The sequence below is a fragment of the Danio rerio genome, chromosome 22 (assembly GCF_049306965.1).
Source record: "Danio rerio strain Tuebingen ecotype United States chromosome 22, GRCz12tu, whole genome shotgun sequence".
Lineage (NCBI taxonomy): Eukaryota > Metazoa > Chordata > Actinopteri > Cypriniformes > Danionidae > Danio > Danio rerio.
The window spans coordinates 5,033,082-5,104,940 of record NC_133197.1 but is presented as its reverse complement, the minus strand read 5'-3'; the positions used below and the strand labels follow the sequence as shown (position 1 = coordinate 5,104,940).

General features: G+C 40.0%; 4 protein-coding genes across 6 annotated transcripts in view; all 4 read left to right on the top strand.

Moving 5' to 3' along the window:
• Positions 1 to 6,577, top strand: part of LOC137489036 (uncharacterized) — an 11,533-nt gene extending 4,956 nt beyond the window's left edge. For both annotated transcript variants that reach the window (XM_073937036.1, XM_073937037.1), the window contains 8 exons: positions 1,385 to 1,684; positions 1,867 to 2,181; positions 2,381 to 2,689; positions 4,244 to 4,543; positions 4,750 to 5,058; positions 5,249 to 5,548; positions 5,688 to 5,984; positions 6,074 to 6,577. In XM_073937036.1, the coding sequence (XP_073793137.1) occupies positions 1,385 to 1,684; positions 1,867 to 2,181; positions 2,381 to 2,689; positions 4,244 to 4,543; positions 4,750 to 5,058; positions 5,249 to 5,548; positions 5,688 to 5,984; positions 6,074 to 6,225 (2,282 nt within the window). In that variant the 3' untranslated portion in view covers positions 6,226 to 6,577. The remainder of the gene's footprint in view (positions 1 to 1,384; positions 1,685 to 1,866; positions 2,182 to 2,380; positions 2,690 to 4,243; positions 4,544 to 4,749; positions 5,059 to 5,248; positions 5,549 to 5,687; positions 5,985 to 6,073) is intronic.
• A 7,229-nt stretch (positions 6,578 to 13,806) lies between these two features.
• Positions 13,807 to 23,896, top strand: si:ch73-256j6.5. The gene is made up of 7 exons (XM_073937032.1): positions 13,807 to 13,954; positions 18,613 to 18,930; positions 19,567 to 19,866; positions 20,073 to 20,378; positions 20,569 to 20,868; positions 23,006 to 23,302; positions 23,392 to 23,896. Exons 1-7 carry the CDS (start codon positions 13,903 to 13,905, stop codon positions 23,541 to 23,543), a joined length of 1,725 nt encoding a protein of 574 aa, XP_073793133.1. The 5' UTR covers positions 13,807 to 13,902; the 3' UTR covers positions 23,544 to 23,896.
• A 2,039-nt stretch (positions 23,897 to 25,935) lies between these two features.
• On the top strand, positions 25,936 to 36,516 carry LOC141380138 (uncharacterized). Its single transcript, XM_073937035.1, has 6 exons — positions 25,936 to 26,173; positions 28,133 to 28,447; positions 28,635 to 28,934; positions 30,129 to 30,452; positions 31,749 to 32,048; positions 32,276 to 36,516. Exons 1-6 carry the CDS (start codon positions 26,128 to 26,130, stop codon positions 32,425 to 32,427), a joined length of 1,437 nt encoding a protein of 478 aa, XP_073793136.1. The 5' UTR covers positions 25,936 to 26,127; the 3' UTR covers positions 32,428 to 36,516.
• Positions 36,517 to 37,893: 1,377 nt separating this feature from the next.
• Positions 37,894 to 60,897, top strand: si:ch73-256j6.4. 2 transcript variants are annotated; one of them, XM_073937034.1, is made up of 8 exons: positions 37,919 to 38,042; positions 54,249 to 54,348; positions 54,439 to 54,563; positions 54,752 to 55,054; positions 55,235 to 55,543; positions 58,539 to 58,823; positions 59,664 to 59,954; positions 60,044 to 60,897. In XM_073937034.1, the coding sequence occupies exons 1-8, from the start codon at positions 37,997 to 37,999 to the stop codon at positions 60,193 to 60,195; spliced, it is 1,611 nt and encodes a 536-aa protein (XP_073793135.1). In that variant the 5' UTR covers positions 37,919 to 37,996; the 3' UTR covers positions 60,196 to 60,897. The 2 variants fall into 2 exon arrangements, with proteins under 2 accessions (XP_073793134.1, XP_073793135.1); XM_073937033.1 differs by having other exon boundaries at positions 37,894 to 38,042; positions 54,249 to 54,563.
• The last annotated feature ends 10,962 nt before the right edge of the window (positions 60,898 to 71,859 follow it).

The window sequence follows — 71,859 nt, the reverse complement described above, 5'->3', positions numbered from 1 at the left end:
TAGTTTCTTTTAGTAATGCAATTCTGTTTAACCCGGTCAATATAAGTATCTAGTAGTAGTGTTGTCAAAAGTATCGAGGTTGATACCAATCGATACCTGGAATTTTAAACTTCTAACCCTAAAATTTGAGCGTTTTGTACATTGTGAAGCTGTCGTTTTAGTTTTTTAAACATTTTAATCACATTAATACTTTATTTTTTGGTCTATTCAAGATTTAGTTAGCTAAAGGTCTGACCATTTCAAACTTATCCTAGTTAAAATTATCTATGACTCTTTTCGTCTAGTTTTAGTCGACAAAAACTGATAATAGTCTAGCTTTAGTCAACGCAGATTGTATTTTAGTCTCTTTTAGTAATGCAATTCTGTTTAATCCAGTCAATACAGTATAAGTATCTAGTAGTAGTGTTGTCAAAAGTATCGAGTTTGATACCAATCGATACCTGGAATTTTAAACTTCTAACCCTAACATTTGAGCGTTTTATACATTGTGAAGCTGTCGTTTTAGTTTTTTAAACATTTTAATCACATTATTATTTTATTTTTTGGTCTATTCAAGATTTAGTTAGCTAAAGGTCTGCGCATTTCAGTCTTATCCTAGTCAGAATTAACCATGACTCTTTTCGTCTAGTTTTTGTCGACAAAAATTGATAACATTTAGTCTAGCTTTAGTCAACGAAGATTGTATTTTAGTTTCTTTTAGTAATGCAATTCTGTTTAACCCAGTCAATATAAGTATCTAGTAGTAGTGTTGTCAAAAGTATCGAGTTTGATACCAATCGATACCTGGAATTTTAAACTTCTAACCCTAACATTTGAGCGTTTTATACACTTTTTTAAACATTTTAATCACATTAATACTTTATTTTTGGTCTATTCAAGATTTAGTTAGCTAAAGGTCTGACCATTTCAAACTTATCCTAGTTAAAATTATCGATGACTCTTTTCGTCTAGTTTTAGTCGACAAAAACTGATAATAGTCTAGCTTTAGTCAACGAAGATTGTATTTTAGTCTCTTTTAGTAATGCAATTCTGTTTAACCCAGTCAATACAGTATAAGTATGTAGTAGTGTTATCAAAAGTATTGAGTTCGGTATCAATCGATACCATTTGGTTCGAAACTGAAATTTTAAAAACTTCCATATCCTGCTAGCATTCATAAACATTGCTGATTGGAAATCAGTTTCACCTGTTTATTTATTTATTTACTGCGCACAATATTAATCAACACTAAATTTTGCTTTATTTGTGTCCTTTCTACTGTTTTACTTGTTAATTTGTCTTATATTTATGGTTTTACTCTATTAGTACAGAATTTAAATTCAGACTGTAAATTCTTAGTTTGCAAATATTAATATTTTTTTTCTTTGTGTGTTTTTTGCTAAAGATCAAATACGAGTATATAAGGGAAAATCAGTCACTCTGAGCTCTGGTGTTACCAAAATGAAGGATGATGATCAGATTCAGTGGAGGTTTGGAACAAAAGAGACTTTAATAGCAGAAATCAATAAACAGACCAACAGATTCTCTGTATTTGATGATGTTCTTGATGGGAGATTCAGAGACAGACTGAAAATGGACAATAAAACTGGATCTCTGACCATCACAGACACCAGAACTGAACATGCTGGAGTTTATAAAGCACAGACCAACAATAAAATCTACACTGTGAAACTTGCACTTTGGAGTGAGTTAAATATCAGTTCCAATTTAATTATTATTAATTAACACAGTTACTAATACAAACATGTTCTAAGTTTCGCTAATTTATTATTTAAAATTCAAATGTAAATTTTCTTTCGTAAACCATCAAATGACCGTCTTAATCTGTCTCTGTTGTTCATAATCTGTTTCTTTCCTGAGTGTTAGGTGAAACAGAAGAGAATAAAGTGTTTGTGGAAATGGGGGATTCAGTTACTCTGAACACTGATTATATTAACATCATGAATGATGATCGGGTTCAGTGGAGGTTTGGAGATGGAGGCACTTTAATAGCAGAAATCACTAAACAGACCAACAGATTCTCTGTATTTGATGATGTTCTTGATGGGAGATTCAGAGACAGACTGAAACTGGACAAGAAAACTGGATCTCTGACCATCACAAACATCACAGCTGAACATGGTGGAGTTTATAAACTACAGACCAACACTGAAGTCAACTCTGTTACACTCGAAGTTTATGGTGAGCTGAACGCTAGCTTCATCTGATTTATTTTTAATCAGCACAAAGATGCAATTAATTACCTGTCTTGCTTTTCTGTTTGTTGTTTTACGATATACATTTCATATGTAAATTGACTTTTGTAAACATAAAATGAGCACATTTATCTATGTTATTCATACTCTTTTTTTTTTTTTTCTCTGTGTGTTTGGCGATACAGTGAACAGGAAGGAAGTGTCTGTGAAAACAGGAGAGTCAGTCACTTTGCACACTGGTTTCACTGAAATTAAGGATGATGATCTGATTCAGTGGAGGTTTGCAAATATCCACTCACTGATAGCTGAAATCAATAAACAAACCAACAGATTCTCGGTATTTGCTGATGGTCCTGATGGGAGATTCAGAGACAGACTGAAACTGGACAAGAAAACTGGATCTCTGACCATCACAGACATCACAACTGAACATGCTGGACGTTATAAACTACAGAGCGACTATCTTCATATTTCTTTCTATCTCACTGTCTTTGGTGAGTTACAATTGTGTTTCATCTGATTCAACATGTATAACACTAATCCACACACTATTTTGCGTATTTTATTAAATCAAGCTTTCAGAAACAAAAATGGAGCATTGTAAACATATCAAGTCCTCTTTGCACAGCTGATTTAAAGCAGCTCTTAAGCATGTCTGTGTCTGCTTAGACTTTAGTGTAATGACGTGGTACCGAATTAATTGAACCTAACAAATACCAGCTCTGACCATTTGAATCTCTCGTATTCAAGGCAACTTTAGTATCCAATGCTGTTTTGGTTCAGTGTAAATAAAATGCAAAGCAGTGTCATTGTCATGGCAACCCGAAGAATGCCTGTCTGTTTTAGCCAAATAGGCCCTAAGTCATCATCAAGAGCAGCCGACAGCTACTGTAGCTCTCTGCAACTCCAGCGTGATCTCACGAGAAAACGTAAGTATTTTGCGTTTTGTCAGCTCAGTGGCTAATTTGTACGAATTCGTATGAGTTCAGTCTTACGAAAATGTACGATTTTAAAAAGGAGGCGTGGCACCTAACCCCACCCCTAACCCCAAGCGTCATTGTGTGATGGGCAAATCATATTAAATTGTACGAATTAGATCATACAAATTCATACAAATTAGCCACTAAATCAAAAAGTTACGAATTGCCGTGAGATTGTGTTGGTGACTCTCACATGATCGCCCACTTAAGCTTAGCAGGGCTGCGCCTGGTCAGTACCTGGATGGGAGACCACATGGGAAAGCTAGGTTGCTGCCGAAAGTGGTGTTAGTGAGGCCAGCAGGGGGCACCCAACCTGCGGTCTGTGTGGGTCCTAATGCCCCAGTATAGTGACGGGGACTCTATACTGCTCAGTGAGCGCCACCTTTTGGATGAGACGTTAAACCGAGGTCCCGACTCTCTGTGGTCGTTAGAAATCCCAGGATGTCCTGCGAAAAAGAGTAGGGGTTTAACCCCAGCATCTTGGCCAAATCTGCCCACTGGCCTCTGTCTATCATGGCCTCCTAACCCTCCCCATATCATAAATGGCTTCATCACTCTGTCTCCTCTCCACCGATCAGCTGGTGTGCGGTCTGGTGCAAAATGGCTGCCGTCGAGTCATCCAGGTGGATGCTGCACGCTGGTGGTGAATGTGGAGAAGCACTTTAAGTGCCCAGAAAAGCGCTATATAAATGTAAAGAATTATTATTATTATTATTATTATCAAGAGGTTTTCGTTTCGTTATGTTATTTTTAGTTTACGTTTATGCAATTTCTACCTTTTTTAAGGCTAGCCTATTTCTGAAACAAGTAGGCTATGCTGAATTTTGAACGACAGAGGACCGAGGCGTAGCTGGAGAGAATAAAGAGCTCAACGTACAAACGTGAGAGTGACGCGTGAAAAAAAGAAACAAATGATTCTTTCAGCAACCTGAAAGATGAACAAACTGCCATTTTTAATTAATATATATAACTGCATCACAATATGAACAATAAATGATCACAGCTTTCAGTTTAAGTCTTACTATGTGAATGTTGATAATTGTTCTCATTGTGTGTTTGATGATGAAGATGAAATACAAGTGGATAAGGGAAATTCAGTCACTCTGAGCTCTGGTGTCTCTGAACTGAGGAATGATGATCAGATTCAGTGGAGGTTTGGATATAAAGACACTTTAATAGCAGAAATCAATAAACAGACCAACAGTTTCTCTGTATTTGATGATGTTCTTGATGGGAGATTCAGAGACAGACTGAAACTGGACAATAAAACTGGATCTCTGATCATCACAGACATCATAACTGAAAATGCTGGAGATTATAAAGTACAGATCAACACTGAAATCAACACTGTTAAACTGAGAGTTTTGGGTGAGTTAAATATTAGTTTGATCTGATTTATATTTTAATCAGCACAAAGACACAGTTTTTAACCCAAACCTGCTTTTGTTTTTGTTGGTTTATTATATTAATTTCAAATGTAATATTACTTTTGTAAATCATCAAATGGCCGTCTTAATCTGTGTCTGTTAATCATGATCTGTTTCTGTTTCTTCTCTGTGTGTTTGGTGATACAGGAGACGATAAAGAAGTGTCTGTGAAAATGAGAAATTCAGTCACTCTGAGCTCTGGTGTCTCTGAACTGAAGAATGATGATCAGATTCAGTGGAGGTTTGGAGATGAAGACACTTTAATAGCAGAAATCAATGTAGCGGCAAACAGATTCTCTGTATTTGATGATGTTCTTGATGGGAGATTCAGAGACAGACTGAAACTGGACAATAAAACTGGATCTCTGATCATCGCAAACACCACAACTGAACATGCTGGAGTTTATAAACTACTTACCAACTATATTATTGTTTATTTTGATCTCATTGTCTATAGTGAGTTATAAATGGGCTTCATCTGGTTTCCTCTTTTAATCACCAGCTGTAGTTTTAATCCACAAAGTTCTTTGCTGTTTTTGTTTATTTTCTGTTGTTTTGTGATATTAAAATACATTTTCAGACACAACAATAGAGCTTTAATGATCCTAATCTGACAAAAACCCTGTTTCTGTGTTTATTGATGCAGAAGAAATATCAGTGATGGAGGGAGATTCAGTCACTCTAAACTCTGATCTCACAAAATTGAACAAATACAAGCAGATTGAGTGGAGGTTTGGAGATGAAGACACTTTAATAGCAAAAATTAATAAACGAACCAATAGTTTCTCTGTATTTGATGATGTTCTTGATGGGAGATTCAGAGACAGACTGAAACTGGACAATAAAACTGGATTTCTGATCATCACAGACACCAGAACTAAACATGCTGGAGTTTATGAATTATCTATCAACTTTAAGAAAATACAGAGTTTCATTCTCACTGTCGGTGAGTTTAATATTGGTTTCACAGGTTTTATTTATTCAGAAACAGATCTACACTAATGTCTGATCATTTAAATGTTGTTTTCTGTCTTCTTCAGTCTCTTGATTTCTCCTCATTTCTCTTTATTCTCTGGTGTTTTCAGCTCTGCCTGTTCCTGTCCTCATCCTCAACTCTTCTCAATGTTCTTCATCCTCATCTTCATCAGTGCAGTATTGTTCAGTGCTGTGTTCAGTGGTGAATGTGAGCGCTGTGAGTCTCTCCTGGTACAAAGGAAACAGTTTATTGTCCAGCATCAGTGTGTCTGATCTCAGCATCAGTCTCTCTCTACCTCTGGAGGTGGAATATCAGGAGAAAAACACCTACAGCTGTGTGATCAACAACACCATCAGCAACCAGACTCAACATCTGGACATCAGTCAACTCTGTCCCACATGTTCAGGTACAGCAGAGCTGATATTAGTGGATGGCAGTGCTGATATGAAGCTTTATTGACTGATCTGAGCTCAGTTTGATGTGTTTGTTCCTCAGGCTCTGTTCACTGCTGTGGTCCTACTGAAGCTGCGATCCGATTGGTCCTCTCTGCTCTGGTGGGCGTGGCCACTGTCATTATTGTGCTTTATGACATCAGATCCAGAAGAGCTGAACAAGATCAAGCACATATTCACGCATCACAAACCTGAATGATGATGTCAGAGAACTGCTTTCAGTCATTTCAGCTTCATTTATTTTGAAGATTTTAGATGAACCTGATGGTTCTGATGCAGCTCATGTGAGGGTTTGACAGAAATACAGCAGCAGACTTCAAATACAAAGCTTTGCTTTCATTTAGTTCAGTACAACAGGCTTTACTAATGAACATTTTATATATGATTGAATTTTTCATGTTTGTTTTGTAGTGTTACTATTTTACAGATTCAGTTTGATTTATTGTTTATATTTCTCTAAAATAAGACACAGATCTTACTTCACTGTGCATTTGTCAGATGTATTTGCTTGTCTTCATCAATAAAGTTTTCTCTGTCTAAATGTAAAGTCTCTTCATGTTGTATTTGATTGTGTCGAGCGCCCTCTGGAGGAGTAAAACAGTTGAGCAGAGCAGAAATCTTCATCTTCATGATCTGCACAAATTCACAAACATAAATCATGACGTCATTTCACTTATAATCTTCATTTATTTGTAATGGCTTTATGTTTTCATTTGCTGATCTTTCCACCCTGAAAGATTTCAGATCAAACTGCAACTCGAGCATTAGTGCTATTAAATGTGTGTTGAGATAAAAGATGGCTGATTCACTGATTTATCCTCTTTAACGCTTACAGGACTTTTAGATCACTTCTTATTACACTTTACCCTGTCTTGTTATTATTGTGCCGATCAGATGTCCATCCTATCAAGATCCTTTCATCGATAATGTTTATGTTGTCATTTAAGCTCTCTTTATACTGATAAAAGTATTATTATTATTGTTAAAACTCGAGCTGGACATTTCCCCGTTTTACAGAGCGATCACACACACCGTAAAAACCCAAGTTAGTACACTTTGTTGCAGGTTACAGCAGTCCTGTAATGAGTATTACCAGTACACCAGCAGAGGGCGCTGAGAGTTTCATCAAGATTCATCACTCACCACCTTGAAGAAACGGCTATCGGCTAATTGCTGATCATAGATATATACACTAGATACCGCATAGGGACCCTTAGCATGCGTCAATAGCGCCGCCACATTGGTACAGTGCTCCCAGGACAAATGTCATTCAACCGCACTAGTCAAGACAGTGTTATTACGTGAAGATGCGGGACTTTATCGCTGTCTACGGGTGTAGAGCAAACAAAGAAAACAAAGCACAAAGGCAGAACATTTCATAGGTAATATTAAATTTTTTCTGTTTTTGTATGTTCTGAACTTTTGTGCTAATCAGGTCACGTTATTGATGATAACAGTCTCTTACTGCATTCACCATAAGGCAAAGCAGCTCCAACTCGCACTAAACACTCGGCTTATGCTAGTTTTGTTAAATAAAATCAGCAAACAATGCAAAAGAAATATGACAACGTGATGCTGCACTGCCAGAAACTTGTATTATTGTCGGCTAATGTTAGTGAAAGAGTCGTTCGGGGGATTCATTCACAAACTAATCGCTCCCTCCGTCTGTATGAGAAGTAAAAGCAAGAGAGGAGCTGTGTGTTTCAGGACATGATGAGAACAAATTTAACAAGGAGGGTGAATAGTACATTTCTGTACACACAAACACAAGCTTTTTGTCAGGAATGCCCGTGCGGTCACTGATCCATCAATGTAGAAAAGTGATGTAAAATTATCATTTTCGTAATTAGAAAAAAAAAAATTACATACTAACATCCAGTAAAACTCCCAATCATAGATATATGTGTATATGTGTATATCTCTGGCTTTGGATGGCCACAGTCCTCCACTGTACCTTGGTCCCGCATTCATTTCAAAGGAGCGCTACTCTGTAGCAAGATGGCGGCGCTATTGATGCATTCTGTCCAATAGACAACAATAGGCCAGGCGACATCTAATGTATATATCTATGATTGCTGATTAGCAAAAGACAGACATTATTATTAAAGGTAGGCACATATTATCTTGAAACTCTTCATGACTGTTTTGAAGTGTGGTATAAACGCTCACAAAACTTTTAGCATTACAAGTCAATAATTCATTCACAGCAAGTGGGTTTAGATAATAATATATTAACTTAATGATTATATTCGCCAAATTTAACCTGTACATTTGCAGTAAGTGTTTACTCTAAACGAGGTTTCATTTATTTCCTATTTAAGGACATATTTTCCCACAAACACAAATATAAGAGTCTCTCCACAGTTCCTCCAGCAGGCGGCGCTCGACGCTTCACAAGCTGTTTCTGTCTTTACTCTATTGGAGACTCAAATATTGTTCAGTCTTACTTGTGTTCATATTTCCTCTTCTTCATCATCTGGCGATGTGGTTTGATGTTTTTGCTGACTGTTCGAGGTTACTGAAGTAACCCTTCGGGGAACGGAAGTGCTATAAGTGGATTTGATGTTCTAAATCCACGTATGGGAGGATTCGGTTCATAAGTCGCTTGTCTGAAAGAGTATTGAACGGGCCAATGAAAGAATGAATTGGCAGCGTAAGCTTGCGCAGGTGTGCTGCATCGCCAATTAACTGAGCATATAAGCACACCTGGTGCCAGCAAACGCCATCCTTTTTAAGCTGAAGAGACTTTTAAACAGCTAAGGGACAGTCATTATGGTGACTGAGTATAGCACTTCCGTTCCCCTCCTCGGGGAACGAAGGGTTACTTCAATAACCTCAAACGTTCCCCTTCGGTTGGGAAACTCCAGTGCTATAAGTGGATTTGATGTTCTAAATCCACGTATGGGAGCCATTAAATGCGCCATAATGACTGCACCTTACCACCGCCTCCGATGAGAGGGCAGTCAGGCAAGCGTGACGTACCCAAATCATGGAAGGCGCGGTCCTCCATTGTGCCCTTGGCCCTAACTTATCCCTACTTCAAAAGAAGCTTTACGGAACAGGTATATTTTTTTGGGAGTCCCTAGCGTCTAGATAATTCTAGGAAATACGACAGTACGTTGGGAAGCGTGCAATCCCGGTAGGGAGGACGCTGCGGAGACCATCCGCACCCAATAGGGAGACAAATGGAATTACATATAGACTAACCCTAAGGAGGGGGAGTGCGCATAAGATGGTGGTTAGCGGATAGGGAAGGCACGGGTCCACCCAGGGGGGGGACTTTACCGTGGCAGAAAATAAGCGTATGGGGATAACCAACGGGGATCACACATAGCAGGCACCTATACCCAAAAACGCGGGCTGACCAACGGGCAGACCTAACGTAGTGGGCCAGCAAGTGACTCCTCCGCTGAGTCAGTGCTGGGGGCCTCGGAGGAATCTGCAGGGCTTGCCGACGGGGAAATTTACTGACAGACAGGAAGGTGCACATCTCTCCGTGTTGGGAAAAAGGGCACCGCAAGCGTGATACAACACCCCACCGAGTTGTTTTCTCAATCATCAAGGGTTACCTAACACCCTTGAGGAAACCGGCTCCACTCGCAGATTGTAAAAGCTTGCAAATGTGTTGGGTGTCACCCAGCCCGCAGCTCTACAAATGTATGTTAAAGAGGCGCCATGTGCGTCTTGGAACTCGATCTAGAAGCCAGTGCTGAAGTGGTCTCATATGGAGCAGTCCGAGCAGTGTGACGACCGCAGCGGATGCCATATGCCCCAGGAGCCTCTGAAAGTATTTCAGTGGGACCACTATTTTGCTGTCGAGCTCCCTTAGACAGTTCAGCAGCAGGCGAGCTCACTCTCCGGAGAGGCGCACTACCATGGTGACCGAGTCCAGCTCCAACCCGAAAAAAGAGATCCTCTGCACCGGGGCGAGTTTACTCTTTTCTCGGTTGACCTGCAACCCCAATAGGTGACGATGCCGGAGCACCTCGTCTCTGTGCATAGTCAATTACTCCCGCGAGTGGGCTAAGCAGCCAGTCGTCGAGATAATTGAGTATGCGGATGCCCGCAAGCCAAAGGGGCGCTAAGGCACCCTCCGTGAGTTTGGTGAAGAACCGCGGAGACAGAGAGAGCCCGAAGGGGAAGACCTTGTATTGCCACGCTTGACCTTCGAACGCATCCGCAGAAACTGGCGGTGACGCGGAAGACTGGAGACATGAAAATACGTTTCCTTCAGGCCTATAGCTGCAAACCAATCCTGAGGACGAACGCATCGGAGGATGCGCTTCTGTGTAAGCATTCTGAACAGCAGCTTGTAAAGGCAGCGGTTCAAAACGCGCAGATCCAGGATTGGCCGTGACCCACCGCTCTTTTTGGGTACGATGAAGTACGGGCTGTAAAACCCGCTCTCCATCTCGGCTGGAGGAACTGGCTCGATTGCACCCTTCGCCAGGAGGGCAGCAATCTCCTCTCGCAAGACAGGGGCGGGCAGGGGATTGACCCTGGTGAAATACACGCCCGTGAACTTGGGAGGCCGTTTCGAGAACTGAAGCTCGTAGCTGAGTCTGATCGTGCGTATGAGCCACCGCGAGGGGGGGGCTAACCAGGCAGGCAGAGCCCTCGCTAATGGCGTCATCACAACAATCGCTGACGTACCAGCGGAGGGGCAGCGAGGAGCGTGTGTGCTTTTTCTTTTCTTTTTTTCTTTTCTTTTTTCTTTTTATAGCGCATTTATTGTGTATGGCCATACACCCAAAGCGCTTCACAATCATGAGGGGGGGTCTCTCCACACCACCACCAGTGTGCAGCATCCACTTGGATGATGCGACGGCTGCCACAGGACAACGGCGCCAGTGCGCTCACCACACACCAGCTATTGGTGGAGAGGAGAGACAGTGATAGAGCCAATTCGGTGGAAGGGGATGATTGGGAGGCCATGATCGTAAGGGCCGATAGAGGGACTTTGGCCAGGACACCGGGGTTACACCCCTGCTCTTTCACGAGAAGTGCCATGGGATTTTTAATGACCACAGAGAGTCAGGACCTCGGTTTAACATCTCATCCGAAAGACGGCGCCCACTGACAGTTTAGTGTCCCCTTTACTTTTACTGGGGCATTAGGACTTACACAGACCATAGCTTGAGCGCCCCCTGCTGGCCTCACTAATACCACTTCCAACAGCAACTTAGTGTTCCCTAGTGGTCTCCCATCCAGGTACTGACCAGGCTCAGCTCTGCTTAGCTTCAGTGAGTAACCTTGGGCTGCAGGGTGACAGCGAGGGTCCGGGGGGATCCGGGGAGCGCGAGGGTCCCACAGAAGAGCTGGAGGAGAGCGATACGCTCTGGCTCCGCACCCTGACTCCGGAAAGGGGGCTTGGGGGCTGGGAGAAGGAAGACCGCTCCCCAGCGCCCGTGAGCCGCTGGCAGAGCATGTAGACCCTGCGAGCTGAGAGGCGGCGCGTCCCAGACTGGGAGGGCTTGCAGTGCTCGTGAGCCACTGGCGGAGCGCACCGAGTCTGCGAGCTAGAGAGCACAGTTTCTCAGACTGGCAGATTTCGGGCTGTCACATGCGGGGAAGTGGAAAAGTGCCCTTTCATTTCATGGCAGTAAAAGGTGCCGTTGGAAATGTCGCCCCGCCCTCCAGCGGGGAAGAGCAAGTTCCCTCTTCTCCAGATGACCTGTCCCAAGGACGCTTCGCGGTCCGTTGCCGCACTTAGCGGCGTTCTGAGCAGGGGAAGCTGCCTGCTTTCGAGGTGCTCGACGCGCTCGCTTCGCCAGAGGCGGGGGCGGTGCAGCTCTCGTAGGCGGGCGCCTTCGACGAGGAGCAGGTATGGATGGCACAGCGGGCGGAGCGGGATTACGGATCCACCGATAAGACATCACCCATCAGACTGCTCTCTCACTGCCTCGAATTCCTGGGTGAATTCGCAGACAGTGTCGCCGATCAGCTTGGGATATGGGGGAGTCAAGTAAGCGGACTTTGTCGACTTCGTGCATACCAGCCAAGTTTTAGTCAGGGGTGGCGCTCCTGGACCACTAGTGTGGACATCGTCCTCCCCAAAGCACACACAGCGGACTTAGTAGTCCGAAGAGCTTAGTCGGCTGCGGTGCGAAACTCGTAAGCCTGGGTTGGACCCACCCTCGTGCAGCTCGGCCAGCGCCTGCGCTTGGTAGTGCTGGTAGGTGGCTATTGAATGCAAGGCGGAAGCAGCCTGGTCCGTAGCTTTGTAAGCTCTAGCTCCGAGGGAGCAGAAACTCACAGGCTTTGGATGGGAGACGAGGCGGACCCCGCCAAGAAGAGGCGCCGCGCGGATTAACCGCCATCGCGCACTCAACCTGAGGAATCGCCACACACCCCCTGGCCGCTTCACCACCAAGAGTGGTGAGGGTGGAGTGACACTCAGCACGAGCAGAAAAAAAGTGCCCTTCAAATCCGTGTGAGCCTACTGTGCACCTCCGGGAAGAAGGGAAAGCCCCTTTAGTCGGTCCGGCCGCGGAGCTGGGGGATAAACCATCTCCAACCCACGGCCGAAGCAGCCCGGGAAAGCAAGGCTAACACATCCGTTTCAGGATCCGTTTTGACAGCGCTCACCTGCCCGAAGGGGGCGAGCGGGTCTGGATCATCATCGGACAATGAAAGCCCACCCTCCGATGCCACAGTGGATATCTGATCTCCGGTGTGATCGAGCGTAAGGGCTACCATCTGTTAGACGGATCGCTTCCCTCGCTCAAAGCTTAGATGGAGTGCTTGGAGGAGCGAGAGGTCCGCGGGCGACGGATTATCTCTCGTTGAACCCTCAGATCTGCCCGAGTGCCCGCTGCAAAGCAGGGGACAGCTGGGGTGGTTCGCCCTTTTGCAAAGGCTAGCCGCGATCTTTACTGCGCCACAGTCATAGCATCGCAATGACGACATGAACTGCCTGCGAGCAGCGCATTAACATGCTGGAGCATGTAACGCAGTGCCCGTGCCCATCATCCGAGGACAGGAACCCACAGCATCCAGAAACGCACAGTCGGAGCGCCGTCCTGAAAAGGACGTGCTGCACGACTGTGTTGCTCTCTTTGTGAAGTTGCAACTTTATACGCACCGCTCTGGAGGACCGGACCCAAAGGAACGCCAGGCAAGGGAGAAAACCCAGCTCAACCGTCTGCCGCTGCGTTGTACACACTCTGGACCGGGAGAAACTCTCGTTCGCTGGATCACAGCAGGAGGAACCCTCATCGACTCGATCAGAAAAGTCTCTGAAGCAAAAAGGATGGCGTTTGCTGGCACCAGGTGTGCTTATATGCTCAGTTAATTGGCAATGCAGCACACCTGCGCAAGCTTACGCTGCCAATTCATTCTTTCATTGGCCCGTTCAATACTCTTTCAGACAAGCGGCTTCTGAACTGAATCCTCCCATACGTGGATTTAGAACATCAAATCCACTTATAGCACTGGAGTTCCCCAACCGAAGGGGAACATTTGTCATCATGTCAGTTGATTGTGGTTGAAGTGTTTCTGTGCTTTATTTCTCTTGTGAGACTCTTATTTTTACAGTTACAAACAAACAACTTTACAATCTAGAAAGTGAATCCATTAACAGTCATATAAGAGTTCAGGGTCAAATATCACGGACACAACACTAAATAACACAGCAGCAGATGCAGATATCAGATCAACACTCATGAGGCGTTTCTCTCTTCTGCTGTTTCCATATAAGGCCAGAATTCATCTGAAAAAGTAAGATCAGCACATTTTATGATGTTAAAGAAGATTAAGTGAACGGAAACAGGTTGTAGGAGGGTTCATATTAAATTAGATAAATATCTCAGCTAATTCTGGAGAATTTTCACACCTTTTCAGAGCTGCCATCTTGAGCTCTTTAGTGAACTGATGAAGAAAATGTTTCTCAAGTTAGTTTTGCTCTGTTTGTGTCGTCTGGTTGGTGAGTTCTTAATCTCTCTTATTACAGTTCTTTCAGCAACAGATTCAGTGTTTATTTGTTCTAATAGTTGATTAAAAAGCTCCATCATTAGCTTTAATTGTGATGTGATTCTTATCTGAAGTGAAAGTTTTCTGTGTGTAATGTTCAGATCAACTTCAGTTCCTGCAAATTAGAGTTTTATTCTGAATCAGCACAAAGATCTGATTATTAATCTACATATTATGTCAGTTTTGTTGTTTAAGCTGATGATCTTTTCTGTTAATATTGATTTAGCCCTGAATGAGCAGTGCATAGTCAGCCATCTTTATATCCTTCCTATAGCAGTATATATTATGGGCTCTATTTTACTGATCTAAGCGTGATGTCTACAGCTCATGATGCAGAAGCACTAAGGGTGTGTCGGAATTCACTTCTGGGATCTGGCTCTATGTGCTGGAGCATGATCTAAAAGTGTTGTCCTCATTCTCATAATGATTTGTCTGTGCGTTTTGAGCATGATGTGCATTAAACCCAAGGGCGTTGGTTTGCGTTTGACATTGGTGGGGACTGGTGAATACAAACCCCCCACACCCCCACCAAGAATAAATATTGTTTTATACTGTCAAGAAATATGGAGACCCAAGCGCAAGGGAGAAGATTAAAGGAATTTATTAAACAGAACCAAATCCACAATTCTGCTCTCCTTGGCAGTAAGTAAGTCACTCAAAAATATAGAAACACAGGCAGTCTGTAAACGACCCTCCTCTGGGTGGTGGACTGATCAAACGAAAGAGATCCTCTCAGTATAACAGTAGTAAGTTAGGACAGACCTCAGGGAGCCAAGCAGATGAGACCTCACTCGAGAGTGGACTGTGGGCAGAGCAGAGGTGAGCCAGAGCACAGATAACAGGATCAAACGTGGTGAAATAGACAATGCAAGACTTGACGAGACGTAGTGCAAAGTGCGAAACTATCTTGAACAGGGAACCGGTAACTCACGCAACAGTAGAACACAGAATCAATTAGCAAGCACAGAACGACGGAGAAGGAAAGACTAAATAGCTACAATAATCAGGGAGAACAGGTGAGAGGGATGGGGACGGGGAAACAAGCAAATTGATAACAGGTGAAACTGCATACAAATGATAATACACAAGAGGGAGACAGAGAAGTCACAAAAAACCAGACATATATATATATTGCTATTTATTATTTAACTGCTAATAAAATGTATTATGAAGTAATCCTCTCTTCTTACAATTTATTAAGTTCAATTAAATAGTCATGCACGTAGCCAAGGAGGGTCAGGTGGTTTGAAAAACCAAAAGTTGTATTATTGAATTTGAATTTGAACTTGAATTTATCTTATTATTTAAATGGTCAGTTTGTTATTTGCCTTTAGGCTTCAGTTTTTCATTAAAGTCAAGTTTTAACAGATTTCCCAAAGAAAATTAGGATAAAAAATTGTATTTTAAAAATAAGTATATTTACATATTTGAAGAGTTTAGATGCAAAAACCTCTAAATGCCATTTAATATTTTCTTCTAAAATTATAATTTATAAAACTTCTGTGTGTGGACTCAGTGATTTTACTTTTATAGTGACAAATACGTTCTTTTCATTGATTTAAAGTGAAATAACTGAACATAAATATACGAGGCTGAGAAAAATGCTCATTTTACATGGCATTTAGAGGTTTTGGCATCTGAACTCTTCATTTCTTTATTCTAAGAATTAAAAGTCCTAATTTGTAATTCAAAGTATTTTTATTATTTATAAAACTGTAATAAAATTTACAGTTAAAAAGTGTAAATAAAGCAATTTGACAAAATGGTAGGAAATAGTTTTGGTACATCAAAAAGTGAAGTTATAATAATAATCCAACAAGATTATCCAGCAAATATCAGTTCTTAATATGTCACTAAAATGTCATATTTATACCTCAATTAAACAGAAAATCAGGTGAATAACTGCAAAAAGGTTCAGTTTTTCAGAAAACAAATAACCCCTTTCAAGAAAACTGACCACAGGCCTGGAAGTGTCATGTTAAAATAATGTTTATTAACTGATAAAGAGAGAGTTTAATAAAGACTTTCGTTCATTTTTCGTACAAATTAAATATGTCTCATAGTATTATTAAAAGATGGAGCACAGGCTGTAGTTTTTCTGACGAACTGTTTCAACCGAAATTGGAGATGTTACTCTAAGAGTGTCACGGTCGGTGAGGGGAAAAGGAGCGAGGACTCAAGTGCAAAGAAATAATGGGTATTTATTGATAAAAAATAAAAAACAAAACAGCAAAACAAACTACCCCGGGGGGGAAAATATCAATAAAACAAATAAACAAACAAACAAACTAGACTGGGCAGGCTGGCAAACTGGAGAACAGGAGACCAGGACAAGACAGGAAACGATGACAGCTGATGATGAACTGGCACAGAACAGAAAGCATGAGGGGATTATAAAGTAGAAGTAAATTGACACAAACAGGTGAACGTGAAAAACTAATAATGAGTTAACACGGAGGGTGGGACTGGACAATAGACAGGAGAGCGCATGACAAAGACAAGACAAGCCATGCGCTCACATAAAACAGGACAAGAACATGCAGCCAATGAGAGAACTCAATAATCGCATGTTCATGACAAGACAAGCACAACACTGAAGCACACGACAAAAGCACGTGACCACGATGTAAACACATAGCCACGTGCTTTGACAAGAGACGCAAGACACGAGCACACGATGAATGAAAACACTCACCGTGCGCTCACACACGCAGCATGCATGCTTCATCCCAGCGCCGACCAAAACCGAAACCAACTAGACTGAGACGCTGGGAATGAAACACCACGCTGCAGACAGACGAAAACACAAACACGAGTACAAGAGCGCACGTGTCCGAGGCACGCAGAGCCCGCGCGGCCGCATCAAGCAGGAGCGCGCACGCTCTGTGCACACCCACGAAGGCGCGCGCACACGGAGACACACAGAATGACAGAAACAAGTGCTCGACACGAGAAAACTTAAGCCAAGCACAACAATACAGGACTAGACAAGACTAGTGTCCGGATTCTGCCACCAAAACAAGAATTTACATGACCAGAGTGGCAGAACCCTGACAAAGAGATTAGGAGAACTGGCATGGTCATATCCGTGTACATGTAGGTGTTTATTCTGCAGGTAGTCTTCAGGGAACATTGTTCACAGACTATATCAGTCTGATTTAACGTTAGACTGACCGTAAAAGTGGTGAAAAACACTCGCAATAGCAGCATTATCATGATGGACTCATTCAGTAGCGAACTTGAGTTCATGTGACTTACACTCTTCGTTGAAAAAAGCTCTTTATGTGCACCGTTTTTTGCTACCTCCATCCTCACCTGTGCATGTCACACACCTCACACACATGGGGAAATTCCCCCCGCGCAGTTGTTTTGGCGCTGCTTGTATCTGAAAGCAGCCTCTCACATGACAGCAGGGAAAAGCACAGCCAATCACAATGTTCATATGTGTTTGGGGGCGGTGCGACTCGAGGAGAGAACGTGATTTATCCCTTCCGCCATGTCTAGGTTTATACTGACAGCGCGATGTTTTTAAGTGAATTAAATTATTGGTGGAGACGTTTCAGTAGTTGTTGGATATTGGTGGGGACACGTCCCACCCTAAATCTACGCCCCTGATTAACCCAGAGTCTCATCTCCCATTCCCTTCAAGAGTCAGTTTCATCACGCCATGGTCACTGACTCTTTCAAGGTCTGATTTACAAACATATGCAATCAATATATTTGCCAACCACTGATTGCGTTTTATATATCATATCAGCATTCTTTCTATACACATAGCACAGGGATGTCAAAGTCATTTCCTGGAGGGCCGCAGCCCTGCACAGTTTAGTTCCAACCCTAATTAAACACACCTGATCAAACTAAGTGAGTCCTTCAGGCTTGTTTAAAACCTACAGGTGAGTGTGTTGGAGCAGGGTTGGAACTAAACCGTGCAGGGCTGCTCCAGGAATTGAGTTAGACAACCCTGACATAGCAGGTACGTATTGGGCCATAGAAGAATGAAAAATGTACAGTGATTAGGATCGTCACGAAGCCCGTGTGCATAAGGCTACGCTAAAGTGTTTTAGCTCTTTCCTGTTAAATCTGGGAACTCTACACCTCTGCTTCAATGCTAATAATTCAAACTCGTTATGCAGAACATGATCAGGATCAGACATGATATTATTAGCTGATCTCATCAGGTTGTTCTAATAGACTGAGTCTTACAGCTTTTCTAGAGGTCGATCTACAATCTTAGAGCAGATTTTAATGGATTAAACAAGCTTGTTTTCAGCGTTCCTGACAGACTCCTACAGCAAATAGAGTCACAGTATTGAATCAAACTCATTATCACAGACCTGAAGAACAGCAGAGGAATCTCCTCTCTTACTCTGAATGACCTGAGATGATGAAGAAAGTGGATTCACTGATATAGAAATAACTGAAGATCTGTTATTAGAGATTACATTCAATCAAATTAATATGAAGATCAAAAACTGAACAACATCATCATCATTACCTTCAGAATAATATTCACTGCTCATCTGAATGATCAAAAGTGTTTTAGAGACGACTTTACCAAGCCAACATCCTGTGATTTAACACTTTAATCTGACAAACTCTGTTCTGCAGGTGGATTTGATGATTATTATTATTATCAAGTGCAGGAGGGAAATTCGGTCACTTTGAGCTCTGAACTCTCTGAACTGAAGAATGATGAGCAGATTCAGTGGTGGTTTGGAGATGAAGGCACTTTAATAGCAGAAATCAATGTAACAGCAAACAGATTCTCTGTATTTGATGGTGTTCTTGATGGGAGATTCAGAGACAGACTGAAACTGGACAAGAAAACTGGATCTCTGATCATCACAGACACCAGAACTAAAGATGATGGATATTATGAACTACAGACCAACCAGATGAGCAGTATTTTCCGTCTTGTAGTCTCTTGTAAGTTGAAGATTTGTTTCACCTGCTTAATTTTTAATCACCAAGTACAATATTAAATGTTTAAATGTTAAATGTTGCATTGGTGTGTCTCTTCTGTTGTTTTATTATATTCATTTTAAAGTCCAATTCAATTCAAAACTAACCATATTGATTTTGTTCGCTCACATTGCTAGTTGTGTGGTGAACAATTCTTCAGTGCATGTCAATAATAAAAAGAATAGTCTGGCCTTCTAATCTTCAACTGAAATCTGAGAATGCACTTCCTGTTTTTTTTTTTTTCAGTTAAATTCTCAGATTAGGTCTGTCTGAGGTATTGGGCGTGGCTAACATGCTTAACCACGCCCCTTCAGCTGTCAGTTTTGACAACAAACTGTAATGGTGAGCAGGAGGAGTCTGTTAGGTCGTGATAACTCTCCCCAAACCCTTTTCCCCATCTTTCTGACTGAAATGCCTACTTTACTACATCCAATCAGCTCGCAGTAGAAGAAAAAAACCCACACCCCTTTTTTTGTCATTTAATATTCCGTTTCTCAAGGAACTGCATCACAATATGAACAATAAATGATCACAGCTTTCAGTTTAAGTCTTACTATGTGAATGTTGATATTTGTTCTCTTTGTGTGTTGGGTGATGAAGATGAAATGCGAGTGTGGGCCGAACAGTCAGTCACTCTGAGCTCTGGTGTCTCTGAACTGAAGAATGATGATCAGATTCAGTGGAGGTTTGGAAATGGAGACACTTTAATAGCAGAAATCACTAAACAGACCAACAGATTCTCTGTATTTGATGATGTTCTTGATGGGAGATTCAGAGACAGACTGAAACTGGACAAGAAAACTGGATCTCTGACCATCACAAACACCAGAACTGAACATGCTGGAGTTTATAAACTACAGACCAACACTGAAATCAACACTGTTAAACTTATTGCTGTCGGTGAGTTAAATATTAGTTTGATCTGATTTATATTTTAATCAGCACAAAGACACAGTTTTTAACCCAAACCTGCTTTTGTTTTTGTTGGTTTATTATATTAATTTCAAATGTAAATTTACTTTTGTAAATCATCAAATGGCCGTCTTAATCTGTGTCTGTTAATCATGATCTGTTTCTGTTTATTCTTTATGTGTTTGGTGATACAGGATTTAAAGTATTGTCTGTGAAAACAGGAAATTCAGTCACTCTGAGCTCTGGTGTCTCTGAACTGAAGAATGATGATCAGATTCAGTGGAGGTTTGGAGATAAAGACACTTTAATAGCAGAAATCAATAAACAGACCAACAGATTCTCTGTATTTGATGATGTTCTTGATGGGAGATTCAGAGACAGACTGAAACTGGACAATAAAACTGAATCTCTGACCATCACAGACACCAGAACTAGAGATGCTGGAGATTATAAACTACAGATCGACTATATTGATATTATTTTCCGTCTCACTGTCTGTGGTGAGTTACAAATGTTCTTCATCTGGTTCATTTTTTAATCACCAGCTGCAATTTTAATCCACACACATCTTTGCTATTTTGTGTATTTTTGTTGTATGATATTATAATTAACTTTCAGAAACAACAATAGAGCTTTAATGATCTTAATCTGGCAAAAACCCTGTTTCTGTTTGTGTGTTTGATGATGAAGATGAAATATCAGTGATGGAGGGAAATTCAGTCACTCTAAACCCTGATCTCACTGAACTGAAGAATAATTATTGGATTCAGTGGAAGTTTGGAAATAAAAACACTTTATTAGCAGAAATCACTAAACAGACCAACAGATTCTCTGTATTTGATGATGTTCTTGATGGGAGATTCAGAGACAGACTGAAACTGGACAATAAAACTGGATCTCTGACCATCACAGACACCAGAACTGAGCATGCTGGAGTTTATGAATTATCTATCAACTATAGGAAAATACAGAGTTTCATTCTCACTGTCGGTGAGTTTAATATTGGTTTCACAGGTTATATTTATTCAGAAACAGATCTACACTAATGGCTGATCAGGGGCGTTGCGAGGGGGGGGACTTTGGGGGCTTAAGCCCCTGATGTATTGTCAAAAGCCCCTGCTCTTTTGGAATATGTTGCACTTAAATAAAAATAGGTTGTATAACATTTATTTTGTTATCAAAGTTCTGACAATTACCACGTGTATATCACGCGTATTCTACCTAAAGCAGCGTTTGTGTCGGGTATTTAAAAAGTTAAATCTATTCAGCAGTACCTGTTTCTACCGGCAGGTGGGAGTGGCTCTGTTGTCACATGGTTTAAAAATATTCCGCCACTGCACATCATTCATTATTTTGAGCAGCTGAAGCTGATGAGGTAATAATACAACTGTTTCGCAAAACTGAATAGTTCTAGCTAAGTTACAGATGAAGCTTAATATTTGTTTTTACAGCAGAAAATGTGTGTAGTTTTGGTGAAATAACATAACTGTATCAATAAAATGTGCTGCACATTAATGTAAATACATGCGAATTAGTCAGAAAAATGTAAATTGTACTTGCTTTCTAGATATTATATATATATATACATATAGACATCTTTATCTAGATATGATATAGCCAGTCACATCTATTTCTGTAATAGTTAAATCATAGTGAGTTCATGTATCTAGCATATTATTTTATGGCTATATTCTACAGTAACATGCTATGTCAGTTAGCAGCGGATTATAAATCGACTTTCTTATGAAAATATCTAATGCCCCCGGGCCCCCCTGTTTATTTTTTTAATACATTTCTAAACGTAATAGTTTTAATAGCTCATCTCTAATAACTGATTTATTTTCTCTTTGCCATGATGACAGTAAGTACTTTACTAGACATTTTTAAAGAAACTTCTATACAGCTTAAAGTGACATTTAAAGGCAGGTTAGGGTAATTTGGCAAGTCATTGTATAACGATAGTTTTTTATGCTGACTATCGGAAAATATATAGCTTAAAGGGGCTAATTATTTTAACTCTTAAATGGTTTTAAAAAATGTAAAACTGCTTTTATTCTAGCCTAAATAAAACAAATAAGACTTTCTCCAGAATAAAAATTATTATCAGACATACTGTGAAAATGTCCTTGCTCTGTTTCACATCATTTTAAAAATATTTAAAATAGGAAAAAAAATTAAAAGGGGGGCAAATAATTCTGACTTCATCTACATTTATTGTCACAGTCGCGTAAATGATCAGTTTAAGCCTTTTTTATGTTTATTTTCATTCAACTCCAGCAATAGCTGGATTCCTTCATCCATAATATTAGGGTTTTCCTGGAATATTCTGCAACTTTTGTGAGGCATATATGGAATTTCTGCTCAAGTGTGAATGAAACAGGCATTACATGCATTCATAGTGCTACAATGCCCACATCAACCTATTTTGAGGAAAACTAAAAATCTTCCTCTAAAGAAATTTGAAGTAAACACATTTCTAGCATTTAAATATTTATTTTTTGTACTATTTTTGATACAATTGTTTTTTAAAAAAAGCCCATTGAATATCAATATTTTGCGAGGTATTGAATTTAGAAATTCCAGTATCTTGACAACACTACACCTCAGTTAATCACTCTGTCCAAATAAACATGTGTGTAGCTTTGTATCACATTGGATAACAACTTGGTCTATAAAATAAATTATATTTTCAGATTTGAAAACATGCAGAAATTTTTATTTAAAAAAAACAAACAAAAACTGCAAATCAGGAGAGGAGATAGGAGGCTCATGGGGCATGATATGGCTCATAACAGAATAGTAAATAAGAAGTGGGTAATTTATAATTTTTTTTCCCTTTTTGGTGTTACAAGTCACAAAGCTTCACAATTTATTGTTATAGACTGTCAACTCAAAAAACATTTATATATCATTAAACCATCTCTAATCCTTTTATTAAAATTAGAGTTGATCAACTTATGAAACTGGGTTTTTTTTGGTTTGGTTGGGGGGGGGGTCTTTGGGGCCAGGCCCCTTATCTCTTTCGACCCTAGCAACGCCCCTGTGTCTGATCATTCAAAATGTTGTTTTCTGTCTTCTTCAGTCTCTTGATTTCTCCTCATTTCTCTTTATTCTCTGGTGTTTTCAGCTCTGCCTGTTCCTGTCCTCATCCTCAACTCTTCTCAATGTTCTTCATCCTCATCTTCATCAGTGCAGTATTGTTCAGTGCTGTGTTCAGTGGTGAATGTGAGCGCTGTGAGTCTCTCCTGGTACAAAGGAAACAGTTTATTGTCCAGCATCAGTGTGTCTGATCTCAGCATCAGTCTCTCTCTACCTCTGGAGGTGGAATATCAGGAGAAAAACACCTACAGCTGTGTGATCAACAACACCATCAGCAACCAGACTCAACATCTGGACATCAGTCAACTCTGTCCCACATGTTCAGGTACAGCAGAGCTGATATTAGTGGATGGCAGTGCTGATATGAAGCTTTATTGACTGATCTGAGCTCAGTTTGATGTGTTTGTTCCTCAGGCTCTGTTCACTGCTGTGGTCCTACTGAAGCTGCGATCCGATTGGTCCTCTCTGCTCTGGTGGGCGTGGCTACTGTCATTATTGTGCTTTATGACATCAGATCCAGAAGAGCTGAACAAGATCAAGCACATATTCACGCATCACAAACCTGAATGATGATGTCAGAGAACTGCTTTCAGTCATTTCAGCTTCATTTATTTTGAAGATTTTAGATGAACCTGATGGTTCTGATGCAGCTCATGTGAGGGTTTGACAGAAATACAGCAGCAGACTTAAAATACAAAGCTTTGCTTTCATTTAGCTTAGTACAAAAAGCTTGATGTATCACATTTTTATATACAATGATATTTTTCATGTTTGTTTTGTAGTGTTACTATTTTACAGATTCAGTTTGATTTATTGTTTATATTTCTCTAAAATTAGACACAGATCTTACTTCACTGTGCATTTGTCAGATGTATTTGCTTGTCTTCATCAATAAAGTTTTCTCTCTCTAAATTTAAATTCAGCCTCTTTTTATACTTATAACAGTATTGTTATTATTGTTAAAACTTGAGTTGACCTTGGACATTTCCCCGTTTTACAGAGCGATCACACACACCCTGGAAAACCCAAGTCAGTACACTGTTGCAGGTTACAGCAGTCTAGTCCAGGTGCACCAGCAAGATGCGCAACAACCATTCATCCTCTTTTGAACTCTGATATGTCACCCATAATGTTGTGTGCATTACGATATTTTAAGCAAAACTAAAATTAAACCGTCACACTCTGCTCTTACTGGTGGAATGTGCATTCAATGAAGATTGACCACTAGGTTGATCACATTTAGCCATGAAACCTCCAACACTAAATTGGCCAGTGTTTTAATTTCATTTTCCATACAGTGGGTACAGAAAGTATTTAGATGCCCTTCTATTTTTCACTCCTTGTTATATTGCAGCCACTTGTTAAAATCATTCTCAAGCTCATTTTCTCCTTCATTAATGTACACACAGTACCCCATATTGACAGAAAAAACACAAAACTGATTTTGGCAGATTTATAAAAACCAGAAAAACTGAAATATCACACAGTCCTAAGTATTCGGACCCTTTGCTCAGTATTTAGTAGCAGCCCCCTTTTGATCTAATACAGTCATGAGTCTTTTTGGGAAAGATGCAACAAGTTTTTCCCACCCGGATTTGGGAATTCTCTGCCAGTTTTTGCAAATTGTCAGGTGGATGGTAAATGTCGGTAGACGGCCATTTTTAGGTCTCTCCAGAGATGCTTAATTGGGTTTGGCCCAGTCTGAGGTTCTGAGCACTCTGGAGAAACTTTTTGTCCAGGATATCCCTGTACTTGGCTGCATTCATCTTTCCCTCAATCGCAACTAGTTGTCCTGTTGTCTTGTCCCTGCTGTTGAAAATCACCCCCACAGCATGATGCTGCCACCACCACGCTTCACAGAGGGGACTGTATTGGACAGGTGATGAGCAGTGCTTGGTTTTCTCCCCATATATCGCTTAGAATTAAGGCCAAACAGTTCTATCTTTATCTCATCAAACCAGAGAGTCTTATTTCTGACCATATTGGAGTCCTTCAGGTTTTTTAATTTTAGAAAACTCCGTGTGGGTTTTCATGTGTTGGGTCCCGCTGCCTAAAGTCCCGAATGGTACAGGGGCTGCAGTGAGGGTTGACTTTCTACAACCTTCTCGCATCTCCTGACTGCATCTCTGGAGCTCAGCTGCAGTGATCTTTGGGTTCTTCTTTACCTCTCTCACCAAGGCTCTTCTCCCCCAATTGCTCAGTTTGGCTAGCTCTAGGAAAGCTTCTGGTCTTCCCAAATGTCTTATAGTTAAGGATTCTGGGGGGTCACTGTGATTCTAAGGAACCTTAAGTGCAGCAGAATTCTTTTGTAAACCGTCCAGATATGTGCCTTGGCACAATTCTGTCTCATGGCTCTTCAGGCAGTTCCTTTGACCTCATGATTCTCATTTGCTCTGACATGCATTGTGAGCTGTAAGGTCTTCTATAGACAGGTGTGTGGCTTTCCTAATCAAGTCCAATCAATGTAATCAAACACCGATGGACTTAAATAAAGGAGTAGAGGCATCTCAAGGCTGACCAAAAGAAATGGACAGCACCTGAGTTAAATACATGAGTGTCAAAGCAAAGGGTCTGATTACTTAGGACCATGTGATATTTCAGTTTTTCAGATTTTTCTTTAAATCTGCAAAAATGTCAGGGAATGATAGAATGATAGGCAATCAAATTTATAATGTTTGTGAAAGTTACTTCAAACGGTTAACTGTAAATTTAGCATTTTGCATTTGCTGTGAGATTTGGTCATTGATTGTGGAGTTTACACTTAAAACGCTTTAGTTTAAGCACATGAGTTCTGTTTTCTGGAGAAACAGAAAGTTAGCATAGCAATACCATAGCAAAGTTAGCACAGCAATGTTTTTCAGCAGTTTCCTTCTGCTAAAAATAACTCAGTTGATCCACAGGATGTTGAGGCAGAGTGGCCGACAAAATGCACTCAATGAAACGTATGACTCACGGTGAGGGGTAGTGTTAGGGGTGTTGTTAGGCGTGCACATTAAAAGCATTGCATGCAGGTCAACTTTCGACTTCACCTGGTCATCCAGACCCCTCTCACACTGAAATATAGCTCACCAGTGCATCTGTCAGTTCATCACTGAAGCCATTTTGAAGAGTTTGTCTTTTCATATCTGTGGACTGGAAGAGTTGTTGAAGATGTTTCACAGATTCTGCTTCTGTTTGGGTTTGTGGCGTCTGGTTGGTGAGTCGCAAACATTTTATGATCTCAGAGGTTTCTGTTCTGGTATAACATATAATAAATAAATGGTTTTCGTTATGGAGCTTCAAACAAGTGTTCATGACGTAACTGTTGATACTGTTGCTGTACATTCATGGATGTAGCTAAAATCTGGTATCATAGGTTTTAACCATTTATTTTGGTCCTAAATGTATGGGGTTAAGATCTTGAATCTACTGTTTAAAAGTTCAATCCACTGAACTTCAGTTCACTGAGCGTCCACTATATGAAAGGAAACCCTGCTTCACTTTTTTAATTATCAGGAAATGTTCTAGAAGTAAACTAATCTCTTGCACCTGGGGCGTCACTAGACCTCAGTAAAAATTGGCTGTGTGCCAGTAAATGCTTTGCGTTATGCTTCATATGCGTCTTGTGCTTTATAAGTGTCTGAATTAAGAGTGGTAATCCCAGAGTAAAAACATTATTCTCTATGTACAACAGAATCAGTACTTGTGAAAGCAGTGTAGTTTAATTGAAGACAAAACCCTGTTTTCTCTTTATACACTCCCTCTTGGTTCTATATATAGGAAGTGTGGGTTGTTCATTCGTATGCTGACGACAGACAAATAGTTTGAGTTACCTTTTGGCCTATTTGGCTGATGTTAAGGCAATGCTCACAAAATTTCCTGAGTTTCAATAAGAGTCAAACAGAAAAGATCATTTTTAGACCTTCTGATTCTGACATGGTCGCCCCTGAAGCTAAGCAGGGCTTTGCCCGGTCAGTACCTGGATGAGAGACCACATGGGAAAGCTAGGTTGCTGCTGGAAGTGGTGTGGTCCAAAGAGCATAGCCGGTTGCGGTGCGGAGCTCATGCAACAAGCCTGGGTAGGAACCACCCTCGTGCAGCCTGGCCAGCGCCTGCGCTTGGTAGCACTGGTAGGTGGCCATAGCATGCAAGGCAGAGGCAGATAACCTGCAGGATTTGGACAGGAGACAAGGTTGACCCCGCCATGAAGAGGCACTACTTGGACAAGGGTTGACCCCAATGGCATGTTTGATCTGTGGGATCGCCTTATACCCCCTGGCTGCACCGCCATCAAAGTGGTAAGGGCGGAGGCGCACGCAGATCGGGCAAAGAAAGGTGCAATCCAAGACTGCGTTAGCCTACTGTGCACCTCTGGGAAGAAGAGGATGGGAGGCTTAGAAGGCCTTCTTGTTATCCTCCACGTATCTGCCACCATCTAGCATGTCTGGCCGTGGGGCTGAGGGGATAAACCATTTCCAAACCCACAGCCAAAGCAGCCTGGGAAAGCACGGCTGACATGTCTGCTTTGGAATCCAACAAAGCACTCTCCATCCCGGAGGGGTCGAAGCAGGTCCAGATCCACATCAGACAATTAAAGCCTACCCTCCGATGCAGCAGTGGATGTCTGGTCCCCGGTGTCATTGAGCAAAAGGGCTATCATCTGGTTAGATGTTTTTTTCCTCCGCTAAAATCTTGGATGGAACGCATGGAGGAGCGGGAGGTCCGCGAGCCCTAGGGCGATGGACCTTTTGATCTGCCCGAGTGCCTGCCACAGTACAACTGGGATGGGTCGCCCGTTTACAAGAGCGAGCTGCGATCTTAACTGCACAACAGACATACCATCGCAGTGACAACATGGACGACCCACGAGCACCGTATTACCTTGCTGGACCCCCAGAAATGAAACGCAGTGCTCGTGCCCATCAAAAAGCACCCAGTGGGCTTCACTTCTTTTTTTAAATGTTTAATGGAATAAATGCAGAGGTGGTGGAATCCAAACTTTAGAGCACTCATTCTAGACAGACAGACTAAAAGGTGGGGGTGGGGGGATGGGGGGGTGAGGAGTTAGGACGATTCTAAGGGTCCATACATTTAGGGGGGCCCTAGAGACATTATGTTTTTTTTAAGCCAACATCATGTGATTTAAAGCTTTAATCTGACAAACTCTGTTCTGCAGGTGGACTTGATTATTATTATTATCAAGTGTTGGAGGGAAAATCAGTCACTCTGAGCTCTGATCTCACTGAACTGAAGAATGATGAGCAGATTCACTGGTGGATTGGAAATAAAGACACTGTAATAGCAGAAATCAATGTAACGGCGAACAGATTCTCTGTATTTGATGATGTTCTTGATGGGAGATTCAGAGACAGACTGAAACTGGACAATAAAACTGGATCTCTGACCATCACAAACACCAGATCCGAAGATGCTGGAGTTTATGAACTACAGACCAATCAGATCAGCAGGGCAGTCATTCTTAAAGTCTCTGGTGAGTTGAATATTTGTTTCACCGGTTTCATTTTTTAATCACCAAATACAATGTTAATCCACATTAAATGTTACATTGGTGTGTCTCTTCTGTTGTTTTATTATATTCATTTTAAATATGACATTTAGACTGTAAAGCCTTTTTGAATGTTGATATTTGTTTTCTTTGTGTGTGTTTGGTGATGAAGATGAAATGCGAGTGTGGGCAGAACAGTCAGTCACTCTGAGCTCTGGTGTCTCTGAACTGAAGAATGATGATCAGATTCAGTGGAGGTTTGGAAATGAAGACATTTTAATAGCAGAAATCAATAAACAGACCAACAGATTCTCTGTATTTGATGATGTTCTTGGTGGGAGATTCAGAGACAGACTGAAACTGGACAAGAAAACTGGATCTCTGACCATCACAGACACCACTGTTGAACATGCTGGAGTTTATAAACTACAGACCAACAATGAAATCAACACTGTTAAACAGACGGTTAGGGGTGAGTTAAATATGAGTTTGATATATGTTCTAATAAGCACAAAGACACAATTACTAATCCAAACGTCCTTTATTTGTGTAGATTTATGATATTAATGGTGCAGTAGGAGCTCTGAGATAATGCTAACTTTACCATACTGGCATTAAAGCATTGATGCCCCCTGGCGTCCAAAGCCAAGCCCCCTGAAGTCATAGGCACCATATCGATAATAGAATAGAAAAAAAAAAACAATTAGAAGTAAATGAAGGGTCAAATAATTGCCAAAAGGGAGATATAGGAAGGGGCAGAGGATCCTGATGAAGAGAGAGAGAAAAGATTTTTTTCCTTTTAGCCGGGGTTGGGGGGGGGTTGGTATGTAATGACTCCTGTGGGAGTTGAATCTCGGAGTGACCCCTGCCGGAGTTAGAGTCATGGGGTGGGGGGTGGAGGGGACTATTGCTGAAGGGGTGACTGTAAAGGAGTGGCCAGGAATGGGCTTGGTGTGACTTCTATGGGAGTCAAAGTTGCTGAGAGGTGAGTGGTGGGAAAGCAGAGCATAACGGCACAGCGGGAACAAGCTAGAAAAGAGAGTCGGGAAAAAAAATATCGAAGGGGCTCCAACATAGAGGGGTAGTGAGACATAGACAGGGTCATGTTCGAGCACTTAAACTCCAGTCAGCTGCTGAGGACGAGCTGGGCTTCCATTAGGTGGTATTGGCTGAGGCAAATGCAGGCTTTAAAAAGCATCAGAGGACCGGTGTCTGAGGGACTAAGTTTGCTGTTAGGAAAGCCCATTGTGGGCTGCTGTGGTGCCTGCGCCTATCCTAAATGAATGGCTAGAGAATGGTTCAGGGGGGGAAGCCTGACAGGTGGAAGACTTCTTTTAAGTGTTTTTGGAACCAAAAGCGTGTTACTGGACCATTAGCATCATCAGTAAAAAAACTGAAGCAAGGGGGTTGGACTCCTGGGATCTCCTTAGGTGTAGAAATGCTTGGAAGGGTTGGAAAGGGCGTGTGGAGAAGGGGATGTTGAAAACGTAAAAGAAATTCCCTTTGCATTTTTGATCTGTTTTGCTTCGCTTGACGTGAAAAATAAGGGTTTCTTTATCCTGAAAAGTTAGATCAGATATTGTGCTGAAGACAAAACTATCAAATAACTACCCTAATCTGTCTCTGTTGATCAAAATCTGTTTCTTCTCTGTGTTTGATGATACAGCATTTAAAGAAGTGTCTGTGACAATGGGAAATTCAGTCACTCTGAGCTCTGGTGTTACTGAAATGATGGATGATGATCAGATTCAGTGGAAGTTTGGAGAAGACTGGTGGTTTAGTTCTGAATACACTTTAATAGCAGAAGTCAATATAACGCAAATTAAATTCTCTGTATTTGATAAAGTTCTTTTTGGGAGATTTAGCGACAGACTGAAACTGGACATTAAAACCGGATCTCTGACCATCACAAACACTACTGTTGAATATAAAGGAGATTATAAACTACAGACCAACTATATTGATTTTACTTTTCGTCTCATCGTCTGTGGTGAGTTATAAATGTACTTCATCTGGTTTCTTTTTTAATCACCTGGGGCCTCATGTATCAACACTGCGTACGCACAAAAACTTTGCGTACGCCAGATTTCACGCTCGGAATCGCTCACGTTTGGATTTACTTACGATGAAATGAACATGGGAATGTGCGCAGCTCCACGCCAACTTCATGGCTGGCGTACGCACATTTTTTGTGCGTGTCTGTTTTATTTCCATTGGCGACTCCTAGAGGCAGTTGTGTTAAATTGCTCTCTACAAAGTGTCTTCTCAGCTGTATGAGAAGTGTTCATCCCCATGTCTAGTATATAAGGTGTCTGTACCATACAGTAGACCATCCAAACATTAAAGCGCAATTTGCAGCGGTCGCCAGTTTTCCCAATGTAATCTGAGCTATCTACTGCACACATTGCTATAAAGGCACCATCTGAGGATGAATTTGCATTCATGAATCAGAAACGTTTCCATGCAATAAATGTGCAAATAAAATATGATGCACAGAATTATTAATGATTCCCTCTTGTCTTCCTCATGATGATGAAGAGTATAGGCAAAATCTGATATGTAGCGGGGGAAAAAAAGAGAAAGTTCATCAGACGCTGGATTCGAACATTTAACTACCTGCACCACTCAAGCTGTTAAAGCCACTACAAAATTTGACACCTTTACATTACTCACTATTTCTTTTTTAAATCCACTACGTGCGATGTTCAGATCCAACTGTGTTACCCGCATCAGCTAAACTCTCCCACTCTATTTATTTCTTTTGTTATTAATTCCGGAGGACAAACTTGCAAATAACACCGCTTTTCTCCGGTCTACCTCCGAAAGCAGCACCACCAATTCACATTCTGTTCAAAGTTTCTCTTTTTGCTTGCTTTTGCCGTTGCTTTTTCGTTGGGTTTTGCCAAAGTAGAGTCATTTGCATATTCATAAGGGGGAGTAGCCAGGGAGGGGTTTTGCACTCGTGCATGTTGCGCTCAGTTTCACGTTCATTCAGATGTACAAAGAATATGCGTGTGATTCGGCGTACGCAGTGTTTCATACATCTGAATATTTTCTGCGTACGCACATTTACAGCTTTGTGCGTACGCAATGTTTTAGTAAGATTTCCATGCAAGTCTTCGTACATGAGGCCCCAGGTGTCATTTTAATCCACACACTTTTATTTGACTGTTTTGTGTATTTTCTGTTTTATGATATTGAAATCAACTTTCTAACACAACAATAGAGCTTTAATGATCTTAATCTGACAAAAAAAAATCTTTTTTTTTCTGTGTTTGTAATAAAGATGAAATATTAGTGATGGAGGGAGATTCAGTCACTCTGAACTCTGATCTCACAAAATTGAACAAATATGATCAGATTGAGTGGAGGTTTGGAGATGAAGACACTTTAATAGCTGAAATCTATAAACAGAACAACAGATTCTCTGTATTTGATGATGTTCTTGATGGGAGATTCAGAGACAGACTGAAACTGGACAATAAAACTGGATCTTTGACCATCACAGACACCAGAACTGAACATGCTGGAGTTTATGAATTACGATTTGACTATGTAAGAAAAAGGAGTTTCATTCTCACTGTCGGTGAGTTTAATATTGGTTTTACATGTTTTAATTATTTCAGCATAGACACAGATCAACAGAAACATTTTTTTAAACAATACTGTGTTACATTTTAAAAATGCAGATTAAAAAAGTTTCAACTCTGTCCCACATGTTCAGGTACAGCAGAGCTGATATTAGTGGATGGCAGTGCTGATATGAATCTTTATTGACTGATCTGAGCTCAGTTTGATGTGTTTGTTCCTCAGGCTCTGTTCACTGCTGTGGTCCTACTGAAGCTGTGATCCGATTGGTCCTCTCTGCTCTGGTGGGCATGGCTACTGTGATTATTGTGCTTTATGACATCAGATCCAGAAGAGCTGAACAAGATCAAGCACATATTCACGCATCACAAACCTGAATGATGATGTCAGAGAACTGCTTTCAGTCATTTCAGCTTCATTTATTTTGAAGATTTTAGATGAACCTGATGGTTCTGATGCAGCTCATGTGAGGGTTTGACATAAATACAGCAGCAGACTTCAAATACAAAGCTTTGCTTTCATTTAGTTCAGTACAAAAAGCTTGATGTATAACATTTTTATATACAATGATATTTTTCATGTTTGTTTTGTAGTGTTACTATTTTACAGATTCAGTTTGATTTATTGTTTATATTTCTCTAAAAAACCGGCTCCACTCGCAGATTGTAAAACCTTGCAAATGTGTTGGGTGTCACCCAGCCCGCAGCTCTACAGATGTCTGTTAGAGAGGCGCCGCGTGCGCGCGCTCGAGAGGATGCGAAGCTCCGAGTGGAGTGCGCACGCACTCTCGGGGGACGCGGCTCATTGATAGCGAAAGAAAGGCATCCACAATCTAGTGGGAACTTATTTCGGTATGGCACTTCCCTGCTGCCGACCGCTATAACAGACGAAGAGCTGCTCAGATGATCTAAACTCTGAGTGTGGTCCGGATAATACACAAAACGCTAACTGGACAATAAAGAAGGGCTGGATCTGCCTCCTCCGAGGGCAGCGCTTGCAGGCTCACTACCTCGTATTAAAACGGAGTGGTAGGAACCTTGGGCACATATCGCGGACGGGGTCTCAGGATGTGAGAGAAAGCCAGCCCAATTACAGGCACGGGTCACTGACCGAAAAATGCCTCCGGGTCCCCGACCCTCTAATCGATATTAACGCGACCAGCAGAGCTGTCTTCAGGGACAGAAAGATACTGAGTCGAGGATCGAAGGGATCTGACGCGGCTTGTGTAGCGAGGGCGAGATCCTAAGAGGGCATGAGAGGGGGCGGGGTGGATTAATTCGCTTAGCGCCCCTGAGGAACCGGATGATGAGGTTATGCGTTCCCACGGTGCTGCCAGCCACCGCGTCATGAGAGCGGAGATGGCAACCACGTAACCTTGAGTGTGGAGGGCGACAGCCTGCTCTCCAGCTTCTCTCGGCATAAAGAAAGCACAATGCTGATCTGGCAAATAACGGGGGTCTTCTCTGCGAGAGACACACCATTCAGTGAATAGACTCCACTTTAGGGCATAGGCACGCTCGGGGAGGGGGCTCTAGCCCGAGCGACGGTATTAGCCACCGCAATCGGAGGTTACCTAAGTCTTCCTCGCGTCTAAGGACCTCCAAAGATTGGCGAGGGTGCCAGATGGTGCCCTGTCCCTGAGAGAGTAGGTGCTCTCTCGAAGGGACTGCCAGGGGAGGGCTATCGCGAGGGAGAGCTCTGACATCCAGGTCCGGTTGAGCCAGAGGGGCGCAACCAGCAACCTGTTCCTCGTCCTCCCTGACCTTGCACAGTAACTGCGCAAGCAGGCTCACTGGGGGAAACGCGTATTTGCGCATGCCCCGAGGCCAGCTGTAAGCCAGTGCATCCGTTCCGAGAGAGCACTCGGTCAGGGAAAGAACAACTGGCAATGAGCGATCTCGGGGGAAGCAACAGATCGATCTGGGCTTCCCCGAATCGTGCCTATATCAGCTGAACAGACTCGGGGTGCAGTCTCCATTCTCCAGGACGTAAGGCTGCCGTGAGAGCGCATTGGCTGCACGGTTGAGCTTGCCTGAATATGAATGGCGTGCAGCGATTTCAGTCGCAGATGACTCCGGAGGAGTAGACGGCGGGCGAGCTGAGACATGCGGCGAGAGCGCATACCCCCCATACGGCTGATATACGCCACCGCCGCCGTACTGTCCGTCCTGACCAGCACGTGTTGCCGCTCCAGCACCGGAAAAAAATGGTGGAGAGCGAGGAACACTGCCAACAGCTCCAGGCGATATGCCAATGCAACTGGGTACCTTTCCACAGGTCCGCAGCCGCATGTCCGCAACGCACAGCCCCCCAACCCGTGTTGGAAGCGTCTGCTGAAACGACAACAAGACTGGACGCCTGTTCTAGAGACACCCAGGCCTGTAGGAACAAGGGGTCGCTCCAAGGGCTGAGGGCGCGGCGACACTGCGCAGTAACAGAGACTCGGTGTGCGCGCGCGTGCCATGCGTGTCTGGGGACTCGATCGTGAAGCCAGTGCTGAAGTGGTCTCATATAGAGTAATCCGAGCGGCATGAAGCGGCTGCGGATGCCATATGCCCCAGGAGCCTCTGAAAAGTTTCAGTGGGACCACTATTTTACTGTCGAGCTCTCTCAGACAGTACAGCATCAGCTGAGCGCGCTTTCCGGAGAGGCGCGCTGCCTTGGTGACCGAGTCCAGCTCCAGCCCGAGAGAAGAGATCCTCTGCACGGGGGCGAGTTTGCTCTTTTCTCGGTTGACCTGAAACCCCAACAGGTGGAAGTGCCGGAGCACTTTGTCTCTGTGCATAATCAATTGCTCCGAGAGAGGGCAAAAATCAGCCAGTCGTCAAGAATTTAAGTATGCAGATGCCCGCGAGCTGAAGGGGCACTAAGGCACCCTCCGCGGGCTTGGTGAGGACCCGCGGAGACAGAGAGAGCCCGAAGGGGAGGGCTTTGTATTGCCAAGCTTGACCTTCAAACGCAACCGCAGAAACTGACGGTGGCGAGGAAGAGTGGAGACATGAAAATACGCGTCCATCAGGTCTAATGCTGCAGACCAACCCAGAGGATGAACGCACCGGAGGATGCGCTTCTGCGTGAGCATTCTGAACGGCAGCTTGTGCAGGCAGCGGTTCAAAACGCGCAGATCTAGGATTGGCCGTGACCCACCGCTCTTTTTGGGCACGATTAAGTGTGGGCTGTAAAACTCGCTCTCCATCTCGGCTGGAGGGAGCGGCTCGATTGCATCCTTCGCCAGGAGGACAGCAATCTCCTCTCGCAAGACAGGGGCGGACAGGGGGCTGACCCTGGTGAATACACACCCGTGACTTGGGGGGCCGTTTCGCGAACTGAATCGCATAGCCGAGTCTGATTGTGCATATGAGCCACCGCGAAGAGCTGGCCCGCGCTAACCAGGCAGGCAGAGCTCTCGCTAATGGACTCATCGCTACAATCGCTGACGTACCAGCAGTGGGGCAGCGCGGAGTGGGTGTGCTGATCCGGGAAGCGCGCGGGTCCCACGAAAAAGCTGGAGGTGAGATGTTTGCTCTCACTCCGCACCCGAGCTGCGCTTGGTAGCGCTGGTAGGTGGCTATCGCATGCAAGGCGGAAGCAGCCTGGCCCGCAGCTATGTAAGCTCTAGCTCCGAGGGAGGCAGATAACTTACAGGCTTTGGATGGGAGACGAGGCGGACCCCGCCAAGAAGAGACGCCGCGCGGATTTACCGCCATCGCGCACTCAACCTGAGGAATCGCCACATACCCCCTGGAGGTTCCACAGAAACAGAGCAGAAAAAAAATGCTTTTCAAGACCGCGTGAGCCTACTGTGCACCTCCGGGAAGAAGGGAACGCCCCTCTAGTCGAAGCAGCCCGGGAAAGCACCCAAAGAACGCCAGGCAAGGGAGAAACCCAGCTCGACCGTCTGCCGCTGCGTGTACACACTCTGGACCGGGAGAATGCTCTCGTTCGCTCAGAATCGCTGGTCACAGCAGGAGGAACCCTCATCGACTCGATCAGAAAGTCTCTGAAGCGAAAAGGATGGCGTTTGCTCGCTCCAGGTGTGCTTATATGCTGGGATAATTGGCAATGAAGTACACCTGTGCAAGCTTACGCTGCCAATTCATTGCTTTCATTGGCCCGTTCATTACTCTTTCAGACAAGCGGCTTCTGAACCGAATCCTCCCATTTCGTGGATTTCAATCAATCCACTCTATGGCACTGAAGTTCCCCAACCGAAGGGGAACTACAGGACGCTATCGGCTAATTGCTAATTAGCAAAAGTCAAACATGCTGTTATTAAAGGTAGGCACATATTTATTACATTAAAACTCTTCATGGCTGTTTTAAGATGTGGTCTAATAGGCACTGATCAGCACGCGGGTCTTGATGTTTCTGCTGGACATTTGTCATCATGTCAGTTGATTGTGGTTGAAGTGTTTCTGTATGTACTTTATTTCACTTGTTTATATGAGCCACTTATTTTTACAGTTAATAAAAAAAAAAAAAACTAATGACAACAACTTTACAATCAAGAAAGTAAATCAATTAACAGTCAAATAAGAGTTCAGGCTCAAATAACAAATACAACAATTCCTACACATTGCCACTAGCGACACCACTATAACCAGTTTCTGTCTGCTTAAACTAAAGTATAAAGTGTTGATTTCTGGATTCATGTTTGCTAAAATTTAAGAAATGTAATAAGGGGGAGCTTATTATCATCTATAATAATAGTAAACATAGTAAACACATCATGCAGACTACTTAGCTCTGTGTAAAAAAGTATTTACCCCCTAAACAAATAACTGGTTTGGTCTCCCTTAACAACAGCTATAATCAAGCGTTTTCAATAACTTACAATGAGTCTTTTACAGCGCTTTGGAGGAATTTTAGCCCACTCATCTTTGCAGAATTCAGCCACATTAGATGGTTTTCGTGTGTACAGATAAAACTGAAAAACTGAAAAAAAGTTATAAAATTATTATAAAAATAGTAAATCAGATTTATAATCTTAGTGAAAGCTACGTAAAACATAATTAACTCTAAATTTGGATTTTTGCATTTGCTGTGTGATTTGGTCATTTGAATGTAGAGTTTATACTTTAAAAGCTTTAGATGCATGTGAGTTTACTTCTGTTTTCTGGAGAAACTAAGAAGTGTTCATTTCTGCATAGATGTTTTTTTTTTTCAAATTTAATTAATTTTAGGAGGAACTTGTATAAACATCCTCATATTGAAACTGTGTACTTAATATATACCAGTAACAAGAGCTAGAAGTAACACACAAAAATAAAATAGCAAAAGTTGATTTCTGCTGAAAATGACATAACATGGGCATCACGATGGTGCAGTGAGTAGCAAAATCGCCTGACAGCAGGAAGGTTGCTGGTTCAAGCCTCTGCTGGGTCAGTTGGCATTTCTATGTGGAGTTTGCATGTTCTCCCCGTGTTCGTGTTCCGGTTTCTCCCACAGTCCAAAGACGTGCTACAGGTGAATTGGGTAAGCTAAATTGGCCTTAGTGTATGTGTGTGAATGAGTGTGTGTGGGTGTTTCCCAGTGATGGGTTGCGGCTGGAAGAGCATCCGCTGCGTAAAACATGTGCTGGATAAGTTGGCGGTTCATTCCGCTGTGGTGGCTCCTGATGAATAAAGGGACTAAACCGAAAATAAAATAAATGAATGATTGACATAACATGCTAGATGACTACAGGCATCAAATTTGTTTATGGCGTTCAGAGAAAAAAAATTCAGTCACTTCTCAGAAACATTTGCAAAATAAGGTTGTGTTAATTAGTCACAAAGGTGCTAGATGACCACATGCATCAGCAGTGCAAGATGTTATTTTAGCTGACTGTAGAGTTTCAGATCACTTTAAATGGAACAGCCTCACACCAGAGCATCTGTCAGTTCATCACTGAAGCCATTTTGAGGAGTTTGTCTTCATCTCTGTGGACTGAAAGTGTTATTGAAGATGTTTCCCAGATTCTGCTTCTGTTTGTGTTTGTGGCGTCTGGTTGGTGAGTCGCAATTATTTACATAATTAAGGTTTAATTCTTTTCTGGTACAATATAATGGTTAATTGGTTTCATTTTTGGAGTGCCAAACAAGTGTACGTGAAGATTGTGGATAGTGTTGTTTTACATTCATGACTTGTAGCCACAATCTTGTATTACGGGTGTTTATCATTTATTTTAACCCCAAATGGTAACCTTAAGACTGATAAAAGCTTGTGTTTGATTGAGTGTGTATTTAATCATGAAGAATCATGTATTTACTCATCAAAAAATACAAATCTATGGACTTTTTGACCACTAAAGCTGGTTGTGCACTTGAATGCAAGCTTTGTGGTTAACAGTATAGAAAATGTAAAAAATAAAATTGAAAACGACAGATTGTTTTACTAATTGAGACATTTGTTCCTCATCTGGAAACATTTAAACCATTTGTTGTTGCACTGAAATTGCCGTTCAGAAGTTTAAACTACTAAATAACATAAAAATCAGCTTAATGGACAAAAACCCTGCTTGTTTTTCCTCATCGACTGAAGTAGGAAAGTAATTGACATCTTGGTTAATAAGGTTTCATTTTAATTACCAGGAAATGTTTGTTTTGAAAGTGATATAATTACTTGCATCAGGGGCGACACTAGACAGAAGTAAAATTGTCTGTGTCCCAGTAAAAGCTGGGAGATATGCTTTACTTTAAATGCAAGCATCTTAATTAAGAGTGGTAGTCCCAGAGTAAAGACGTTATTCTCCATGTACAACCAAACCATTGCTTGTCAAAGCAATGTAGTTTTTGGTCTTTTTTGGTTTTTGGCTTGAGGGCCTTATTCTAGTTTTAAACTGACAGAGTGTGTCTGCTTCCTGAACTGTGCTAGGAAGGCTGTTCCAGAGGTTAGGTGCCAGATATGAGAAAGATCTACCACCTACAGTTGATTTTGATAATCTTGGATTGATCAATTGTCCAGAATTAATAGAGCATAGTGCATGTGAGGGGCTGTAATACACCAAGAGCTCCCTCAAATTCTGAGGAGCTAAGCCGTTCAGGGCTTTGTAGGTCAAAAAAATTAAAAAATTAATACAATATTTAATAGGGAGCCAATGCAATGATGAAGTAACTGGAGTAAAATGATTACATTTCTTTCTTCTAGAAAGCATTCTAGCTGCATTTTGAACTAGCTGAAGTTTATTAATTAGGCCAGCAGGGCAACCACCTAATGTATGTAACGCATTAAAATAATCTAACTGAGAGGTCATGAAAGCATGAATGAGCTATTCCACACCAATGATAGTATATGTCTCAGCAGGGGCGGACTGGGACAAAAATTCAGCCCTGGCACTGTACCCACACCAGCCCACATTACCACACCGTCACAGCCCCACCGACGGACCCGCACATTTTCTACTCATATTGGTGTACAGATGGTGAAATAATATAAGCAGAACCATATATTTAATAGATATTTAAACATTTAATTTATGTGACTGGAACAAAAACAACCCGTTTATAACAAATTCATACAGTAAAACTAAATTAAAATAATATGTGAATCTCGTAGAGTCCGTGTGCTGTCTGTTTTTACCATTTGTCTGCTATTTATTATAGGAGTAACCTGTGAATGTGTATCACACACACACACATACACACCTTTACACACAAATGGACATGCAGCACTACATTCAGCATACTTTTGTTCACAAATAACTATACTTGTCATTCTCTGAAGTGTTGTTCTTTATTGGCACGGTCTATAGACTATGCTGGCTTCCCCTTGTTTCTATGTTGATAGTAAACACATTGTCTGATTCTACATCTTCTTATCTATTTTAACTCTGTAACTCTGCAATTTTAATATGACTGTATGGCTGTCTGAGATTATACTTGTTCCTTTTGTTCCTCACTCTTGCCTAAGTCTTATTGTGTCCATGCTTCTTGCTGGTCTCTGCCGTCACTTTGTCATCATTATTTGAATCACTGCTTATGCTAGGCTTGACTCATTCTAGTTTTGAATAAATATGTGCTTATGAAACAATTATAGGTGACCTAAAGAATAAATATAATAATAATTATTATGGCCTATTCTGCAGTTAAGTTCAAATGTAACTTTGTAGACTTAACTACATTTTTTTGTCATGTATTCACCTCTAATGTAGAGTTAACTACAAACCCAAAGTACCATGTGTAATTTTTTTTTTTTTTACCTCTAACACGCTCCCCCCTGACTCTGCTAAGCCTACCGTAGCATCCTTTCTCACACTGGTATTGGCAACACCCTAGTTAATAAACACAGTATAGGACATAAAGATTGCAGCAAAATGTTTTCTTACTGACTCTGCTCTGAACATTTGAATACCAGGGTTTCGGCAGGGTTCTTCAAATCAAATTTAAAACATTTCAAGACCCTTTAAAGACTATTATGAATAAAATTTCAGACTTATGCAGGACTAAACACTAAGGATTTTTTCTAATGGTCTGTTAACTGGTAAATAGTTGTTGCATTAATGGAAGATCATGTAAAGGGATGTGTTGCTTTATTTTTCCTTCCATGATTAGGGAATTTAATTTGGAGAATTTGCTGAAAATAATGTAACAGCTGTAATAAACTGAATCTCTTTGCAATAAAAACTGATTAAGCCAGATTGGGTAGTTTTACTTGGACAGAGGGAAATTAAAAACTGTTTAAAATCATTCAAGATCTACAACCCAATATTCCAGTGAACTTAAGACAGTTTAATATATATATATATATATTTTTTTTATATAAGACATTTTAAGACTTTTTAAGACCCTGCGGAAACCCTGTATACAAATTAATACAATTAAGTAACAACAATAGCAACAAAATGAATAGAATATAAAGCAAAAAGGAAAAAACAGCAATATTTGTGTGCACCAGCAGATTTGTACATTTTTAATCCTTCATGATATATAGTTATTGGTAAAATTATGCTGAAGTGTTGCTAGTGCTGCATCTTCATTTGTTTGTAAAGGTGTGAGTATGTGTGTGATACACATTCACAGGTTACTCCTATCATAAGGGCTAATTTATTTTTAAATAGAGCCACAGTGTTAAAAATGAGCTTCTATTTTGAAGTGTCTCTGGCAACCAGTGATCTCATACCCCTTGTTAATTGTACATGGAAGTGTTTTAGTATCTTTATTTGTATAAGTTTTTTTCTGAATCCTTCATTTGTTTATTTAATTTGTTGAAGACCACACCAACCCACATGGATACCCAAAGTGATTGTTAGCCCGTGCATACTCAGTACTTGTTGGAAACTTTGTGGACAGAATAAAGAGTCAAAATAATTCTGGATAGATTGAATCTCATTGTCTCTGTCAATGAGAGGATTGATTCTATACTGAATCCTAGTATAGTAATCTATGCATGTATTTAATGTATGTAAGACTTGCTATGTATTCAGAGTTCACTACAAATGCCTACAGTACTGTGGCTATAGGTTTAGGTTCATTTGCATGTTAGAATTTTCCTAGTAGCATACAGCAGTCTGTATACCCGAAATCACGTTATCTGCTGATAATGACCTATTAAAATATACCGGAGATCTACGCTAAGCTTACAACTGTTAAACAAAATGTAGGTCACTGTCACAATCACAAACTGTCAGAAGTAGCATGAATGGCGAGACTTTTACTTGGTATGTTTTAGTATAATGAGTTAGAAGTACACTTTCTATTTTCCTACCTCCTTTACCGCGATACTGTCCTGCGACGCAGCAGCTGAATGTTCGAGAATATTTCAGTAACTTTATGCATTTGGCAGCGTCTGATTTTAGAGCCCTTTTTTGCGCTCTTTCTCTGAGCTTTTCGGCACCGCCTTTCCTTTTTACGGTACATGTCTGACAAGCTTGTGTGGCACTTATTATTTGTTTTACATTCTTGCTAGATTTTGATTACGTCCGCGTAACCTCAGATTGGGTCGGCGGCAGCCCCTCTCAAAACCAGCCGGCCGTCGCAGATTGGACCAAATGCTCAACATTTATTATTATTATTATAATTATTATTATTATCATACTATCACATCTTGTAAGAGATAAAAGCTTGTAAAATCATGTAAAAACAATACATATTTACAAATAAAAAAAACACATTTAAAAATATGGTCCGGCCCTTCTGGCATTTGCCAGAATTGCCAGATGGCCACTCCGCCCCTGTGTTGAAGTTTGGCAACATTTTTAAGATGAAAAAAAAAATGCAGTTTTACAGATGCTTGAAATCTAGCCTTTAAATGACATGTTGCTATCAACTGAGGATAAAGGCTGAACTGAGAATCCATCAAGGGTGAGACAGTGTTCGAGTTTTATGCATGTGAAGTTTTGAATCCAATAAGCACAACCTCAGTTTTTATCTGAATTTAGTAATAAGAAGTTTTTAGTCATCCGATGTTTAATATCAGCTACACAATTAATTTCATTAATTCGTACAAACTATCAGGTTAAGAGGAGATATAGAGTTGTGTTTCATCAACAGAAACAGTGCTTCCCTGCTGTTTTTGTGTATTGTTGACATATGCATGTTATTCTGGTCCACTTTTGTAGCGTTTTTATACATTTTTGTGAAGTTGAAGGCTTCATCTTTTATCGCGTAATCAATGAGCAATCTATGAGCACTTCACCGGCGGCGACTCTTCTTCCAGGGGATGCTGAGCTAGCTGAACGTTTCATAAGTGTTATATCACACTTTGTAAAGAAACTGGTATATACTGGTATAAAAAAATAAATTTTGTAGTAGGCAGGCCTAAACTATACATTCTTAAATGTTATTAATGGCAGCAATTCACACATATATTAAGCAACATCTGAACAGTGATTTCCAATAATAAAATCTAACTGCCAAAAATGGCATTTTGCAACCAAACCAAACTCTTGGCTCGAAATTAACTTTTTTACTTGGTAGCACCGGTGCTCCCAACTTCAAAAATTTAGGAGCACAGCAAAAATGATTGAGCACCGCTGCAAATTGTATTTTAAGGGACTTATTGTATTTTAAAACAACATCAATTAGGACTAACAAAAACCAGAAACAACTATAACTAATGCTGAGATGACATTGATATTTGTGTGCAATAATTCCAAAATGTGTATGTCTAATAATTCTAGAATATTAATGATGATGAAAATGACAATAATAGTAACAATGAATTACATTTCTCATCATCATGCTGCCTTGAATGTGCTTGAATGTAAGTTATCTGCTATAAAAAGTCTGTTACTTTATGAAAAACAAATGTATAGTTTGCATCAAACAAAAATGAAGCATTGCAGTAAGAAATATTTATTTTGTACTGCTAAACAGCATATATATGCATGTCAGTTTAATAAATAATATTTCTGCTGCAAAACAAACAAAAGATTTTTAAAAAATCGCGCAAAACCGCTGTTTGTCATGAGCCGCAGTTTCAGTGTTAACTGAGTAAAGGCGGGCTTCTTTGGCGATGATACAGTATTAGATTTGACTTTTAGCGGACATTTGCGCTGAACACGCAGTGAATGCAACGCATGGAGATTCGGCCACCTTCTCCAAAAAGCACGTACTTTTCTATTGATCTCAGCTGGCGGATCATATTCACCACGTGTCATGATCGCTTTCATCTGCGCCTCAACTTTAGGTGGGGTTTGCACTTTGCAAACCTGTGTGCTTTAAGTTTTCACTCTTTAGCCGTTTGCATTTCCCGTGGACATAAAAGCTCCCTCCCTGTCATCTAACAGTGGAAAACCTTGAGTGATTGACAGCTAATATGAACCAATATAGCGGCAGGGAAGAGCGATTCAGCACGTTTTTACAAAAAATCAAAACAGGTCGCACTAATGCGCCCAAATATATTATGAGGTCGCATCGATTAATTTTCGGGCGCATATGCGACCAAAATGGTCGCAATTTCGAGCCCTGTATATATATATATATATACAGTTGAAATCAGAATTATTAGCCCCCCTTTTATTTTTTTTCCTTTTTTAAATATTTCTGATGTTTAACAGAGCAAGGAAATTTTCACAGTATGTCTTATAATATTTTTTCTTCTAGAGAAAGTCGTATTTGTTTTATTTCAGCTAGAATAAAAGCAGTTTAAAATTTTTTGAAAACCATTTTAAGGACAAAATTTTTAGTCCCTTTAAGCTAGTTTTTTTTTTTTCGATAGTCTACAGAACAAACCATTGTTATACAATAACTTGCCTAATTACCCTAACCTGCCTAGTTAAAACAGAAATTGGCAAAAAAATTAAACGAGGCTAATAATTCTGACGTCAACTGTATATATATATATATATATATATATATATATATATATATATATATATATATACATACAGTTGACCCCATATAATACATGAAATAGGGTCATATTTTTGTTGTTAGGGTCTCCAACAACAGTCTAATTTGCATGCAAGGTCAAAAAACACTTGCATGGGCTTAAAATCTGCATTTATTTTTACCTAATTATCCCAGCGCCTCCCATATGAATCGTCCAGTGATTCATTTGTTTCCAAACCCCTCCTTAGCGCGAAGCTAATCTGCGCTGATTGGACCGATGACAGTCTGTTGCGATTGGTCGACTGCTTTCAGCGAGAGACAGTGAAATGCCCAATAGCTAATCAGCAATATAAAAGTAATCACAGTTCATACACGCTTCATAGTGTGAGGCGTGGATTTTAGCTGCCAGTGGGTCAATGTAAATACAGACGACACTATTTTATTAGGCAAAAACTCCAAGAACTGTCAAAGAGATCTCCTAGCTTGTCACACTGCTCTTTTCACAGACACACATCGACATATTGCCCTCGTCCTCGCGCACACACGCACACACAAACACACACCTCTGGACGACAAGGCACACACACACACACACTACCCTCCTCTACTGAATGTAAACAAAGCCGCACGCGTCGCGTTTTTAACGTGGCTTTGCACTCGATATGAGAATATAGCGAGTTAACCTGATACAGTACACGCGGTCACAAGTAACAAATCGCAGTTAAATATGAATTGAATTAAATTAAATACATTTGCAAGCTAGAGTAAACAAGGCAACAACTTTAATCACACGTACTTACACTTGAGAAATGGAGGAAGAAACCGATCCATGTCCTGACATGTCTATCACTACTTTTTACTGATCCTTCCTTTAACAATCGACCGGCATGTTTGTGTGTGTGTGTGTGTGTGTGTGTGTGTGGGTATCTGTGTCAGAGGGCGGGGCCGCAGGTTTCAAATCTCCCGGGTTTGCGCGTGCATGTGAATAACTTGGTTTCGTTCGTACGTCATGGCGAAACACCTTATGACTCGTTATCAAGGCGACTCGTTTGAAGCACTATGAGTCGACTCTTTTATTGATGAATCAACCGTTTTAAACACTGTACTCTTACAGATTTAAGCCTTAGCTGGATATTTCACTTCACTTAGAGCTGTGTTACACACTACATGGAGGGGAATTTTAAAAAATATGGGCTCTTTAAGGAACGCAAGAACAGAACCGAAAAAATATCAATTCTGCTCGGAGTGAACCGATTGGATTTTCTTTCCTTCTTTATTTATTTTCATTTTTAAGCATTTTTTCATTGAGCAGAGCAGAAATGTTCATCTTCATGATCTGCACAAATTCACAAAGAACAAACATAAACCATGACGTTATTTTACTTATAATCTTCAATTATTCTTTAACACTTACAGGACTGTAAAGGTCTTTCAGATCACTTCTTAGCACACTTTATCCTGTCGTGTTATTATTGTGCAGATCAGATGTCCATCCTATCAAGATCCTTTCATTGATATATAAATGTTTACGTTGCCATTCAGTCCTGTTGCCAAAACATGACATCTCTGCACTGGAATTTAAAACATGGTGTTATGTCCCTGATGTTAAATGTCTAGGAGTGGGAGTAACAGTGAAAAGTTTTTAAAATGTTGGTTGGACACACCAAATTCAAGTTAAATAATTTATTAACAAATGTACAAGAGTCAAACTGGAAAGCAAAAATAGACTTCAGGGGAAAGACCAAAACAACAAACAAAAGTACACTCTAGCTAGTTAGGGAGTAAAACTGTCTAAACTGACAAAGTAAAATTAAATCAACAACAGAAACGTACTCTAACTCCCTAACTAAACATAAACAAGAGAAAAAGGGTTTTAGAAATAAAACGGCACCCACCTCCCTACGGCTTCCAAACACAAAGTTAGTTTTCAAAAGCAGAGTTCAAGTGGCTTAAAAAGCTTTTACAACAGATTTTAACTTCAACAAGTTAAATAATCACCAATAATCTTTCTCAATCAAACAACCAGGCAGGAGAGAGACCACACTCTGAAAGCAAGCTTCAATGTGGCTTGCAACTGGCAGGCTTTTAAGTAGCAGGTGCAATCAATCAACTTCCTCTCCTCCACACCTAGCTGAGAAACAGGTTGCAGGAACGGAGAGGGAGAGAGAGAGAGAGAAAGAGAGAAAGAGAAACCAAACACAATAATACATTCAAAACACCATGGAATGTAACAATGGACCACTAGCTCGCTTTTTTAAATGTCTAATTATCTTATTTAATTATTCTAGTGTGACCGTGGCCTTATTCTTGCCTTGTCTAGCCGTGTTATTGATCCTTGCTTTGTTTATTGTTTATGTTGTTCTGCTGCCGGTCCTGACCATTCATCTGTTTATATCAACACCTCTCTGGATTACCTGTATGCTCCTGCTTGCACCTGTTTTGACCTTTGCCTGCCTGACTATTTTTAAAGGGCACATATGATGAAAATTGGATAGAACTGTGTTTAGGTATGTAGGTCATATTGGGGTGATATAAAAACAATAAGTCTCTTTTTTTATTTCCTGATGTTCCCTTCCATTTTGAGTTTTTTTGTATTGAATTCAGGTCAGGTTATTGGCTGGACCATTGTACAGCTTGATTTTCTTTCTTTGAAAACATTTGAGAGTCTCCTCGGCTGTGTTTTGGGTCATTGTCTTGCTTAAATGTCCACCCTGGTTTTATCTTAATCCTCCTGCTAATGTAGATGTTGGACTGAATCAGCTGATGTTCATTTACACTATGGACCGTCCGAGGGTTGCTGAAGAACTACTGAGAGATTTTAGCTGCTTTCTAAGCTTTCACTGCCTTTCTACTCTTTCCTTTCTTCATGTGCACCTTTAGAAAGATGTTTTCTGAGAAATATATTGACGTGTTAAACTAGCGCTTTACTTACTTCCCCCACTGTATATGTATATAGGCAGTCAGGCAGATTAATACAGACAGTGAACCAAAGTGCATCAAATGATCGGTAATTAAAAGGGAGAAAAAGAAAAATCTAATAAATACAAATATTTTTATATTAGACACATCTGATGCTTGTATTTGCACTAGCTCCACAAAGTTACACATTGAGTTACATTAGGCTTTGCAGTCTCCATGTTCAGTCCATTACTTCCACTGTATCTGTTCAGCTGAGGGAATAGAACCAACCCCGTGACATCAGACACAGTGATATTTCAAGATGGCGGCACTCTAGGTCTAAAAGCTATAGCAAAAACATGCAGTTTTCTGCTAAATGGTTACATTAATCAAGTTTGTTTAATATATTTTCATGAAAGTGTAAATCAATTTACAAAACAATGTAAACTTGACTGAGTGCTTTATTTCCACTTTAAAAATATATAGCAGGAGTAATTGTGTGCAGAATAACACCCAGTGGGAGCGGGACTTAAGTAACCAACCTGCACAGATCTCTATAGGTCCAGGTCTGTGTTGGGCGCTTCTGGGTGTGAACACTGACCTTTATTTGCCTGTTAGTAACCACTGATCTAGGCTATCTTTGTAACAAAAAATATCTGCATTCGTCTTTTTTTTGTGTCTGTCTGAATTTGTGTCTGTTGAAACACTGACGGCAATGCACTGTGTTTTGATCTATCCTACGCTTTGTCTCTTTCTTGTCTTTTTCATTTGCCATGCTGAACTCTCAAAAACTCTACACTAGGGCTTGCATAGACTAGTCGACTAGTCGAGATATCGATTACTTCAACCACTAGTCAGCATTTTCAGAAGCAATCGACTACTCGAGCGTGCATTTACCATAAATGACATCAAAAAGACAAACGTATCCAACAAACATCACGATCCAAGGTTAAAGCTTCCAACTACAACTGAGGATTAAATTCAAGATTATTTACATTATCAACATTAACACCACAGGAAATCCTCTCGAATGGTAGTTACATGGTTTCCGCTACATTAATTTTTCCGTGGCGGACACCACACCAAAAATATTACAGCTTCCCATTCAGAACATTGTCGTGTTTTATATTAGCTGGTAATAATCGCACCAAAATGTATTAAAAGGTACGTGAATTATAACAGTGCAAACTTTACTGTGTGCGCGTCATTTGTTTAACCCTTAAAGGTGACGTGCTGACTGACTGACAGGTGCTTGATGCGTGAGGCCAGCAAACACGACGTCTATAGTGGAGAAGCTGCAGGTCTGAGTATGATACCAGTCATTGGGGTCTTTCAGTAAACAGTCTCATGCTCCCCACATCTCCATTACCACCACAGCATTTGCTGAGGATACGGCCCGGTCCAGGATTATGAAGACCCTAGGATAAGGAAAAATAGACTAACATAAGTGTAGATGCCGTTCAAATGATAACTTCTTTTGGGAACTGTTCCTGGCTCTGTGTTTTATGTGTATGTTAATGCTAAGAGATGTGTCTTTAATCTAGTTTTAAACAGACAGTGTGTCTGCCTCCTGAACTGTGCTAAGAAGGCTGTTCCAGAGTTTAGGTGCCAGATCTGAGAAATATCTACTGCCTACCATTGATTTTGATATTCTGGGAATAATCAATTGTCCAGAATTAATTGAGCATAGTGGACGTGACAAGCTGTAATACACCAGGAGCTCCCTCAAATACTGGGGAACCAAGCCGTTCAGGGTATGTAGGTAGTCAATCAAATGTTTTAATTTAAATATTATTTATAGGGAGCCAATGCAATGATGACAGAACTGGAGTAATATGATCAGGGCTTAACAACACCCGCTAAATGTGATTTCTGCTGTGGCGGGCTAAACGGACACTACTACTAGCCGCTTTGTCTGGTTAAAGATAATTTTTTTTTAAAGGGCCATGAAACCCCCTCGTTTCAGCAGTGTGTTTTCACACCTCTACTTTGTAAAAAGTCAGAAAAGTGGGCGTGTCCAGCTCTGTTTAGGGGGGAGTGTCGGAGGAACAAAAGAGGCTTGGTATGGGAGTGTCTATTTGGGCGCGCTGAATTTCAGAGTCAAAACACACAACCACAGCGGACAATGTGACTGTGTTTACATGGATATCTGTAGTCGAATTATTTGCCAAATTATTAAATGGTGGACTTTAACTGCAGTTTGGTTCTTTCATTCAGGGAATTCATTAATGTCCCTCCCGACAAACGAGATTTTTGATTCGAAGCGCTGCTCTAAGCGTGTATTTTTCATGCAATGTTTGATACCGCACGGTGAATGAGAGAAAAAAAAAACTCAGCATTTCCCGGAAACTGCATTACACGGCAGGTAGTGTCAGAAATCCGCGTGTGTTATTCCGGTCACAAAATCCAACACGAGGTTATAGTTTGGTAGTAACTGTTAGTGCTAACTTGTTTACACTCGGTGAAATCGTTTGTTTGATACGAATAAAATACAAACTGAATAAACAAAGAGCACTGCTCGCTCACTTACCAAATCTGTAGAGACAGGACAATCACCAGCAACTAGAGCCGCGTCTTTATTAAGAGGAGACTACAAGCGAATCCAGATCTCAGCGTTTGCAGATGAGAACAGCTCTCAGGTAAACAATAATCCTCCTTAGACACGTAAGTTATTGTTGTCGAGCGTCGCGTACACTGTTAATCCACACGTGACTCCAGCTGCGCTCTCACAGAGAGAAAATGAAAACAAAACCTAACTGCAGCAAACTATAAAAGCAACCCTTCACGCTTGTTTTGCCAACACAAAGTGGCGTCTCTGTGGTGTAAACACTGTGACAGTAATGAATATTAATGAAGTTGCACAATAGAGCACGCTGATTGGTTTGAACCAAGCCTTACTCATGCATTAATGCATCACACTGTAAGACGTAATAAGACACACTCTGGCACAGGCGTCCATTCTGCACGCTGGAATACACACTATTATGTCATGACCGTGACGCAGCTTCAAAAATTAGTTTCAAACCGGAAGTACGAATTTGCTTGAAATAACGCAAAAACAACCAATTTACACTTTTTAGTGAAATATAGGTGTCCTGATAGTGTTTTTAGCAGTGTGGGACACATATACGACTGTCAACAGCTCAACAAAATGTGCTTTGGTGTTTCGTGACCCTTTAAATTGTAATTTTCTTAAAAGCAGGGTTTGACAATAGAGATGGCCCAAAATTCATGCAAATGTGATCTTAGAATCGAGAAGCAGCACGTCAGACAAAAATAAATGTCCATGCGAGCAAAAGAAAGCAGGTGAATACTAAATGAGAGGACGATCACTCGCACGCACAGGTTATGTAATGCGCGACTTTAAAAAACCGCACACGCTCCTGTTTACTTGCGTAAAGCAACCGTGCCTAAAGGAAACGCAACTGGTCCGACTGGTTATCTTTGAAACGGACTGAACAAAAAGTGATGATCGTGTACCCACAGTCCTGCCGCTTTCAAGAGTTAGAGATTTAAAAAGAAAAAAAAAAAATATATATATATATATATATATATATATATATATATATATATATATATAAGCGATTCCAGCATTATGGATGTGACATTTGCAGCAAAAACTCAAAACATAATTTCACACAGAAAGTATATGTTGACATTATATTGAAACTTCTGTTTATATTTTCCAAAACAGCTCACCACAGAGTTCTGGGAGCAGAAAAATATCAATATGTAAACATGTTTTATATTTTAAATTAGGAAAATAAACATGTGTTATGGATGTGACAAAAAAAGTTTGTGTATTTACAGTCAACAACAGATTATTTAGAAATTCTGACAGTTAAACTGCACAACCCAAAAGACACTCAGACTCAGACTCAGCTTTATTATCCCATTAGGGAAACTAAGGGTGCTTTCACACCTACACTTTTGTTTCGGAACGTATCTCGTTTGCCCAGTTAGCGCGGTTCGATTGGCATATGTGAACAGGGCAATCGCACTCTGTTCCGCGCCAAAGTAATCGCTCCGAGATCGCTTAAATGAGGTGGTCTCGGCTCGATTGAAACGAACCCTGGAGCGGTTCGATTGCAGTGAGAATGCGATCCGATCCGAGCGCGGTTATATTACAGTGTTTTATGGATATGTAATAGGCTTACGGCTACATGAAGAGAGAATTATGAGTAGGGCGGGAAGTTTCGCGAGTCTCCGGATGCCCGCAAACGAGTGATGATCTCCCGGTAATCTCGCGTCTCTCTCCAAGTCCTCAAATAGGCATCTCGCGCACCCTTCTCACCCCTCCCCACCGCGTCTCTCCTCAGACACGTCACGCGCGCGCACCCTGTCAATCACCATCAAACCACCACCTCTCCTGACAGCTGAGCGGGACGCTACAAAATAAACCCTGACACTCTGACCAATGTAAGGAGAGTTTACTCGCACGTGACTTGTTTTAGCTCTTTTAGTCCGATTAGAAACTTTGCAGTGTGAAAGCGAACCGCTCCAAGAGCAAAGAGCAACAATGTAACAATTTTAAACTCTGTTTCGGAACAACTGAATCGATTCACAGGTGTGAAAGCACCCTAAAATTGCAACAAGGTACCATACACAGGTGAAGTTCCATGTACACATAAAAAAAAAAAAAAAAAGACACAATGCTCATCAAACAGGTATGAGTCGGCTCACTATAGAATTAAAATGATTGATTTTATTTTATTTGACATTTTTGCAATTATGAAGAAAAAGTGTCATTATGGATGTGACACATTTCCGTTATGGATGTGACAGCTGTGAAATTGCCACTTGTGTGATTTTGGCAAATTAAATATAATAGTTTGAAATACTGACAGATACATTTACGAGTATTTTTAAAGTACTGTTAAATACTTGCTAACACAAAAAATGTAGAAACGGTTTCTCTTTTTTGGAGAAAACAAAATTATTTTTTTATGGCAAGGTTGACATTTGCATGGAATTGCCCATATATATATATATATATATATATATATATATATATATATATATATATATATATATATATATATATATATATATATATATATGTAAAAAAAATTATATATATATATCCTTTTGTAAGCAGCAGCTGTCACTGTTTTCATTTTATTTATTATTTTAACAGATTATAAACAGGTCTAACATTAACCATGTGCACTAGATCATCCTTTCATTATTACACACAGTATGTTTTTACCTGCTTTCTTTTTGCTCACAGTTATTTTTGTTAATAGGTCAATTTGTCATTTTTTTGTGCCTAATAAATAATTATTTTTGGTGTGGTCAGAGATTGGTCTAAATGTGGTCAATCCTTAATTTTGAGCTCTGAAAAGTCATGTGAAAAAAAAACTAATACTCAACTAAACTAACTCTAAAGTAAACTAATACTAAACTAAACTGCGATACAACCTATTAGCCCAGGCATACTAAGCATACTCATGCACAACACATACAAAAAAATCACATCAATGAGAAGGCATGTGGACATAACACAAGGTCTAAATCAAGTAATTTTAGTAAGTCAAAGTCTGATTTATGCACATAAAATATATTTTCCATACAACAAAATTGTGTAAAGTAAAAATGGCAAGCGGCTAGTAATGTTAGAATGATTGGAAATCTACTAGCCACAGTGGCTGGTGATCAAAAAAGTTAATGTCAAGCCCTGAATATGATCATATTTCTTTGTTCTAGAAAGCACTCTAGCAGCTGCATTTTGAACCAGCTGAAGTTTGGTAATTAGGCCAACAGGGCAAGCCCCTAGTAACACATTAGAATAATCTAATCGAGATGTCATGAAAGTATGACTGAGCTTTTCCTTATCAGGCATTTGTCGAAGTTTGGCAACATTTTTAAGGTGTAAAAGTGCAGTTTTACAGATACTTGAAATTGTCTGGCCTTCAAATGACAGGTTGCTATCAAAAATCTATCAAATTTTGACTGAAGATGAGGATTGAACTTAGAATCCATCAAGGATTAGACAGTGTTCTAGGTTTTTGCGTGAGATGTTTTTGGGTCCAATAAGCACAACCTCAGTTTTATCGGAATTAAGCAATAAAAAGGTTTGTCAGGTTGAAAAACGTTAAGTTTTTTAATGATATCATTTATTGGTAGAATATATATATATATATATGTCCAAGGGTCGAAGGATTGTGCAGGGTGAAGTGCCGATCAGGGTGCCCAGTGGAAGGAGAGAACTCCGCGTGTGGCCTGCTGTCATCGTGCTCTCCGTCTGTCAGGACGGCGTCTGTTAAATACTCTCATCCAAACGAGCAGCAGCTACCCCTGATCAGCCCGTGATGAGGTGTGATCACGGTGAGGGAGTCGTTTCCATGCTAACCACACTGGCAGATCTGCCACTATATATATATATATATATATATATATATATATATATATATATATACAGAGAGAGAGAGTGAGAGAGAGAGAGAGAGAGAGAGAGAGAGAGAGAGAGGCAACGCAGTGGTGCAGTAGGTAGTGCTGTTGCCTCACAGCAAGAAGGTTGCTGGTTCAAGCCTCGGCTGGGTCAGTTGGTGTTTCTGTGTGGAGTTTGCATGTTCTCCCTGTGTTCGCGTGGGTTTCCTCTGGGTGCTCTGGTTTTCCCCACAGTCCAAAGTACTGGTGAATTGGGTAAGCTAAATTGTCTGTAGTGTATGAGTGTGAATGAGTGTGTGTGTGTGTGGATGTTTTCCAGAGATGGGTTGGAAGGGCATCTGCTACATCAAAAAAACGTGCTGGATAAGTTGACGGTTCATTCCGCTGTGGCATTATCAAGACGATTCATTTAAAGCACTATGAGTCGACTGTTCACTTTCAGGGTTTAAGTCTTAGTTGGATATTTCACTTCACTTAGAGCTGTGTTACACACTACATGGAAAGTCATTCTCACAAACCCAAAATACAGGCTCTTTAATTTAAATAAATATGAAGGTCCAAAGCCAAACAAAATGAAATTAATTTCCTATTTAAATTAAGTATTTTAGAGAAGACTTCATGTGATTTTTAGCTTTAATATGACAAACTCTGTTCTACAGGAGGATTTCCTTTTCATATTTATCAAGTGCAGGAGGGAAAATCAGTCACTCTGAGCTCTGGTGTCACTGAACTGAAGAATGATAATCATATTAAGTGGAGGTTTGTTATTGAAGACACTTTAATAGCAGAAATCAATAAACAGACGAACAGATTCTCTGTATTTGATGATGTTCTTGATGGGGGATTCAGAGACAGACTGAAACTGGACAATAAAACTGGATCTCTGACCATCACAAACACCAGAACTGATGATCAATCAATATATATTCTACAGACCAACCAGATGAATAAGATGGTCTTTCTTTCGTTCTCTGGTCAGTTGAATATTTGTTTCACCCATTATATTTTCTAACCAATCCATATTAATTCTTATTAAATGTTGCTTTGCTGTGAGTCTCTTCTGTTATTCTGTGTTATATTCATTTAAAATTTACCATTCAGATTGTAAAATATTATTATGTGAATGTTGATATTTGTTCTATTTCTGTGTTTGGTGATGAAGATAAAATAGAAATGAAAGATGAGGAATATTCAGTGACTCTGAGCTCTGGTGTCTCTGAACTGAAGAATGATGATCAGATTCAGTGGAGGTTTGGAGATGGAGACACTTTAATAGCAGAAATCAATAAACAGACCAACAGATTCTCTGTATTTGATGATGTTCTTGATGGGAGATTCAGAGACAGACTGAAACTGGACAAGAAAACTGGATCTCTGACCATCACAGACACCAGAACTGAACATGCTGGAGATTATAAACTACAGACCAACAATGAAACCAACACTGTTAAACTCACAGTTCCTGGTGAGTTCAATATTAGTTTCATCGTGTTTCTTTTTTAGTCAGAACAAAGACACAATTATTAATCTGAATATATTATTAGTTTTCATTTTAAATGTAAATTTACTTTTGTAAACCATCAAATGACCGTCTCTGTTAATCATGATCTGATTCTGTTTCTCCTCTGTGTGTTTGTGGATACAGGTAACAGGAAAAGAGTGTCTGTGAAAATGGGAAATTCAGTCACTCTGAGCTCTGGTGTCTCTGAACTGAGGAATGATGATCAGATTCAGTGGAGGTTTGGATATGGAGACACTTTAATAGCAGAAATCAATAAACAGACCAGCAGATTCTCTGTATTTGATGATGTTCTTGATGGGAGATTCAGAGACAGACTGAAACTGGACAAGAAAACTGAATCTCTGACCATCACAGACACCAGAACTGAACATGCTGGAGATTATAAACTACAGACCAACAATCTTCATATTTCTTTCGATCTCACTGTCTGTGGTAAGTTGCAAATGTGTTTCATCTGGTTTGTATTTTATAATCACCAGATGTAACATTAATCCACACACTCTCTTACTATTTTGTGTATATTCTGTTGTATTATGATACTAAAATTAATTCAATTCAATTCAATTCAGCTTTATTTGTATAGCGCTTTTACAATGTAGATTGTGTCAAAGCAGCTTCACATAAATGGTCATGGTAACTGGAACAGTGTAGTTCAGTTTTTAGTGTTTAAGTTCAGTTCAATTTAGTTTAGCTCAGTTCAGTGTGGTTTAAAGTCATTACTGAGAGTTCAAACACTGAAGAGCAAATTCATCGATGCGTAGCTCTACCAATCCTGAACCATGCGAGCCAGTGGCGACAGCGGGGAGGGAAAAAAACTTCACCTGATAGGAGTGAAGAAAAAAACCATGAGAGAACCAGATTTAGTTGGGCACGACCATTTTAATTTCTTCGCTGGCCAAAAGTCTTGTGCAGAGCTTCAGTCACCACGATGGAGGCTGGAAGCTGGCCTCAGCGAAGACTTGTCTGTCCCTGGAGCGTCGCTGGAATCAGACTCATGTTCTCCACTCCCCATGACCAGCAGCAGCTCAGGATATGGCCTGGTCCCGGATATGGAAACCTCGGGATCATCTCGTCGCTGGTCTTGGATCCAATCAGTGACTCTGCATAATCTGAGGACCTCGGGATGAGTATCCCCAGGTGAAAATAGAGGATAAAGAAAATAATTAGCGTAGCTGCTGTTCATAGTGTATATAAACAAGATGCAGAAGCCTGTGTGGAACCTGCTAGGTGATGCATTGAGTGTATGCTTTACTAAACAGATAGGTCTTTAATCTAGTTTTGAACTGGGAGAGTGTGTTTGAGCCTCGGACGTTATCAGGAAGGCTATTCCAGAGTGTAGGAGCCATGAAAGAGAAGGCTCGACCTCCTTTACTCGATTTTGCTATTCTCAGAAGCCCTGAGTTTTAAGATCTTAAAGAGCGAGTTGGATTGTAGTGAGACAGAAGGTTGGTTAGATAAACAGGAGCTAGATTATTTAGAGCTTTATAGGTAAGAAGCAATATTATAAATTCAATATGAAACTTAACAGGCAGCCAGTGTAAGGAGGATAAAATTGGGGTGATATGATCATATTTTCTAGACCTGGTCAGAACTCTGGCTGCTGCATTTTGTACTAATTGAAGTTTGTTAATAGAGGATGCTGGGCAGCCATCAAACAGAGCATTACAGTAATCCAGCCTAGAAGTCATAAAAGCATGGACTAGCTTTTCTGCATCTGAGTTGAACAGCTTACCTCGTAATTTAGTGATATTTCTCAGATGAAAGAAGGCAGTTTTTGTGACATGGGATATATGGTTTTCAAAAGTTAGATTGCTGTCTAATATGACTCTGTAGGGTCCAGCCAGTTGGTAAAATGACGGTATCCAATGGTGGATGAAGGTTCACTGCATGTTCGGTCTTTCCAGTGCACAATGTTGATTTATATTAAACTTAGCTCATATTTGACTCAAATTTTAGTATGAGGTGGTTTATTAGAATATTAATATATTTATCCTCGTTTTATCTGACTCCAATTATAAAACATTGAGAAGATTATTTTGTTTCCTTTCACATTATTTTAGATTATGATTGAATATTCTTTTGATTTGTTATTATACCTTATTCTCATTTACTCAGATTCCTTTAGCATCTCGAGTCTTGCACCGGCCGGGTATACAATCTCTTAATACAAGCTTGTCAGTCTTGGTCATTAAACAGAGGCGATTAACCACTCTCCTAAAAAGGCAGAACCCTACTTACTCAATTTAGGAGATTTTTATGTGGTCCCCATAGATCTGTTATCTACTTAATCAAGACAAAGTATTTTAATAATAATCGCACAGGATTATAAGTTTGTAGATGAAGGCCTAAATATACACATTTAAAGTAGTTCTAACAATATTTTGTTGTTCTAAATAGTTGGCCTTTTACAGTCCAAGTATACTTGAAATAATGCCAATTTGTTAGTCGGATCTCTAACAACATTGTATAGCGTGCCACGCTGCTCCGTCTAACATGTTTTAATCCGTTACCTGTACAGTGGCTTGTAGTGCTATGGACAACAACATTTATCAGTGATAACAACACAAGGTTTGAATAATTCAAAACATAATTTATTAGTCAGGTAAATGTATTATGCCAATTCAATCAGTCAATTCATAAACGATCAATACAAAACATCAAATTATCAAAGACAAATCCAAGATGAAAAAGATGCATTCCTGACTTCAAAAATATACATAACATGGAGCAAGCCATGTTATGGGCTGATCTGGTTAGGCAGAATTGCGCTGGGCCTTACTCAAACCTTACCTTAAATAATCCAAGAATTCCCTCAAGGAAGGGGGTGTGAATAACAAAAGGAATTCACACTTAGTGTTGCCTGTGGAAAGTCACACCCTTCACAGTGGTTCAAAAGATGCCTGAAGTTATATATTTATTGTTCTGATTATGTCTATTTCTGAGAGAATGAGACCATTTTACAAATTGCACTGAGACATTTCAAATGATATCAAACATAATAGTTAAAGTCAGTTTGGTTAATCTAGAACATTCAAACATTGAAATGACCATATGCGTGAGATGGGGTGGATGAAGCCGAGTTTCAGCATACTCAGATGCAAATGCAGCAGGAACTGGTTTTTCCCGCATTCCCCCCTGCTGGGTTGTGAAGTCACCAGTCTCTGTTTTCAGCTCATGTTTTGAATTGTCAAAGACATCAAAAATATTTGTAATATTTCAATTCTTACAACACCCAGATCTATTATAGTAGAGCTAAAGCTAACTTTGTATCCCTCTAATTGTAGATTGAGTTGCGAGATCAGCTGTGTACAAGATTTGTTGTGTACAAGCTGTGTACAAAATTAACTTTCAGGAACAACATAAAGCTTTTCAATTATCTTAATCTGACTCAAACCCTGTTTCTGTTTCTTCTCTTTGTGTGTTAAAGATGAAATATCAGTGAAGGAGGGAGATTCAGTCACTCTGAGTTCTGGTTTCACTGGAAATATGATTTTTTGGATGTTTCGAAAAGAACAAAATTTAATTGCTAAATTCCTAGAATTTTTTGGCAGAGTCTCTGTATTTGTTGATAATCTTGATAAGAGATTCAGAGACAGACTGGAACTGGACAATAAAACTGGATCTCTGACAATCACAGACATCAGAACTGAACATTCAGGAGTTTATGAACGATGGAGCAATGTGGGAAAAATTCACTTCTTTCTCACTGTTGGTGAGTTTAATGTTGGTGTGTTACTCCATCATAGAAACATATCTACTTGCAGGGATGGCCAGTATTTATGATACATTTATCTTTAATATAAAATGCTCTATTTTGTTATTTGTTTATGATAATAAATTTGTATCTAGGGTTGATGATAGATTTAGATTTTATAATAATTTGAAAGAAGTCTACACATGATGACGTCATAAAAAGTGGCCTCTGATTGTGGTGTACTCTTTATTTTACTTTGACTTGAGATCAGAACATAAATATTTATTTAATTTGAAGGTGGTCAGTAAGTATGGATCAATATTTTGCATCACAAATGAAGAAAATGACAGAAAAGAGTGTACTGTAAAATAAGACCAGTGATAGATGAGCAGTATATTGTGTATGATTCAGTTGCGGGGAATGAGGTGGCAGACACGCTGGCCAAATCAGCATTGAAACTTGATGTACAGTACTGTGCAAAAGCTTTAGGCCACTAGGATTTTCACCCATGTCATTAGGAAATATGTCCAATATATACACAGATGCTGGTCATATACTTATAAAATCTTGATTTATTTCACTAATTCCACTTAAGAAGGGAAACTTGAGTAATGTAAACATTCAATCCACGCAGACTGATATATTTCAAGTGCTAATTTCTTTTCATCTTTATGATGTTAATTATTAAAAGAAATTAGCACTTGAAATATATCAGTCTGCGTGGATTGAATGTTTACATTACTCAAGATTCCCTTCTTAAGTGGAATTAGTGAAATCAACTTTTCAAAGATATTATAATTATATGACCAGCACCTATATCTTGTCTACTTCAGTCTCTTTATTCTCTGGCGTTTTCAGCTCCTCTGCCTGTTCCTGTCCTCATCAGAAATTCTTCTCAGTGTTTCTCATCAGTGCAGTATAATTGTTCAGTGCTGTGTTCAGTGGTGAATGTGAGCGCTGTGAGTCTCTCCTGGTACAAAGGAAACAGTTTATTGTCCAGCATCAGTGTGTCTGATCTCAGCATCAGTCTCTCTCTACCTCTGGAGGTGGAATATCAGGACAACAACACCTACAGCTGTGTGATCAACAACACCATCAGCAACCAGACTCAACATCTGGACATCAGTCAACTCTGTCCCACATGTTCAGGTACAGCAGAGCTGATATTAGTGGATGGCAGTGCTGATATGAAGCTTTATTGACTGATCTGAGCTCAGTTTGATGTGTTTGTTCCTCAGGCTCTGTTCACTGCTGTGGTCCTACTGAAGCTGCGATCCGATTGGTCCTCTCTGCTCTGGTGGGCGTGGCTATTGGCATTATTGTGCTTTATGACATCAGATCCAGAAGAGCTGAACAAGATCAAGCACATATTCACGCATCACAAACCTGAATGATGATGTCAGAGAACTGCTTTCAGTCATTTCAGCTTCATTTATTTTGAAGATTTTAGATGAACCTGATGGTTCTGATGCAGCTCATGTGAGGGTTTGACATAAATACAGCAGCAGACTTAAAATACAAAGCTTTGCTTTCATTTAGCTCAGTACAACAGGCTTTTTGTATTACATTATATATACAAGGGAATGTTCCTGTTTTGTAGCTTTATAATTGTGCAGATGCAATATAAAATACTTTGTTTATGTTTATCTGAAATTAGACAGATCTTACTCTACTGTGCATTTGTCAGATGTATTTGAGTGTGTTTATCAATAAAGTTTTCTCTCTTTTCAGTTCAAGAGTCTCGTCATGTTTTATTTCATCATGTCGAGCGCCCTCTGAAGGAGTAAAACAGCTCATCAGAGCAACATTCACACAACATTTGTTTTGAGGTCTAGTGTATTATTTGTGTCTTGTTTCCACTGAGTGTTGAGGTCTACCTTTATCAGGCTTGTGTCTCCACTGCCAAATGGTGACCTTAAAAGTCAACATACTACTTTGTAAAGAGCTATTTTAGCACCTTTGACAGTGGAAAGAGTCAAAAAACGAGTACTGTGCTGTACAGAACCTTACTGCTCAGTGGAAATGGGCCATAAATGTAACACGTTCATTGTGACTTGTGCAGTTTGTATGGAGCATAACTTTTATATTTTTCAAAAAAACATTTTAAGGTCAGTATTATTAGTCCTCATAGGAAATATATACAGTAAGTCCTATCATTAATGGGACATCGACACAATTCTAACATTTTTTGCTCTGTACAGCAACACAATAGATGAAACAACACAATGAAACAAGCGAGATGTGTTCAACTGCAGACTGTCAGCTTTAATTTGAGGGTATTTCCATCCAGATTAGGTGAACACTGTAGGAATTACAGCAGTTTGCATATGTGCCTCCCACTTGTTAAGGGACCAAAATTAATAGGACAGAATAATCATATATCAAACGTTCACTTTTTAATTCTTGGTTGTAAATCCTTTGCAGTCAGTTACAGCCTGAATTCAGGAACGCAAAGACAAAACCAGACGCTGAGTTTCACTCCTGGTGGTGCTTTGCCAAGCCTCTACAGCAACCGTCTTTAGTTCCTGCTTTTTCTTGAGGCATTTTCCCTTCAGTTTTGTCTTCAGCAAGTGAAATGCATGCTCAATTGGATTCAAGTCAGGTGATTGACTTGGCCATTGTATAACATTCCACTTCTTTCCCTTCAAAAACTCTTTGGTTGCTTTTGCAGTATGCTTTGGGTCATTCTCCATCTGCAGTGTGAAGCACCGTCCAATGAGTTCTGAAGCATTTGGCTGAGTATTCGCAGATAATATAGCCAGAAGCACTTTAGTATTCATCCTACTGCTTTTGTAAGCAAACACATCGTCAATAAATACAAGAGAACCAGTTCCAGCCGTACATATTTTCTTTATTCTCTATTATTTTCTTTATTCTCTATTATTTTCTTTATTCTCTATTTTCACCTGGGGATACTCATCCCGAGGTCCTCAGATTATGCGGAGTCACTGATTGGATCCAAGACCAGCGACGTGATGATCCCAAGGATTCCATATCCGGGACCAGGCCATATCCTGAGCTGCTGCTGCGCTGATGGTCGTGGGGAGTGGAGAACATGAGTCTGATTCCAGCGACGCTCCAGGGACAGACGAGTCTTCGCTGAGGCCATCTTCCAGCCTAAACCATGGCGAATGAAGTTCTGCACAAGACTTTTGGCCAGCGGAGAAATTAAAATGGTCGTGCCCAACTGAGTCTGGTTCCCTCAAGGTTTTTTTTCTTCACTCCCATCAGGTGAAGTTTTTTTTCCCTCTCCGCTGTCGCCACTGCCTCGCATGGTTCAGGATTGGTAGAGCTACGCATTGATGAATTGGCTCTTCAGTGTTTGAACTCTCAGTAATGATTAAATCACACTGAACTGAGCTAAACTGAACTGAGCTGAACTTAAACACTAAAACCTGAACCACACTGTTCCAGTTACTGAACCACACTGTTCCAGTTACTATGACCATTTATGTGAAGCTGCTTTGACACAATCTACATTGTAAAAGCGCTATACAAATAAAGCTGAATTGAACATGCCCATGCCATGACACTACCACCACCTTACTTCACTGCTTATGATCATAAGCAGTTCCTTTCCTTTTCCATACTCTTCTCATCCCTTCACTGTTGATCTTATCTGTCCATAGGATGTTGTTTTTAGAACTGTGAAGGTTTTTTTAAAACTCTAATCTGGCCTTCCTGTTTTTGAGGCTCACCAATGTTTTACATCTTCAGTATTTACTCCAGTGAAGTTTTCTCTAAATTGTTGTCCTAGAGAGTGCTCTTGATCTGGCCATCTGTTGTGAAGGGTGTTTTCTTCACCAGGGAAAGAAATCTTCTGTCATCCACCACAGTTGTTTTCATGGTCTTCCGGATCTTTTGATCTTGCTGAGCTCACTGGTGCGCTCCCTTTTTTAAAGAATGTTCCAACCAGTTGTGTTGGCCACGCCTGATGTTTTTGACGATGGGTTTCTGTTTTTTTTTAGCCTAATGATGACTTGCTTGACTGATGGTGACAGCTCTCAGGTCTCAGAACCTCATCTTAGCAGATTCCAAATGCAAGTAGCACACTTGAAATGAACTCTGGACCTTTTATCTGCTCATTGTAATTGGGATAATGAGGGAATAACACACACCATGGAACAGCTGAGAAGTCAATTGTCCAATTACCTTTGGTCCCTCAACAAGTGAGAGGCACATATGCAAACTGCTGTAATTCCTACAGTGTTCACCTGATTTGAATACCCTCACAGTTCAAATCCATTGTGTTGGTGTATAGAGCCAAAAATGTTAGAATTGCCTTGATGTCTCAATATTTATGGACCTAACTGTTTATATTTTTGATTGTCTACAGAACAAACCATCATTATACAATGAATTGCCTAATTACCCTAACTTGACCCAAGTTAACCAAATGAACCTAGTTAAGCCCTTAAATGTCATGTTAAGCTGAATACTAGTGTCTTGAAAAAATACCTAGTAAAATATTATGTTCTGTCATCATGGCAAATATTAACGAAAGTTTTTAGAAATGAGTTATTAAAACTATTATGTTTAGAAATTTACTTTCTGTTAAGCAGGGGGGCTAATAATTCAACATATATAGCTTTGAAAAAGACAGTCCATAAGAGCATCCAAACAACGTTTTACCAAGAAGTAAGCATGTGTAAATTTGGTTTACAGTATTCGAAGAAAAAGAAAATTAAATTCAGTCACTTCTTAGAAACGTTTGCAAAATGGTTGTGATAATCGGCCACAAAAGAGCTAGATGACATTAACACTAAATACATTAACACTGAAGGATGTTATTTTAGCTGACTGTAGAGTTTCAGATCACTTTATACAGAGCAGCCTCACACCAGAGCATCTGTCAGTTCATCACTGAAGCCATTTTGAGGAGTTTGTCTCTTCATATCAGTGGACTGAAAGCGTTGTTGAAGATGTTTCACAGATTCTGCTTCTGTTTGTGTTTGTGGCGTCTGGTTGGTGAGTCGCAATAATTTTTTTGTTATTATTGATGTATGGAGTGCCAATCAAGTCTACATGATGTGATTGTAGATACTGTTGATGTACACTCATGAGTTAGATTTTGCCAAAATCTTGTATCAATGGTTTTTATCATTTATCTTAATTCTGATTGTATGTATGTGGCTGATAAGAGCTTGTGTTTGGTTAAGTGTGTATTGAATGATGAAGAGGAACCAGCATGAACATGATGAACATTACAGTCAAGTCAAATTTCCCTAAAAAACTATATGCACTTTTCCACAGAAGCTGGTCTTGCAGTAGCTTTGACATGCAAGTGTTGTGGTTAATAGTATAGAAATGTCTGTTTCTTATATAAAAAAAAGTCAGATTGTGTCGCTAGTTGTTACTTAATCCTCATCTTAAAATTGGGATTTAGAGCAATTGTAGCTGCGCTGAAACTTCTGGTTTCCTTCTTTGGACAAAAACTTCTGCTAAATGTAAATATAAAAATGCTATTCAAAGCACCATAGAAGTCGCTATATGGGGAAAAACCCTCCCTGTTTTTGACTAAAATAAGAAAGAATTTGAAAATGAATTCCTCAATTATCAGCAAATGTTCATTCAGGAAGTGAACTAGTTATTAACACCACCAGCCCCTCTGATCTTGATTGAGCCACACCTCTGTAGCCACAAACGGCTGTGAACCGACATTCTCCTCCTGTTAACCTCAGAGCAAACTTCCTCATTTTCTGCATTTATGAAGTTTGTTAATTAGGCCGACAGTGCAACCGTCTAGTGATGCATTGGTCATACTGTAGATAGCACATGTTGAAGTTTGGCAACATCTTTAAGATGAAAAAATTTAGTTTTACAGATGCTTGAAATCTAGCCTTCAAAAGACATGTTGCTATCAACTGAAGACAAGGACTGAACTGAGAATCCATCAAGGGTTAGATAGTGTTCTAGATTTATTCTTGTAAAGTTTTTGGATCCAATAAGCACAACCTCAGTTTTTATCTGAATTTAGTAAGAAGTTTTTAGTCATCCGATGTTTAATATCAGCTACACAATCTGTTAATTTCATGAATTTGTACTAATTATCAGGTTGAGAGGAGATATAGAGTTGTGTATCATCAGCATAACAGTGGACGCAAATTTTTTAATGACATTGCCTAGCTGTAGCATATATAGTTGTGGCGAGGGGGCGTGGCCGAGAGCTGTGGGAACGGAGTGAGGCCACCGCGTAGGTGGATACACCTGCGGTGCGCACCAGCCTCGGATCCCACGGAAGGAGCTCTGGAAGATAAAAGGAGGACCGATGGCAGAGGAAGCCTAGAGAGGACCGGGCCTGGACATATTTTACTTTTGCTTTCAGTTTGACGGCAGTCTCCGTGAGGAGCTGCCGTCCGTTTGTTTTGGTTTAGACGGCAGTCTCCGTCACTGTTATTAATAAATATTTTAAAACTGCGTCGGTTCTCCGCCTCCTTCTTCCCGGCGGCCAAAGGGGCCGTGACCTTTATTACAATAGTGTAAAAAGGAACCTAGAACTGAGCCTTGTGGTACCCCACAGTGTACTTTTGATCGGTATGATGACTCATCATTAACTGATACAAATTGATAACATTTAGATAGATTCGATCTGAACCTGTCAGGTCCTCTGTCTGATCACCTGGGTTTGTTTGTGTTTTGCACTTGTTTACATGTATTTCTGCACGTGTGGTGTTTTGATCGCTCTCTCATTACATGCTTGCTTTGACACGTCTCCACCCATCTTCCCACTCATCCCTACTATCCAATTAAACCAATTTCACTCACCTGTCTTCCCGTAATTTTCCCTCTTTTTAGTTCGCTCTCCTCGTGTTGTCATTTGTCAGATCGTTGTCGTTTGGTTGTGGTCAGCGTGCTCTGTTTCTCTAGTCCAGTCCAGTCAGTTCCTGTTGTCTCGAGTCCGTCTTCTGGTTGGTTATACCTTTTATTTCTTTCTTTCTTCGTTTTTGACCCCTCTCTGTCATCTGCAGGACCTGATTCCGTTTTGTTTATTCACCGTGGTTGGCCGATTGTCTCCGATCCCCGGCATCAATATTCCCTCCGGTCACCTGTTCCACTCTTCTTCTCCCTCTCGGCTCTGCCGCCCGCCGGATCTAGTATACCGCTGTATCACCCCCTGCCGAGTGAACTTGAAACTACACCCTGAGAGACATTTTTTCCCCTCTACGGAGCGGTTTATGTTGACAGTTTTTTGAGCTCTTTCTTCTGAGCTATCTTGAAGTCTGTTTTTGTTTAATTTTGTTAATTTTATTTACCCGAGTCCCTTTAAAGATCCTAGTTAGAATTCTATCCTCTTCAGAGCAGTTTTTGTTGAACTTTTGATTTTGTATTTTTGATTAGATTTTTTCTCCCTGTGCTTAAGCCCTATTGGGTCATTTTTTGTCACTAATAAATTCTGAAAGAGACCTGCACTTGTGTTCGTTCTGTTTCCTGACAGAACCAGACTAATGCAGCTCCTGTAATACCAGCATAATTTTTTTAAGCCTATCAAGGAGAATATTATGATCGATAGTTAAAATGCAGCACTTAGGTCCAATAACACTAAGAGAGAAATGCACTGACAATTGGAGGATAGGAGCAGGTCATTTGTAACTCTTAGTGCTGTTTCTGTGCTATAAAAATGCTCAAAATACAGATTGTAATTTCTCACAACTATTGTTTCTCTGTAGGAAGAACCTTAGTTGAGCAGAAATGACTTTTTCTAGTATGTTTTTTTTTTCCTTTTATCTGTTGTTGAACTGGTATAAAAATATTTAATGATAATAATAATAATAATAATATGCATAATAATAAATAATAATAATAAAAAGAAAGAGACAGAAAAGAGGAACGAATAGAATGAAAGGGAAAGCAAAGAAGTATATAAAGACCGAATTATAATGTGGGAAGGTATTAATAAAATTTATACTAGTTTTTATTTTCTCCAATTGATTTATTTATTTTAAATTAGATTTAATATATATTTTTTCTCTAATACCTCTACCTGACCCCCTCTCCCCCCTCCCCTCTTGTTTATATACTGATGAAGGTGTTGGTAGGGAATGGTTTCAGGCAAAGAGGATCTTCAATGAAGATGTATTCTGTTAATAAGTTTTTCCAGTGTACGATGTGAATGGTATTTCTTGATTTACAGTTCATGAGGATAGTTTTCTTGGCGATAGTTAGAGCCACCAGCAGTAACTGACTATTTGTATTATTTATATTGATTGTGGATATGTCACCTAATATGCAGAGGGAAGGACACAGTGGGATGTGACAATCCATTAAGTTGGAGAGTGAGTCAGTAACCTTTTCCCAAAATGATTTAATTGAAGTGCAATGCCATAAGACGTGAAGATAAGTGTCTGGGGTGTTTTGTGTGCAATGCGAACATATTTCTGATGTGAAACCCATTTTAAATAATTTCTGGCCAGGTAAATGTGATCTGTGAAGCACTTTGTACTGTATAAGTTGTAAGTTAGCATTTTTAGTCATGGAAAATGTGTTTTTGCAAATTTGGGTCCAGAATGCAGCATTAGGAGTAATACATAAGTCTGTTTACCATTTAGCGGTTGGTAGAACTAATGCGTTGTCTGATTTTGATATCATTTTGTATATTTGGGAGAGCAATTTTTTGAAGGAAGATATATTGATAAACTCTGAGATTTGAGGTGGAAGGTCTAGATTGATTGATTGGTTAGGTAATTTTGATTTAATTGATGATTTGATTTGTAAATATTCCAAAAAGCAATTACTCCCAATGCTGTATGTCTGGGCTATTTGGGAAAATGGTGCCAGGTTATTATTTTTAAAGATATGCTGAAGTTGTGTGATTCCCTTGGCGGCCCATGTGCGAAACTAAAGTGGCTGGTTGTTAGCTAGGAAATCAGGGTTATTCCAGATTGGGGAGTATTTAATTTGTGACCTGATGGAATTTCCACCAGGCTGTCAGAGTTGCTTCTATTGTCGGCATTTTAAAACAGTGATGTTTCTTGATTGATTGACTGTGAAAGGGTAATTCTGAAATGTTAATGTCTTTGCATATTGATTGTTCAGTGTCTTGCCATGTGTATTCTGATGAGTTAGGTTTAATCCATTTGTGTATGTTTTGAAGCTGATTTGCCAGAAAATGTGGTGCTTCTAATCCTCCTTGTGGTTGGTTTTTGTAGGGTTGTCAATTTAATTATTGGGGGGTTGTTTTTCCAGTAGAATTGTGTTATAATTGAGTCTAGAGATTTGAACCAGGTATGTGTGGGTTGTGTTGGAATCATTGAAAATAAATAGTTTATTTTTGGGAGTATGGACATTTTGGTAACTGATATTCTGCCCATGATGGATAAAGGTAAGTTCATCCAGCGTTGCAGGTCGTCATCTACTTTTTTAAGTATCGGAGTATAGTTAAGTGCAAACAACTCTGACAGCCTGGCGGAAACATTGATACCCAAATATGTAATATAGTTGTGATTTGTGATGTTTGGGATGTCACACACAGTTGATTGAATATTCAGAAATATTTGAAAAGGTATCAATAAGTTTTATTGTTTCCTGTAATGATGTTTGGGGATTTTGTGAGTATAATAATATGTCATCAGCATAAAGACTTATTTTATGGTGTATGTTTCATGTTTGAATTCCTTTAATATAATTGTTTTGACGGATAGCTGCTGCAAGTGGTTCAATGAATATGGTGAATAAAGAAGGAGAGAGTGGGCATCCTTGTCTAGTTCCCCGGTGTAGAGTGAAGCTGCGTGATGTTAGTCCGTTAGTAATGACAGTAGCTGAGGGTGAAGTGTAGAGAATTTTTATCCAATTAATAAATGACTCCCCAAAACCAAACCTCTCTAACGTGGAAAACAGGAATTTCCAGTTTACTTTATCGAAGGCTTTTTCAGCGTCGAGGGTGACTATGATAGATTTGTTTTTGTTTATTAATGAGTGGTGTATTAGGTTTATGAGTCTGCGTGTATTGTTTTATGATTGTCTACCTTTAATAAAACCGTTTTGATCTGGATGGATTATGGATGGCATGATTTTTTCTATTCTATGTGAAAGTGCTTTAGCAATTATTTTAGTGTCTACGTTAATTAGTGAGATTGGACGATCGCTTGACGGTAATGTTGGGTCTTTATTGGGTTTGAGGAGAAGTGCAATTGTGGCTGTGTTCATGGTATCTGGAAGCTTTGAATTTTGTTTTGATTCGTTAATCAACCGGATGAAAAGTGGTGATAAAATTGACCAAAAGTATTTGTAGAACTCAGCAGGGAACCCATCAGGTCCTGGGGATTTATTATTAGGCATGAGTTTAAGAGCATTAGAAATTTCTAAGTGTGATAAAGGGGATTCAAGACTATTTATTTGCTGTTCATTTAGTTGAGGTAAGTTGATATTGCTAAGAAATGAGTGAAAGTCATCCTGGGATGGGTTTTTTCAGGGGAATATAAATTACTGTAATATTTTCGAAAGCTCTGATTTATTTCTTCTGGTGAGTTGGTGGGTTTCCCTGCTGAGTCCTTAATGACTGATATTGTTGTTTTTTCTTTATTGTGTTTGATTTGATTAGCCAGATATTTACCAGATTTATTCCCATGATGGAAGTGTTCTTGTCGTAATCTGTGAATAAGGAATTGGGTGTGTGCATTAATTAATTTATTTATTTGTGATTTATATTTTCTTAGCAAATCTTGTGTTTCTTCTGTTGGATTATTTATGTTAATGTCTTCTAGATCTTTAATTTTCTGTTCCAGTTCAGCTTGATGTTCTTTCTCTTTCTTTTTTTTGTAAACGGAATATGAAATTATTTTTCCTCTTAATACTGCCTTTCCTGTTTCCCACAGAAGAGATGGGGATGTTTCAGGGGAGTCATTTATCTCTAGAAAGAATGCCCACTCTCTTTTAAAATAACTGTCAAAATCCTGATCTTAAAGAAGTGTTGAATCGCCATCTGGAAATGGGGTTATGTCTTGTGGTTATATTCAGTTTTAATGTTACAGGAGCGTGATCACTAATGATTATTGGGTGGATCTTTGATTCAGAAATATTGGATAGAATAGAATTACTAGTGAGAAAATAGTCAATGCGGGAGTACGAATGATGAACTGGTGAATAAAATGAGAATGCTTTAATGTCCGGATGTTGGAGGCGCCAAGACCCATGTCACTCATGAACTTTTATAGTGTCTGCAGATTTCCAGATGCGTAATATTATTTGATCTGTCTGTAGTTGGGTCTAAAACTGTGTTGAAAACACCTTCAGGTTAACCTGCTATTATTAATTAGAAAAGATTTAGAAATGGAGGGGAAAAAAATCTGAAAAAAAGATGGGTCATCTGTATTTGGGCCATATAAGTTTCCTATTGTAAGTGAGTAATTGTTAATTGTAATGTTAATTATGACAAAATGTCCCTCTGGGTCTGTAATGGTGGTGTTATGAACAAATGATATTTTTTTTATTTATTAGGATACACACTCCTCTCTGTTTTGTGTTGTAGTGGGCAGAATATGAATGATATTGTGATGATTTGATTTTGTTTTGATCAAGTTCTGATAAGTGAGTTTCTTGCAGAATGCATATGTCTGCTTGTAATTTACTAATGATTAAAAACTTTGATCCTCTTTGCCTGGGAGCCGAGTCCACGGACATTCCAGGATAGAAATTTGACTGACATATTTTTAAAGAATTACAAAATAAGTAGGTAAATAATAGCAATGTATATTGATATACAAGTCTGTTTTTAACTGCATATACATAAATGTTACTGTATGTATTTGAAAAAGTGTGAAATTGTACCTGTGTCTGTGTGTATAACAATGCAATGTTAATTCTGGATTGATAAACATACAATTTAGACATGGAGCTGACAAAATGTACACAATACAACAATGACCAAACAAAAATTACTTCAAATACCAACATAAAGTTTAAGGTAGGAGGGGGTATGAGACCTAGGTGCTATAACAAAACCATAATTTAGTGATATGAGGGAAATTAATAGAGAGATGAGGTAACATTACTGGAGTGATATGTTCAAAAAAGCCAGGGGGTAATGTCCTTGTCACGGTATAACTGTCCATCTATGTATAATTTGTCCACTGTAATGATTGCTCGTTTTCCTTCGTTCATTTTTTGTTTTCTGATTGGAAAGTGTTTTTTTCGACGTTCGAGAATGACCTTTGGGTACCCACATAGCAAAATTTCTCTGGCCCAGTTCTGGCCCACACAATCAGGTTTTGCTTGGCCCACATGCCGCAGTGAATTACGGTACATGACTGGACCAAATCTGGCTTCCAGACAAGGGCCAAACACAGACCATATCTGGGCCAAGTCTCAGCCAAGTTAATAACTCATAACTGGGCCTGAACTGGGCCAGATAGGTTGGTGTGTCACTTTTGCAATGAAATTGATAAACCCATGGTGTGATGCGCTTTAGGCACACTATGGGCACGCTTTTTCTCAAAGTGACCTGATTGGTAGAATTTTTTTTCTTTACTCAAAAATGATTTTAGTGTATTTTAAATGTGGGTCAAGACTGGCCAAACTCACATGGCCCACTTATCAAATTTTTAAATCTGGGCCAAATACTACGTTTTTCATCTGGCCCAAATCTTGTGTGCCGCCTTAAAAACGGTGTCACCTCTGCCAAACCCGGGCCATGTTTGGCCCACATGCTGTATGCCAGTGCTGGATGAATGCCTGCTGTGCCAGCTTTTTGCCAAATCTGGGCCAGAATTCTTTGCTACTAGGGTATTGTTCGTTGAGTCCCTAAGTTGTACCTTTAAGTTGTCTACCTTGTTTTTGTACCAGTTCTTTGTGTTTTTAGTGTTCGAATTTTGCAACGATAGGACGCGGTCGGCTGTTGTTATGTTGGGAACAGATGCGGTGGACACGGTGAAAGGTGATGTTCTGTACAGTTTCAGCTGGCAGTTTGAGTTGTTTTGTCATGAAATCCTTGATTAATTTTTCGGGGTCGTCTGGAGTTTGGTCCGGGATGCCTGTGAAAACTAGATTGTCTCTCATGCTGCGTGCTTGTAAGTCCAATACGTTTTCCTTTATTGATTTGTTTTCTGTGACAACGGAGGTG

Bases quoted from the DNA above. Each gene is read 5' to 3' on its own strand.
- si:ch73-256j6.5 (XM_073937032.1), top strand. From the start codon at position 13,903: ATGAAGAAAATGTTTCTCAAGTTAGTTTTGCTCTGTTTGTGTCGTCTG. The intron at 19,867-20,072 runs GTGAGTTAAATA...TTGGTGATACAG, and splicing joins TGTTAAACTTATTGCTGTCG to GATTTAAAGTATTGTCTGTG. The intron at 20,869-23,005 runs GTGAGTTTAATA...TGGTGTTTTCAG, and splicing joins GAGTTTCATTCTCACTGTCG to CTCTGCCTGTTCCTGTCCTC.
- LOC141380138 (XM_073937035.1), top strand. From the start codon at position 26,128: ATGTTTCACAGATTCTGCTTCTGTTTGGGTTTGTGGCGTCTGGTTG. The intron at 30,453-31,748 runs GTGAGTTATAAA...TTTGTAATAAAG, and splicing joins TTTTCGTCTCATCGTCTGTG to ATGAAATATTAGTGATGGAG. The intron at 32,049-32,275 runs GTGAGTTTAATA...TTTGTTCCTCAG, and splicing joins GAGTTTCATTCTCACTGTCG to GCTCTGTTCACTGCTGTGGT.
- si:ch73-256j6.4 (XM_073937033.1), top strand. From the start codon at position 37,997: ATGTTTCCCAGATTCTGCTTCTGTTTGTGTTTGTGGCGTCTGGTTG. The intron at 55,055-55,234 runs GTGAGTTCAATA...TTGTGGATACAG, and splicing joins TGTTAAACTCACAGTTCCTG to GTAACAGGAAAAGAGTGTCT. The intron at 55,544-58,538 runs GTAAGTTGCAAA...TGTGTGTTAAAG, and splicing joins TTTCGATCTCACTGTCTGTG to ATGAAATATCAGTGAAGGAG.